The following is a 72,089-nucleotide window of genomic DNA, read 5'->3' on the forward strand; positions in this document are numbered from 1 at the left end:
TCAACCTACTAAACTCCAGCGAGTACAGGCCCAGTGCTGTCAAATGCTGATCATATGCTAACCCACTCATTCCTGGGATTATTCTTGCAAACCTCCTCTGGACCATCTCCAGAGCCTGCACATCCTTCCTCAGATACAGGGCCCAAATTTGCTCACAGTACTCCAAATGAGGCCTGACCAGCACCTTATAGAGCCTCAGCAATACATTTTTGTATTCCAGTCCTCTTGATATAAATGTTAGCATTGAATTTGCCTTCCTTGCTACCAATTCAACTTGCAAATTAACTTTTTGGGAGTCCTGCACCAGTACCCCCAAGCTCTTTTGCACCTCCGATTTCTGGATTCTCTCTCCATGTAGAAATCCCCCTGGGCTGCGAAGTTTAGGGCGGACCAAAATGTATCAGATTTTTGTGTCATTATATGTGCATGGAGGACCCATCATTGCAGCTAACCATGTATTACAGGCAGGGCTGGGGAGGTCAGACAATGATATGGTCACAACTGAATAAAACTGCTTTTTAAAGCAGGAGAAGAGAACACAAGGTTGCGGCGCAGTGGTGTAGCAGTAGATTTGCTGCCTTACAGCGCCAGAGACCCAGGTTCGATCCTGACCACAGGTGCTCTCTGTACGGAGTTTGGACGTCCTCCCCGTGGCCTGCATGGGTTTTCTCCGGGTGTTCCGGTCTCCTCCCCACACTCCAAAGACGTGCAGGTTTGTAGGTTAAGTAACTTCAGTAAAATTGTAAATTGTCCCTAGCGTGTGTATGTTAGTGGTGTGTACAGTGTTAGTGTGCAGTGCAGGGATCGCTGGTTGGCATGGACTCGGTGGGCCGAAGGGCCTGTTTCGGCACTGTATCCCTAAACTAAATTAAACCAGATATACGGTAGATACAAAATGCTGGAGTAACTCAGCGGGACAAACAGCATCTCTGGAGAGAAGGAAAGGCTGATGTTTCGGCTCGAAAAGGGTATGAAGACAGGTCTCGACCCAAAACTTCACCCATTCCTTCTCTCCAGAGATGCTGCCTGTCCCGCTGAGTTACTCCAGCATTTTGTGTCTATCTTCAGTTCAAACTAGCATCTGCAGTTCCATCAGATATAAATAAACCAGATATACCCTACTTTACTGAGAGCTGATCTTACGAGTAGACACCTAATGACAGGCTTGGGCTTCTCGTTTATTATTTTGGAATACAACTCAAATCAAATTCACAAGAACTGGACAGTGGGGACCAGGCAATGGTGAAATAGCCCAAGGGAAGCAGATAACAATTCGGCCAGGGGCCACCTTTATCAGGGGATGGCACATTCACAAATGCATATGCAGTAGAATGTGCTCAATTAAATATGATGCCTTATTTCAGCTGCGGACTTTAACATTCTGAGCACCATTTCCGCTATCTCCGTTTCTTTAACCACTTCTGTTCTGCAGCTTGCAACTTGCACAAATTGAATCAATTGAGATACAATCATGGGATTGGACCTCCATCACAGACTCTTGCATGAACTAATCAAGAGTCATGAGTGTTTTATCGTCAAATATCCCAGACAGAAGAATGAAATTCTTGCAGCAGTGTGTGTGTGTGTGTGTGTGTGTCTGTGTCTGTGTGTCTGTGTGTGTGTGTGTCTGTGTGTGTCTGTGTGTCTGTGTGTGTGTGTGTGTGTGTGTGTGTGTGTGTGTGTGTGTGTGTGTGTGTGTGTGTGTGTGTGTGTGTGTGTGTGTGTGTGTGTGCACGCGTATATATATATAGAGACACAAATGTTGGAGTAACTCAGCGGGACAGGCAGTATCTCTGGAGAGAAGGAATGGATGCGTTTTTGGTCGAGAGCCTTCTTCAGACCCAAAATATCACCCATTCCTTCTCACTAGAGATGCTGCCTGTCCTGCTGAGTTACTCCAGCATTTTATATATATACTGTATATATATATATAAAATGTATATAAAATATATATAATATATAAGATGTCAAGTATGTATATATATACACACACACACACACACACATATACATGCATACACACACTAAAACAAACACTATGATGTGTTTATGTAACAGTAAAAACATAAACACAAACTATAATAGTGCAAATAGACAAAGCCAATGGCCCAATTCTATGTAGTTCAAAGCTTATTTGGAGGTTGTAGTATTTAATAGCCCGATGGCTATTGGGAAGAAGCTGTTTCTGAACCTGGACGTTACAGTTTTCAAGCTCCTATATCTTCTTCCTGATGGCAGGAGTGAAATGCGTGTGTGGTCAGAATTAAGGATCATTCTGAAATCTCTGCTGTACAAAGGCATGCCTCCGACACACTCTTAAAGGTGAGTGATTGCAGCACTTTTAATCAGTCGAGTAAGATGTCAAGTAGAATTTTTTTCAAAAGTTGATAAGGCCTTCAAAAGGGAAGCAGCATCTGTGCAGGAAAAAGGCTTAACGAAGCATAACAAAGGTTAGTGCGTTCAGATATGTCATATGCATTGACCTATTATCCTGAAACTCCCTTGCGACAAGCATTGTGGGTTTAACATGGTCGCAGGGGTTGCTGGCACTATTCCAAAGAGATCCTAGGACGCTGATCCACATGCTCTGATAAAGTATTTATCTACCTACAATCCCAATACTAAAGGAAATTATCTGGTCATCAGCAGAATACATGACACAGTGGCACAGCTAAGAGACCTGTTACCTTACAGCTCCACCAATACTGTGTCATTCCTCACCTCTAGTACTATCCCAGTGGCTGTGCATGTTTCAGAGAGCAATAGTTACCCAGCATGGAAACAGGCCCTTCGGTCCAACGCGTCCATGCTGGCCAAGTTCTCTTTCTCAGCTGGTCCCATTTGGCCCATATCGCTCTAAACCTCGTTTGTTCATAAATCTGTCCAAATATCCTTCAGATGTTAAGAGTCAAGAGATTCAAGAGTGTTTTACAGTCATATGACCCAAAACGGAACAATTAAATTCTTACTTGTGGCATCGCAACAGATATGTAAGTAGACACTGTGAAAAACACCAAAAGGAAGTTCGAACAAACCGCAATGTGCAAAGACAAAAACAATGCTTCCCCAAGTCCCTAGTGCAATCAAGATAGTTTGTAGTTCAGAGTTTATTTGAAGTTCATAGTGTTCAATAGAAGTTCATAGTGTTCAATAGGTTGTCAGGAAGAAGCTGCTCCTGAACCTGGATGTTACAGTTTTCAGGCTCCTATCCTTCTTCCCAATGGCAGGAGTGAAACATGAGTGTGGTCAGTGCGGTGTGGGTCCCTGATGATACTGGCGGCCATTTTGAAGTTGTAATGGTTTGTGGCCAGGGTGAGAGGGGTCAGAGATGATCTTACCCGCTCGCTTCCTGGCCCTTGCAGTGTACAGTTCGTCAATGGAGGGAAGGTTGAAGCCAATAACTTTCTCAGCTAATCCGAATGATTCGCTGCAGCCTCCGGATGTCGTGCTTGGTGACTGAGCCAAACCAGACCATGATGGAGAAGGTGAGGACAGACCTCACCAGACAGATAAAATCAACAATCTATCTATCTCTGCCTTAAAAATATACACTGACTTGGCCTCCACAGCCTCTGTGGCAAAGAATTCCACAGATTCACAACCCTCCAGAAATTTCCCGTCATCTCCTTCCTAAAGAACGTCCTTTAATTCTGAGGCTATGACCTCTAGTCCTAGACTCTCCCACTGGTGGAAACATCCTCTCCACATCCACTCTATCCAAGCCTTTCACTATTCTGTACGTTTCAATGAGGTTCCCCCACATCCTTCTAAACTCCAGCGAGTACAGGCCCAGTGCCGACAAACGCTCATCATAGGTTAACCTACTCATTCCTGGGATCTTTCTTGTAAACCTCCTCAGGACCCTCTCTAGAGCCAGCATATCCTTCCTCAGATATGATGCCCAAAATTGCTCACAATTTTTATGTCCCCAACGTAGAGTGATGGGGGCCTGGAACGCATTGCAGGAGTGTCGGTGGAGGCAGATGAATGAATACGTTTATTGGCCAAGTATTCACATACAAGGAATTTGCTTTGGTGCTCCGCCCGCAAGTGACAACATGACATACAGTGAAAGTTAGGAATAGCACATAAAACATTAAACATTAATAATAAAACATTATTGATTAGTGACGTTTAAGAGGCATTTAGAAAGGCACATGGAAGTGCAGGGAATGGATGGATATGGATCATGTACAGGCAGTGGAGATGGGTTTAACCTGGTGTCATGCTCAGCACATACATTGTGGCCTGTTCTGTTGTATGTTCCTACGTTCTGAAACATGCATTGGCATGGCTAGGACACAAAATAGAAAATTATTAAACAAATATTCCCTTTTGAGTCAGTTCACCTTCCCCGAGCAAAGGAATAAATGAGGAACCTCTAATCAACATGCACTCTGTAAACATACTTAAAATAACTATCAGCTGGAAAGCCAAACCATGATTCCCTTTGGAGTTTGTATGGCATCACTGGTATGGAACAAATGGAAGTGATTAGACTTGTCACTGCGGGAGACAGCAATTTGATGCACTATAAGTTTTTATGTATTTCTCTATAGCTTTATTCTGTTCTTGATGTTAGTGATTTCCGTTAGAAAGCACTTAGAATACAAAGATACCAAATAACGCTCGAAATGTCTGTGTAGGCTGTAAATCTTGCACTTAGACAACAAACACTGTCGATTTCCAGAGGTTAAGGAGGCAGGTGGAGAGCCTAGATGTGGTGTGGTCAGACAAATTACTGTACATGGTCCAAGTACGAGCTAGAAGACTCACCAAATCCAACAAGTGCAACCCTACAGATGTTGAAGAATAAACTCACCCGACGTTGAACGAGGCCATTCAGCCCATTGTACCTGTGCTAGAACTTTGAAAGAACCATTCATTTAATTCCACTGTCCTGCCATTTGATTCCAGTGCAGCAGGTTGAGGGAATGAACTTTTAGAAGATTTATAATGTATGAGAGGCGATGGTAGTCATTTAGGGTGGAGGTGTCTAAAACTAGAGGGCATAGATTTAAGATGAGAAGGAAAAAGGAGATCTAGGGGGCAACTATTTTCCACACAGAGAATGGTGTCTATATGGAACGTTTAGCTTAGTTTAGAGGTACATCAGGGAAACAGGCCCTTCAGCCCACCGGGTCCATGCCGACCAACTATCACTCTGCATACTAATCCTACCCTACACACACTAGGGACAATTTACAGAAGCCAATTAACATTCAAACATTCAAACTTGCACATCTTTGGAATATGGGAGGAGATTGAGAGGGGATCTTATAGAAACTTATAAAATTCTTAAAGGGTTGGACAGGCTAGATGCAGGAAGATTGCTCCCGATGTTGGGGAAGTCCAGGACAAGGGGTCACAGCTTAAGGATAAGGGGGAAATCCTTTAAAACCGAGATGAGAAGAACTTTTTTCACACAGAGAGTGGTGAATCTCTGGAACTCTCTGCCACAGAGGGTAGTCGAGGCCAGTTCATTGGCTATATTTAAGAGGGAGTTAGATGTGGCCCTTGTGGCTAAGGGGATCAGAGGGTATGGAGAGAAGGCAGGTACGGGATACTGAGTTGGATGATCAGCCATGATCATATTGAATGGCGGTGCAGGCTCGTAGGGCCGAATGGCCTACTCCTGCACCTAATTTCTATGTTTCTATGTTTCTATGAAACCTGAGCACCGGGAGAAAACCCACGCGGTCACAGGGAGAACGTGCAAACTCCATACAGACAGCACCTGCAATCAGGAACGAACCCGAGGTCTCTGGCACTGTAAAGCAGCAACTCTGCCACTGTGCCGTCCGTGATGGGATGTGTTGGAGACAGACACATTTGCTACACGTACACACGCTCAACCTCTCCCTATAGCTCAGACCCGCTAGTCCTGGCAACAAACACAGCTATTTAATTAACTCTATCAGTATCCTGGCCCGTACTCCAAACCCTTAACCAACGCCACCCCAAACACATTCAAATTGTTGTTGTAAATCAGTGCTGTTGAGCCAAAACATGGAGCAAAACATTTCCGCTTCTGGAGGAGCTCAGAAGTACGGGCCACGAATGCAAGATCCAATATAAAAGCCTTTAGGAACCCCTTAACCCGTAGAAAGGTGACATTGTGCTTCCTTCTTGCCACATGAAAGGCTGAGAGGAATAAAGGGTTTGTTCTCGTTAAGTGCTACTGAGCATATGGGTGCATTGAAAGAGAATGTAACGTAATTAGGCAAATAGACGGTCCTCTCATCAGCTAGAGTGCAGTCCTGACCTCTCATCCATCTCACTGGAACTATCTTTAATCTGACTTTATTGGACTTCAATGCACTAAATGTTGTAAACGTTGTCCTTTATCTGCGCACCGTGGTCAGCTTGATTGTATTCATGTGTAGTCTTTCCTTTGATTAGATTTGAGGGCTGCAGAGTAGCACAGCGGTAGAGTTGCTGCCTTACAGGGCCAGGGACCTGGGTTCAATCCTGACTTCGGTACTGCCTCTACAGAGTTTGTACGTTCTCCCCGTGACCTGATCTGCGTGGGTTTTCTCCTGTTTCCTCCCACATTCCAAAGGTTTGTAGGTTAATTGGCATCAGTAAGAATTGTAAGTTAGACCTAATGTGTGTGGCATAGTGCTAGTGTACGGGGATCACTGGTCGGGGTGGGCTGAAGGGCCTGTTCCCTCGCTATATATCTAAAGTAAGATCAACTAAAGAGCCAACAATGTTAAGGACTCTGGATTCACATATCGGTCAAACTATTGGGACGACAGATGGCACAATGGGCTAAGTGTTCGGCTGGCGACCGGAAGGTAGCCGGTTCGAATCCTGCTTGGAGTGCATACTGTCGTTGTGTCCTTGGGCAAGACACTTCACCCACCTTTGCCTGTGTGTGAATGTGTGTGAATGTGTGTGAGTGATTGGTGGTGGTCGGAGGGGCCGTAGGCGCAGAATGGCAGCCACGCTTCCGTCAGTCTGCCCCAGGGCAGCTGTGGCTACAGAAGTAGCTTACCACCACCGAGTGTGACTGAGGAGTGAATGAATAATGCGATGTAAAGCGCCTTGAGAATTAGAAAGGCGCTATATAAATCCCATCCATTATTATTAAACTAGGCAAGAATTGCAAAATTCATCCTTGAGGATATTAGTGATCGACAATTTTCTATCAACATAGTCACGTTACTAGATTACTAATTTTTCATATCATTCCAGATTGTTGATTGAATTTAACTTTCATAGCTGGCATGGTCGGATTTGAACTTGAAATGCAGAGAGGATTTACAAGGATGCTGCCAGAGCTGAGGGTCTAAGCTATGGGGAGAGGCTAGGCAGGCTATGACTTTATTCCTTGGAGCACAGAAGGCTGGGGGAGTGATCTGATAGAGGTTAGAACATCACAGAGTCTTTTACCCAGAGTAGTGGAATCAAGAACCAGAGGGCATTGAGTCATAGAGTGACTCTATTCACCTATTCACCCTTGATTATGTGCGTCTACCTGATCTATTCCTTCAATGATCTTATACACCTCTATAAGATTACCCCTCATCCTCATGTGCTCCAGGGAATAGAGTCCCAGCCTACTCAACCTCGCCTGATAGCTGCCTGTGAGACCCTCTAGTCCTGGCAGCATCTTCGTAAATCTTCTCAATACCCTTTCCAGCTTGACAGCATCTTTCCTGTAACGTGGTGCCCAGAACTGAACACAATACTCTAAATGCAGCCTCGCCCATGTCTTATACAACTCCAACATGACCTCCCAACTTCTATACTCAATACTCTGACTGTTGAAGGTCAATGTGCCAAAAGCCTTTTTGACCACCCTATCTACCTGCAACCACCCCTAGATCCCTCTGCTCTACAACACTCCCCAGAGCCCTACCATTCACTGTGTAGGTCCTGCCCATGTTAGACTTCCCAAAATGAAACACCTCACATTTCTCTGTATTAAATTCCATCAACCACTCCTCAGTCCACCTGAACAATCGATCAAGATCCTGCAGCATAGGTTTAAGGTGAGAGGAGAAGGATTTAATAGGAACCCAAGGAGCAATCCATTCCCAGAGACGGTGGTGGATATATGGAACGAGCTTCCAGAGGAGGTAGTTGAGGAAGGTAATGTAACAATATTTAAAAGATATTTGGAAAGGCTTAGATGGATATAGGCCAAACACAGGCAGGTGGAACTAGTGTAGATGGGGCATCTTGGTTGGCATGGAAAGATGGACCGAAGGGCCTGTTTCGTGTTGTATGACTCTAAGACTTCCTCAGGACTGTTTATGCAGGCCTCAGAATTTCTAGTTCAGTTATTTCACCACTGTATCACCATCATAGTAAAGCCTGAAGTTATTTCTTCAAACAATGTTGCTGAGGGTCTTGATGTAAAAGCACAAAACATTTGAATGCAGGGTAAACACAAAAGAAGGAATGGGTGGCGTTTCGGGTCGAGACCCCTCTTCAGACACAAAACGTCATCCATTCCTTCTCTCCAGAGATGCTGCCTGTCCCACTGAGTTACTCCTGCATTTTGTGTCTATCTTCGGTTTAAACCAGCATCTGCAGTTCCTTCCCACACACGAATACAGGATAAAACAGAGGCAAGGGATGAAAGGGTTAAATCGGGACACACACAGCCTTCAGCTTATTTACCCATGATTCTCTGTGGCAGCCGCATTATTAATTCATAGATTTATCGATTTTTCTCTCTCGCATTCAGCCCTGCTGAACTGGTTAACTTGACAGCTCTGAGCAGCAGAGTTTCGCCATGCTTGCCAGTCAAAGTTAACACGCCAGTAAAGGTCTCCACAGCATGCATATATTCATGCATCGAATCTGGCAAGAGTCCTAGTCATAGAGTGATAATACGTGGAAATAGGCACCTTCTGCCCAACTTGCCCACACTGGCCAACATGTCCCAGCTACATTAGTCACACCTGCCCGCATTTGCCCCATATCCCTCCAAACGTGTCCCATCCATGTACCTGGTTCTTAAACGATGGGATAGTCCCTTCCGCAACTACCTCCTCTGGCAACTAGTTCCATACACCCACCACCCTTTGTGTGAAAAAGTTACTCCACAGATTCCTATTAAATCATTTCTCCTTCAACTTAAACCTATGTCCTCTGATCCTCAATTCACCTACCCTGGGCAAGAGACTCTGTGCATCTACCCGATGTAGAGGTGATTTTGTACACCTCTATAAGATCACCCCTCATCCTCCTGCGCTCTAAGAGTCTCACCCTACTCAACCTCTCCCCATAGCTCACACCGTCTAGTACTGGCAACATCCTCGTAAATCTTCTCTGTACCCGTTCCAGCTTGTCAACATCTTCTAACGATGGCTTTTTAGATGCTCTCCTGTCTATCTCACCCACACATCCCACGGCTTGAGTATATTGGCCAGGAATACAGTAATTGAGAAGAAAAGACAAAGGCAAAAAAACACACCTTTATACTGAAAGAAGATTTGTCTACAAGAGTAAACATGTTTTATTGAAATCATACATGGACCTGGTGGGGGGGGGGGGGGGGGACACAGACACAGACACAGACACAGACACAGACACAGACACAGACACACACACAGACACACAGACACACAGACACAGACACACAGACACACACACACACACACACACACACACACACACACACACACACACACACACACACACACACACACACACACACACACACACACACACACACACACACACACACACACACCGCAAAGGCAGGGGCCATGGAAAGTGGGGGAGCGCTATCTGAGATTCACACCCGCGATGAACAGGAAGGTAAAAGACGGCTGCCACAGTAACGGTAAGTCCTTTAGAGAGCGCGGAGGGGGGAGAGAAGGGGAGAGAAGGAATGGAGACACGTTTAAGAAGCCAGACAACTTTTTAAAAAGTTTAGCGGGCATTTAACATTACCGGTCGGTTTTCCTTGGTCCTGAAAGGAGATTGCCTACGGCTCCCCTCGACTGCCTATAACTACATAGCGACCCCACTCCACTGCACTATGAATTCAAAAGAACCATGCCGACCAACTTTTACTCGTGGAAAAATTTTCAGCATGCAGAAAAAATTTCCTCGACCAAACTGAGGCCACGAGTATGCGGGAACTTCCTCCAGCATGAAGGAGAGTTACAGTGACCTCCTAGGACCACGTGTCGACCATGCTGCGAGTTTGAGTCGAGAGCAAACTCTCCTAAACTCACAAATTAGGTCGCCGCAGTGGGACAGGCCCTTTACATTATCCTACACACACACTAGGGACAATTTACAATTATACTAAGCCAATTAACCTACAAACCTGTATGTATTTGGAGTGTGGGAGGAAACTGGGGTTCCTGGGAAAAAACCCCACGCTGGTCACGGGGAGAACGTATAAACTCCGTGCAGACAAGCACCCGTAGTCAGGATCGAACCTGGCCCGGGTTGTGTACGGAGTTTCTACGTTCTCCCCGTGACCGCATGGGTTTTCTTCAGGTGCTCCGGTTTCCTCCCGCACTCCAGTCGTACAGGGTTATAGATCAACTGGCTGTGGTAAATTGTCCTTAGTGCGTAGAATTGTGCTAATGTAATGATAGATAGTACAGGTGTCAGAGGTTATGGGGAGAAGGCAGGAGAATGGGGTTAGGAGGGAGAGATAGTTCAGCCATGATTGAATGGCGGAGTAGACTTGATGGGCTGAATGGCCTAATTCTACTACTATCACTTCTGACCTTATGATCACCAGGGCCCTGGTCAGAGCATAGTGTAATAATGCAGGACAGGCCCTTCAGCCCACAATGTCTGAGCCAAACATGATGCCAAATTAAACTAATCCCTTCTGCCAACACATGATCCACATTCTTCTATGCCCTGAACATTTATGTACCCATTTAAAAGTTTATAATATGCACCTCATAGTATCTGCTTCCACCACCACCTCTGTCAGCTTGTTCCAGGCACCCACCAATCACTGTGCTATAAACCTGCTCTGCATTATTTCTAACTGTCCCATGGTACGAGTTCATTCCAAGAGCTCTCCCGAGTTTAAAAAAAAATCAAACTCGTGGTAAGCACGGAGAATGAACGTAGCGGGACTTCGGAGCTCGGGGGACGTCTGTTAGCGGCTCATACCGCCAACGACAGGCACTCGGGAAGACTCGATAATGGCAGGTAAGCACGGGAAGACTCTTGAAGATTTTTCAACATGTTGAAAAATGTCCACGAGAGCCCCGAGTACCGACGAGCGGCCATTACCGTAAATCTCCGAGTTCTAATCAGGGCAAACTCGGGAGAGCACTTGGTATGAACTCGTACCGTGGGACAGGGGTTTTATAAAACTCTCTGACTTTAAGCCTTCCTTTAGTTTTTCACATTTCCCCCCGGGGGTGGGAGGTTCTGACCGTCTACCGTATCTATGCCTCGTATAATTTAAAGAAATATTCACACCGACAGTCTGCTGGGACCAAGCAATTTTGAAATCCAATATGAAATAAGATTTGCAGAGTGGCTCTGTTAACTTTGTATTGATTGCTCTTTGTAACTGCGCTATTGTGGACCTAGAACCCATACAAAATAACACAAATATGCTTGCAGCTAGATAAAGATGCTGATTACTGGCAGCAGAGAATGGAAATGTTACCAACAATGCAGATATAAAATAAATTGGCTTATTTACCCAAACATAGTGCAATATAAAGGCGTACAGAAAATGAGTGCTTTATCTTCTTTTATTTGCTGCTCTTTGTCTCCCAGTTATTAGGCACATATTGACCTGCCAGTCGACAGGCTCTTGGACACGATGTACATACAGAAGAAGCTGCCGAGAAACTGCTAAAGAAGAAGTCCTTGACAATTCACAGCATGGAAACAGATTCTTCAGCCCATCTTGCATGCACTGGCCAACATGCCCCATCTACACTCTGTCCCACCTGCCTGCATTTGGCCCATATTCCTCTAAACCGGTCATATCCATGTACCTGTCTAAATGATTCTTAAACACTGTGATAGACCCTGCCTCAACTAACTCCTCCGGTAGCTCGTTCCATACACCTACCGCCCTTTGCGTGAAAAAGTCACCCCTCAGGTTCCTATTAAATCATTCGCCCTCTCTCATGTTAAACCTTTGTCGTCTGGTTCTCAGTTTGAAGTGAGGGGGTAAAGATTTACCAGGAACCTGAGGGGTAACTTTGTCATTACAAGTGATGACAATATATGATAAGGCCACATCAAGAAGGTTTAAAATTGGCAAAGTGGGAGATTCCTGAAATGGACGAAAAAGGTCCAGGCAATTAGGAACAAACAGCAATCACTTCACGCTGCCTCGGCAAGGCCACCAGCATAACCAAGGATGTGTCTCACCCCGGACACTCCCTCTTCCCCCCTCTCCCTTCGGGCAAGAGGTACAGAAATGTGAAACCTCCAGATTCAGGGACAGTTTCTTCCCAGCTGTTATCAGGCAACTGAGGGAGAAGGCAGGAGAATGGGGTTAGAAGGGAGAGATAGATCAGCCATGATTGAATGGCAGAACGCACTTGATGCACCGAAAGGCCTAATTCTGCTCCTATCACTTATGAACTTAGGAATGGAACCATCCCATGGACAACTAGAGAACGGCCCTGAGCCACTATCTACCTCATTGGAGACCTGCAGACTATCGTTAAGCGGACCTTATTGGACTTTATCTTGCACTAAATCAACCACAATTTATTCCCTTTATCATGTATCTGTACACTGTGGATGGCTTGATTATAATCATGTATTGTCTTTCCGCTGACTGGATAGCATGAAACAAAAGCACGTGACAATAAATTTTACTCGTCTAAAACTAAACTATAGGTTTTCCAGCAATGTCCATGTCCATAGGATGAATAAATGGGAGCAAATTAGGATCATAGGAAGACTTGTTGGTTTCAAAGGTCACCAATTAGACCACTACCTCCAAATCCACAGACCCATTGCAAACATACAAAAAAGACAAAATGTAATCTCCTAACATTTTACAAATAAAGAAACTTTCTTTAAAAACAAAATTGTTCTCTGGAGAACATAAACCCCAAATTTGAACATACGTTCCCAGAATGTTCTGTGTTTGTCCACAATGTGGATTGTTTTATAAAGACCGTGCATCTTTTAGTCATCCATCTCTTAGCCATAGAGTCATAGCATGATACAGTCTGGAAACAGGCCCTTCGGCCCAACTTGCCCACATCGGCCAACATGTCCCAGCCACACTCGTCCCACCTTCCCTCGTTTGGCCCATATCCCTCCAAACTTGTCCTATCCATGTACCTGTTTAACTGTTTCTTAAATGTTGGGAAAGTCCCTGGCTCAGCTACTTCCTCTGGCAGCTTGTTCCACACACCCACCACCCTTTGTGTGAAAAATCTACCCCTCAGGTTCCTATTAAATAATTCCCCTTCAACTGAAACCAACGTCCCCCGATCCTCGATTCACCTACTCTGGCCAAGAAGCTTTGTGCAACTACCCGATCTATTCCCCTCATGATTTTATACACTTCTATAAGATCACCCCTCATCCTCCTGCGCTCCAAGGAATAGAGTCCCAGCCTACTCAACCTCTCCCTATAGCTCAGACCCTCAAGTCCTGGCAACATGCTCGTAAATCTCAGTGTTTGCTTTGACATGCTCAAACTGGATCTTGTGTCAATGACTACAGTTGGGGAGCGTGCCAACTCAAAGACTAGTCCTTTGAACATTTTCCTCATCTCCATTTTAGTGGTCCCCATGGAATAAATGCAGACAACCGCTAAATTTATAGCCTGCATTTACCTGTATTAAGAAAATGAACACAACCTTCAGCCCATTAGCTAATTGAATCAAATGCATCAAAAACAATAATAATAATTGAACAATTACCATTCACTGTTGAAAAGCTTCTAACCTATGGTGACATTTGTCAGCAGCTTCTCTGACCTCTGGACTTTAAGGCCCTTAAAGGTTTGCCTTGACACGTCCGTGTTTAAAATGTGTCCCCAAGAGGCTCAAATGTGGGTCATATTTAAAGCTCGCAATCACCGGCAAGGGTTGACGACCTGCATTAAATCAACCACAATTTGTTTGCTGACCGCATTACCACTGGACCTCCACCGCGATAAATATCAGCAGCGGATCAATTAAAGGGATTATGTCGTCAAGAATGATGCATTTTAAAGTTTTTGTTTCAGTACTAAAGGATTTTTGCCCTCACAACCCCCCAACCAAACACACAAAGCAGCTACCGAGGATCTGAAGGATAACGTTGAGGGTTTTATTGACCGGTCCACATTTATTATTTTGTCTGCAGTCTTGGCCAATTTTAAATGAATTCAGCTTTTAAGGCTGAATTGCTGGAAGCAATGCAACAGAATCCCTGGTGGGGAAAATGTTCCAATGTCCCCCCCCCCCCCTTGATTCCTACAGTTTCAATTGAAGGTTAATACATCGCATGGCCTTTGCAGGTCATTGGGGAAGTTGTAAGATTTTGAAGATTGTTCCTTCCTCTAGTGTTTACTCATTCCAGAGTAATGTGGCAGCACGGTGGCGCAGCGCCAGTGACCCGGGTTCAATCCTGACTACGGGTTCTTGTCTGCTCAGAGGTTGTACGTTCTACACGTGACCTGCGCGGGTTTTCTCTGAGATCTTCGGTTTCCTCCCACGCTCCAAAGACGTAGGTTAATTGGCTTGGTATTAAAAAAAAATTCAATTGTCCCTAGTGTGTGTAGGATAGTGTTAATATGCGGGGATCGTTGGTCGATGAGGACTCGGTGGGCCGAAGGGCCTGTTTCCTCGCCATATCGCTAAACTATACTAAACTCAACTAAACTAACCAGTCACAATGTTGGCATTTGTTCGATCTTCCTATATCCTGAATGTTGTTGGGGAACGTATAGTGAGGGCTAATCAGTACTAAATAGGGATGTGGAATGTGCTAATGTGGTAACAGGGAACCACAGACAAAGCCTAAAAGTAGCAACATACAAAATAATGAAAGGCCTTGGGAGAGTGGATGTGGAGAGGATGTTTGAGTGGTGAATCTCTGGAATGCTCTGCCACAGAAGGTAGTTGAGGCCAGTTCATTGGCTATATTTAAGAGGGAGTTCGATGTGGCCCTTGTGGCTAAAGGGATCAGGGGGTATGGAGAGAAGGCAGGTACAGGGTACTGAGTTGGATGATCAGCCATGATCATATTGAATGGCGGTGCAGGCTCGAAGGGCCGAATGGCCAACTCCTGCACCTATTTTCTATGTTTCTTTGTTTCTATGTTTCCACTGGAGGGAGAGCTCAGGACCAGAGGCCATAGTCTCAGAATTAAAGGATGTTCCTTTTGGAAGGAGATGAGGAGGAATTTATTTAGTCAGAGGCTGGTGAATCTGTGGAATTCTATTCCACAGAAGGCTGTGGAGGGCAAATCAATGGATATTTTTAAGGCAGAGATAGATAGATTCTTGATTAGTACAGGTGTCAGGGGCTACGGGGAGAAGGCAGGAGAATGGGGTTGGGAGGGAGAGATAGAACAGCCGTGATTGAATGGCGGAGTAGATGATGGGCCGAATGGCCTAATTCTGCTCCTATCACTTATGACCTTATGACCTTACAACATGGAATGCAGCAGTGATGACATCACAATTTCAGGAGCTTCTTTGATTATGTTATAGCATACATCCATCATTATAACATAAAATTGGACCTGCTGTCAACTAGGTTACACTTGTGGATAATCATTTTATTCTGTAATCAAGACCCAGCGTGTTATCTAATTAAGTATTTCTGTATTCTGTAATCATGGGAGGAAACTTGGACATTGAGTTTTCTGACCTGATCAGAGGCAAAAAAGTGCCGCCAATGAAGAAACAGTGAGCATACATTTTAGGAAGAACACTGACGCAGTGGAGGCCAATTAAACAAGTAGATTTAAAACGATATGTGCCTGCTCCATATCAGGCCTCTTTGCTTGCTTTTGTGGTGCCTTAGGGATGCTGTTTTGTATTGAACTCATAGCTCGGGGTCGTTCATCATTCAATTGATCAATCTTCACAGACCAAGGGATCCCACCCGCAGGCAAAAAAATACAGGTTTGTGCAATCATGATTAGCATTAGGAGAGTGGAAGAAAGCGGGTCTTAAAAATCCACCCCGAGAAACAGTTCCACATCACATTTCTGGCATTACAACAGTGTGGTGGGTCACCGTAAAGTTGTCAGTGAAGGTCCTACAAAAGTCTGACAGCTTCATACAAATACACACATTTGGTGTTTGGATTTTCCAGAAAGATGTGTTGAGTGCCTCCACTTTGACCCAATTTTCAAATGTCTGGCTCTGTTTCCCACTCCCCACCCTCCTGGCTCAAGTTGTCGGATGAAATTCTATGCGCATAGCTTCTGCACTGTTTCATTTTGCAATCAAGATCTATTGATCAGGGAGGTGAGAAAATAAATTGCTGCTGCCAGGTTAAGTGGTGCAAATGCCCAGTCGCTCTACCACCCTATAGAAACATAGAAAATAGGTGCAGGAGTAGACCATTCGGCCCTTCGAGCCTGCACCGCCATTCAATATGATCATGGCTGATCATCTACCTGTGTTGCCGCTATAGGGAACTATGTAACTGCACTCCTAAATCTTTCTGCCCCACAACACTCCCCACGACCCTCCCATTCATAGGTGAGAGCAGCTGAATTAGGCCATTCGGCACATCAAGTCTACTCCGCCATTCAATCATGGCTGATCTATCTCTCCCTCTGAACCCCATTCTCCTGCCTTCTCCCCATAACCCCCGACACCTGTACTAATCAAGAATATATCAATCTCTGCCTTAAAAATATCCACCGACTTGGCCTCCACACCCTTGGCCTCCACAGCCATCGACTTGGCCTCCACACGGATTCATCACCCTCTGACTAAAGAAATTCCTCCTCATCTCCTTCCTAAAAGAATGTCCTTTAATTCTGAGGCTATCTAGGTCCTGCCCTGGTTTGACGTCCCGAAATGCAACACCTCGTATTTATCTCCATTAATCTCCATTAGCCATTCCACAGCCTACTTGTCCAGCTTATCAAGAACCTGCGCTAATTTTTAATAACCATAGATTGCAGGTCCAAACTCTGAGAAAAGGCTCCAAATAATCCAATGGTACCCGACTCCGGGCAAACCGATGGAACTAAACTGTTCTTTTTCGACTCACCGAGCAAGTGAAAGTCATTCAGTCAAGAGGTCCCAGTGGTAGATGATGACATGTGTGTTTCAGCGTAAGAACCCATGCAGAACTCTAGCATTTGGCATCCCCATTCAGCAATTAGCTGAAACAGATTTTCCCTTTTTAACCACAATCATCGCAAATGTCAGTGTTTCCAAACTAAGACATAACCAAATAAAAAAGTTTGCACTTTCAAACGTAAACTGTTCATTGAGTCCCAACATTTGTGGAAAACAGACAGAGGGACTTGGTGTTTGTTCTTTAAGGACCAGTCCCACTTGCCGATTTTTTTTTCGGCGACTGCCGGCGTCCTTTTAATATCGCCAAAAGATTCTGAACATTTCAAAATCCAACGGCGACAAAGAAATTGTTGCGACACTTGAAAAAACACCGTGCGTCATATATCGTCACGCCGAGTCACCGCCCCATCACGCCGAGTCACTGCCCCATCACGCCGAGTCACCGCCCCATCACGCCGAGTCACCGCCCCATCACGCCGAGTCACCGCCCCATCACGCCGAGTCACCGCCCCATCACGCCGAGTCACCGCCCCATCACGCCGAGTCACCGCCCCATCACGCCGAGTCACCGCCCCATCACGCCGAGTCACCGCCCCATCACGCCGAGTCACCGCCCCATCACGCCGAGTCACCGCCCCATCACGCCGAGTCACCGCCCCATCACGCCGAGTCACCGCCCCATCACGCCGAGTCACCGCCCCATCACGCCGAGTCACCGCCCCATCACGCCGAGTCACCGCCCCATCACGCCGAGTCACCGCCCCATCACGCCGCAAATTTTTCAGTGGCCTGATACATCAGTCAATGATGCCAGCAGTCACCAGGTGGGACAGGCCCTTTAGTCTCTCCCATTTGCACCTCTCCCATTTAGGGTTCAATGTGTGATTATCAGTCTCCCAGTCCTGCAATCCTGGGCTCAAAGATGTCTGAATTTGATAGAAACTGGTAGCAAATTCCACGTGTTGTGGGCAAATCAATGTGTTTATAGATATTAATCGTTCAAGTAATGCACAACATATCAGGCCAACTATTTCTGCCGCTCTTCTTAGCCGCACACCTTAACATTTATCAAAAAAAGATGAATGTAAGATCTTTATGAAAAAAGATGAATAATATTAGTTCAAAGATCAAGCTCTGTTCCATGTCAAACACTGGGTAAAATATCATTGACTGTAGCACCAACATGTTGAATGAGGAAAGGACATTATTTATTGCACAACATGACCAGTACTAAACCATATGTTTTGCATGTTAACAGGACACACATCCCTGAAGCACATTCTCCAAGCAATAGAAAGCAGATCATTTGCAAAGTCTTTTAAGCAGATTTTTTTGGGCTCACCGATGAAATTCTTCATTAATGCTCGCTTAACTCTTGAAAGACACGGAAATCTGAAGCTTACACGAAGTAGCACGAAAAACTAAATCTCTTCAACTTTCAACCCAGGTCAACAGCAATACTTGGACTTTACCAGTCTCCAGTCGAGAAAGGGTTTTGTAGCATATTGAGGAATATCTTTTAACTTGATGGAAAGGTGTGAATGAAGTGAACGTGATCTTACCTGAGACAAGTGAGACTGTGTCTTTCTCCCATGACACTACAGTGATATAACTCTCCACAGAGATGGGGATAATGCACTTGAAGACTGCTATGTTCCCTCGCATGGCTTTTTGATCCTCAACACGGACTGTATAGGGCTCTCGTAAGACTGGGAACGGAAAGCAGAATTGGGTTAGTGTCAGCAAAACAGGAACAATCTTCAATAAACGCCAGCGCCTTAAAATTGTTCCTTTAACATTGGAGCACAAACCATCGCTGCTGCAAGAACCGTGTGTGCAGAACAAGCCACTTGGAAAATCATTCTGCCACTGGGACTTTAGTTACTTGAAGCTCTGGAGTTCCATCCATAAGCCCCTCCATCATTCTAACTCGGCACATTAGTGCAGCTGGTAGAGCTGCTGCCTCACAGCACCAGAGGCCCAGGTCAGAGTTAAGGGCCTATCCCACGAGCATGCGACCTGCATGCGGCAAGCGCGACCTATAGGGCCGGTCCCACCAGCATGCGCCTGCATGCGGCAAGCGCGACCTAACGTGGTCGCTTGAGCCGTACGGCTCAACTTGCCCACACCGACCAACATATCCCATCTACACTAATCCCACCTGCCTGCATTTGGTCCACATCCCTCTGAACCTGTCCTATCCATGTACCTGTCCAAATGTTTCTTGAACGTTGCGTTATTACCTGCCTCAACTACCTCCTTCGGCAGCTCGTTCCATACACCCACCTCCCTCTGTGTGAAAAAGGAACCCCACAGGTTCCTATTAAATCTTTCCCCCCTCACCTTATGTTCTCTGGTTCTCGGTTCCCCTGCTCTGGGCAACAGGCTCTGTGCGTCTACCCGATCTATTCCTCTCATGATTTTGCACATCTTTATAAGATCACCCTCTCGTCCTCCTGTGCTCGAACCTGACCTCAGGTGTTGTCTGTGTGGAGTTTGCACCATCTCCCTGTGACTGTGCTTGTTTCCTCCAGGTGCTCCGGTTTCCTCCCACATCCCAAAGACATGTGATCTTTCAGTTAATTGGCCTCTGCAAATTGCTCCTTGTGTGTAAGGCATAAATGGGTAACATAGAACTTGTGTGTCTAGTTGAGTGTGTCTAAATTCATAGAGACAGCGTGCTCACATTGGAACGAACATAAAAGAGCAAGCAACATATGGCCAACATTGTAAACCAGTCAAATCACTTTGCATCAGGTACAACAAGATAATCCACACACTACTCACCGGCCTTAATGTGAATATCCTGACTTCTAATTTTCCCTGAAGGATTTTCTGCTGTGCAATAGTACAAACTGTCGTGGATTAAGTTATTAAAACTCGAAGGGGGGAAGGGGAAGATCTGGAGAGTGCCGTTCGGATGGACCTGCCGGATCCCCGGAACGTCGTACATCTCTTCCCCGGTTGCAAGGTACCAGTGCAGTGCTGTGGGGGGCTTCCCTGATGCAGGGCATGATAACAATGTCCCCATGGTACTGGCGAAGACTACCTCTTGCAGAGATCCATTGACAAAATATAAGCTGGACTGCAGGTCTTCACTGGCAACTGCAACGAGACAAAGAAATGCAATCTGTTCACAATGCGACAAAATTAATTCATATTCTCAAATCCGTATTAATCTAGTCTGGTGGGCAGCACGGGTGGTGTAGCGGTAGAGCTACTGCCTTACAGTGTCAGAGACCCGGGTTCGATCCTGACTACGGATACTTGTCTGAATGGAGTTTGTACGTTGTCCTCGTGACTTGCATGGGTTTTCTCCGAGATCTTCAGTTTCCACCCACACATCAAAGATGTACAGGTTTGAGGGATAATTATCTTGGTCTAAATGTTCCTAGTGTGTGTAGGATAGTGTTAGTGTACGGGGATCGCTGGTCGGCGTGGACTTGGTGGGCCGAGGGACCTGTTTCCGTGCTGTATCTCTAAACTAAATGAGCCCATCACTAATGATTCAAACAGGCTCAGTTAATAGTACTCTTGCCTTTGAGTGAGTAGATAGTGCAGTTTAGTTTAGTTTAGTTTAGATATACAGCGAAGAAACAGGCCCTGCGGCCCACCGAGTCCACACCGACCAGCGATCCCCGCACACGAACAGTATCCTACACACACACGAGGGGCAATTTACAATTTTACCAAGCCAATTAACCTACAAACCCGAATGTCTTTGGAGTGTTGGAGGAAACTGTAGCTGCCAGAGGAAACTGAAGTTCACAGACAGCACCCATAGCCAGGATCAAACCCGGGTCTCCGGCGCTGTAGGGCAGCATCATCACCACTTCGCCACCGTGCCCTTGCCACAAGTCTATTGTCTCGAGCACAAATTTCCATTGCAATACTGAGAGAGTCATAGGTATTTTCTCTCAGTGAACCAGATAAACTGTGAAGCCATTTTAGTGCACGGAAAATATCTTGTACTGTCTTTATCTTACTCCATCCATTTTAAAAAAAAACACCAGGTTACTTTTCTTTTAAGCGCACTGCCTATGAATCTGTGTAATAGCGGAGACAAAGCAAAAACAAAACAGAGAGTAGAAACAAGGAACGACAGATGCTGGTTTACCAAGGAAAGACAGAAATGGCTGAAGTAGCTCGATGGGTCAGGCAGCATCCCTGCAGATAGGTGCCATATTGGGTCGGAACCCTTCTTTAGATGAGACAAAACAGCTGGCCTGCCGGCTGGGCTTTATGTGTAGTCCAGCACCCGGGCCAACTCATCATTCACCCAGCCACGGCTGAGTCGGTCAATGAAGTGCCGTCGGTAATTTGTCCCGTATTTTGACCCTTTGTCCCTTGTTTGGGAGTGAGAAAGTTGGCAACGATAGACATGTCCTCAATCCTGAGGAACAAACTATGAAGAAGGGGAAAATCAGCAGAGCTCACAGATGCTGCTTTGAAAAAGAGATACGGAGACGACCAACTTTTTATGCTTTAGTCTTTACTGTAGACGTTAGGAATACACCCCGGAAACAGGCCCTTCGGCCCTCCGAGTCCACACCAACCCGCGATCGTCCTGTGGATTAACGCTATCCTACAAAAGGGACAATGTGATAATTTTTACCGTTGCTAATTAACCCACAAATGTGGAAGTCTTTCAAATGTGGGAGGGAAAGAATGTCGCCTTTCTGCAGGGATGCTACCTGACCCATGGAGTTACTTCAACATTTTTTGTCTTTCCTTGGTAAACCAGCATCTGCAGCTCCTGAAAGGTCGCGACCTCCACCATTCATTGGTGAAAAATGGTTTTCCGTAAACCACTTCTGCAACTTCTTCCCAGTACCTTAAATCTACACCTGTTATTGGCCTCTCTGACAGGAGAATAACATCACATTAGTGTATGATGTGGAAGTGGGTGCGTGATGGTCAGTGTGAAGAGGGCCATTTCCAGCACTGTGTGACTGTGTGCTTCTTTTATGTTAATCCCCTATTGTTGCAAATGATGCATCATTCACATCTCCAATCGCTCGCCTCTGCTCCAACGAACCCAGCCCCAGCTGATTCAATCCTTAGAAAGACACAAAGTGATGGAGTATGTCAGCGGGCCAAGCAGCATCTCTGGAGAAAAAGGATGGGTGACGTTTCCTGTTTGGACCCTTCTTCGGAACGAAAGAAGAGAGTTGGGGGGGGGGGGAGGGGTGGGTGGGGAGAGGAGGTGAAGAGCTGGAGGTGAGAAAAGACCAGGACCTATGAAGACCAAGACAAATGAACCCACCAGGGTGGTACCTGGTAGGTTCATTGTTGACTAGGGAAGATGTGGTCTCAAGAGAAACAATGTGGAGCACCTGTGGAACTGGTGAAACTAGCTTTCTACTGGTGAACTAACGTGCAGGGATGGGCTGATCAGCACGGACTCAGTGGGCCGAAGGGCCTGTTTCCACGCTGTCTCTCTAAACTAAACGACACTAACATCCTCTGGGCTGTTTCGTTCACTCCGCCACCATTAAAATCTCCCAATGGTCAGCTGAGCAAGTGTGAAATCTAGAAACAAATCCAGAACTGCAGATAAATGGTTTGCAAAAGAGGACACAAAATGCTCAGCGGGTCGGGCAGCATCTCTGGAGGAAAGGAATAGGTGACGTTTGGGGTCAAGACACTCAAGGTGGAGGAAAGGGGAGAGGAGGGAGTGTGGAGGGGGAGGGAAGTGTAAAATTAGAGAATTCAATGTTCGTACCGCTGGGTTGTGAGCTCCTCAAGCGAAATATCCAATCCTTGCTCATTTGTAAACCTCTCTGTTGCCGGGGATGTTTTTATAATCTTCAGTCTCCACTCTTTGGTGCGTGGCACCAAAACAAAAGCGAATGAATGAGATTCTGTTTGAAATGTCTCCGTGTGACATCAAAGAACAAACAATAAACAATGGGCCAATGTCTGATGTGCATCTGGGTTTGCTCAATATTCTGGCTAAGGGCTAACATGTTGGAGACATGTGCAAGCATCCCTCAAATTACACTTGTCCTGTTTATACCTTTTCATTCAACTAACCTTCCAAGGTTTAAGCATGGATTTTCAATTCTATCGCTAACGGTCATGTATCACGCTCCACCCAAAATATCAATACTGAATTTCACCCAGCCTTTTCAACTTGGACATCTTCCCTCCAGAAAACAGTTTACAAAGATGCAAGATTGTTACAATGAAACAAAAAATAAAATCACACGTTTCTTAAATCGGTGTTAGTCTAGTCCATCACTAATGATTCACACAGGCTCCGTTAGTGTTACTCGTGCCATGGAGTGGGTAATCATTTCTTACCCTAAGGAATGGTTGTACCTCAGCATCATGTTAATCTAACTAAAGAAGGAGTCTCGACCCAATACGTCCCCTATTCCTTTTTCTCCAGAGATGTTGCGGAGGAGCTGCGGAGATCCACAGCTCAGGTGGGAGAATCTGTCCACAGGACAACTATTAGTCTGCACTCCACAAATCAGGCCTTTACGGAAGAGTGGCAAGAAGAAAGCCATTGTTGAAAAAAAGCCATAAGAAGTCCCATTTGCAGTTTGCCACAAGCCATGTGGGGGACACAGCAAACATGTGGAGGAAGGTGCTCTGGTCAGATGAGACCAAAATTGAAGTTTTTGGCCTAAATGCAAAACGCTATCTGTGGCGGAAAACTAACACTGCACATCACTCTGAACACACCATCCCCACTGTGAAACATGGTGGTGGCAGCATCATACTGTGGGGATGCTTTTCTTCAGCAGGGACAGGGAAGCTGGTCAGAGTTGATGGGAAGATGGATGGAGCCAAATACAGGGCAATCTTGGAAGAAAACCTGTTAGAGTCTGCAAAAGACTTGAGACTGGGGCGGAGGTTCACCTTCCAGCAGGACAACGACCCTAAACATACAGCCAGAGCTACAATGGAATGGTTTAGATCAAAGCATATTCATGTGTTAGAATGGCCCAGTCAAAGTCCAGACCTAAATCCAATTGAGAATCTCTGGCAAGACTTGAAAATTGCTGTTCACAGACGCTCTCCATCCAATCTGACTGAGCTTGAGCTATTTTGCAAAGAAGAATGGGCAAAAATTTCAGTCTCTAGATGTGCAAAGCTGGTAGAGACATACCCCAAAAGACTTGCAGCTGTAATTGCAGCGAAAGGTGGTTCTACAAAGTATTGACTCAGGGGGGCTGAATACTTTTGCACGCCACACTTTTCAGTTTTTTATTTGTAAAACAATTTGAAAACCATGTATCATTTTCCTTCCACTTCACAATTATGCACCACTTTGTGTTGGTCTATCACATATAATCCCAATAAAATACATTTACGTTTGTGGTTGTAACGTGACAAAATGTGGAAAAGTTCAAGGGGTATGAAAACCTTTGCAAGCCACTGTAGTTGCTGCCCAACGCACATGGCATGCATGGTTAATTAAAGAGTCTCGAAACAGACCCTTCGGCCCACCATGTCCACTGCAACCATCAAGTACTCACCTACATTCAAGAAGGAACTGCAGATGCTGGAAAATCAAAGGTAGACAAAAGTGCTGGAGAAACTCAGCGGGTGAGGCAGCATCTATGGAGCGAAGGAAATAGGCAACGTTTCGGGCCGAAACCCTTCTTCAGACTGCCTAAGTTGTCTAAGTACTCACCTATACTAATCTCATTGGTCAGCATTTAGGTCATGGTTTAGTTTAGTTTAGAGATATGGCATAAAAACAGGCCCCTCAGCCACCCAAGTTGACACCAACCATCAATTGCCTGTTCATACTGATTGTATATGATCCCACTATTTTATCCACTCGCTACAGATCAGGGCCAGTTTCTTCCCACACGTAAACAAAACCAATCTTGCTGGAGCTTTAACAGCCTGTCCCAATTTCACGTCCTAATTCATGACCTCTGTCGAGTTTGCCCTTGACTCATACTTGCAGCATGGTCCTCACGAGGTCGTAGCGGGTCGTGATACTAGTCGTAGGTACTGGTGGCATCAAGTAGGTCGGGGCGTTTTTTCTAGCATGGTGAAAAATGCCCACGAGTAAAAAAGGTTTTGAATTAGGTCGTGAAAGTGGGACAGGCCCTTTAACACCATCTGGGAAGAAATAAGGGCAGGTTTTTTTTATTACCTCTGCTATTCAGGTGAATTCATACACATCTGTGGGGACCCAGTACTATTTGGGAATGACCTGTTCCGAGGTTTTGTTTGTCCATTACGGTTCCCTAAAGTGCTGATGTCCGTGGAAGCGAAGCGGATTTCAGCAGGACACACTTAGGCTCGCCGTAACATAGTTCAGGCCCAACGTGTACTTCAGGAAGGAATAAGGGTGATAGGGGAACAACTTACTAAATCAAAGAAATATCCCAGAAGAGTGGAGTTGCATTTTTCATTCTTTGTTCAATAATGAATGTCGGACAGCGCTTTGTACTCGGTCTTCTCCCCCTCAGAGTTGCTTTCTCCTTTAATTAATATTTCAGCATAATATTTGGAGTATGAACAATAGAATATCGTAGGATGTACACTCCACCGAGGTAGCATGAATAATACAGTCGTGGTGAGTCTGAATGAATCTTGACATTCAAGCAGAGATGCCCTGCGTCAAATCTGCTCGACGAAGACCAGCATTTGTGTAGCCGCCTTTCACGACCCGAGGACACCGCAGAGCAACTGCAACCTAATGAAGTGCTTCTGAAGTGTGGTCACTATTGCCTTGATGAGGTAATGATGTCCAATGATACTGTTGAGGGGTAAACACTGTCCGGGATATGAATGAACGAATGGATAATACTTTATTATCACATGTGGCATGTCACAGTGAAATTCTTTGTTTTGCTTACACAAGTATGCAAAGAGTTGCCACATAGAGGGCGCTGCCAAAGTTACAAAGGATTCCATTTAGTCCCCAATGGCCCTTCTTTGTTTTCGGGGACCGCCCTCTCCCCCTTTGTTCTCCATTGGACAACTTTCACTTGAGGGAGCAGTGAAGGCCTTAAGGGCCTGTCCCATTGTACGAGGTAATTCAAGAGTTCTCCCGAGTTTCCCCTGATTCGAACTCGGAGAATTACGGTAATAGCCGCTCGTAGGTACTCGGGGCTCTCGTGGACATTTTTCAACATGTTGAAAAAACTTCACGAGCTTACCGCGTTTCCCGAGTACCTGCCGTTAGTGTTACAAGCCGCTAAGAGACGTCCCGAGCTCTGACGTACCCGCTACGTACATTCTACGTACTTACCACGAGTTTGATTTTTTTTTAAACTCGGGAGAGCTCTTGTGTAAACTCGTATAGTGGGACAGGCCCTTTAGTTGGGTATCCCCATTGGAAGATTTAGTTTCGATTATTTTAGAGAAACTGCGTGGAAAGAGGCCCTTCAGCCCACCTAGACCGTGCCAACCAGCAATCAAGCACACACTAATTGTATCCTACATTCGGGACAATTTTACAGAAGCCAATTAACCTACAAACCTGTACGTCTGTGGAGTGTGGGAGGAAACCGGAGCACCTGGAGAAAAACCATGCGGTTTATAGGGAGAACGCACAAACTCTGTACATACACAGCACCCGAGGTCAGGATCGAACCCAGGTCTCTGGCGCTGTAAGGTAGCAACTCTACCGCTGCGCCACCATGCCACCCCCTACACGTGTCCACCTGTAGTTTGCAGGTACAGCCTGAACAAATCAAAGCCAACAATGATGATCAAGGAATGAATGGAAGGTATGTTCTTTTCATACGTTTCATTCATTTGTTCTTTGTAGCTTTTCCCTCTCCCCTAACCCTCAGTCTGAAGAAGGGTCTCGATCCAAAACTTCACCTATTCTTTTTCTCCAGAGATGCTGCTTGACCCGCTGAGTTACTCCAGCACTTTGTGTTTATCTTCTGTGTAAACCAGCATCTGCAGTTCCTTCCTACACATTGAATTGCCACAGTTTAATTTCAACTTCACAGGCCGTTAGACGGTACCTGTGGCAAGCAGTAAATCTGATTTCTGGCCTCATTGATAACTTTCTGAGTTAAATGCTTCTGAGATCAAGCCCTGCTCCAGAGGCAAGTATCTCTGGGTTCAAAGAAAGGACATAAAGTGCTGGAGTAACTCAGCTGGTCAGGCAGCATCTCTGTCATTGTCTTTCACTCTATGACTCAATGAACCAGATTGTGGTGTAGAACTTGTGGATGTTATGGCGAGCAGTAAGAGAGGCCCCTGTTAGCCTGGGAGCAATGTGGGAGGCAATAGCCCTGTGAGTTTTGGTGTTCTGTGGGAGAGAGAGAGGCCCCATGGCTTGAAAGGCAAATGCAATAACTCAACTCACTTGGCATCCAGCTGAAGTGATTTTACTTTGCACCACTGTGACATCTTAGCACATAAAATGGAGTGAGATATTCAGCAGTCTATGTGTCTAATACAAATTAGGCAGCCTTGGATTGACTTCTCTGAAAGGCAGTGTGGCTCGGGATCTATACCGCAACCATTTTGACTACTTGCTCGCAGCCCGGTACCTAACTTCTATCTCTTGAGATATTGATCACTTACAGGCTTTATGGATTCCAATCTTTTTTTCACGAGAAATAATTTCATGTTCATCGGTTGTCAGAGTAGAATTAGGCCCTTCAATACTACTCCCCCATTCAATCGTGGCTGATCTATCTTTCCCTCTCAACCCCATTCTCCTGCCTTCTCCCTATAACCCCTGACACACAATGTCTTTAAGTGATATGGACAAGACTCCAGGTAAATCTGAAGTAAATGGGTTTTGATTAACGGAGTTTAATGCTTTGAGCTGCCTCATCAGTGCTATTTTAAAATGAGCCTGTTATAATGAAGGACTAATGTGAACAGCTCAGGCTGTAAATTATTGTTTTGTCAGAGATTTAAATCGACAGACAAACAAAAGTCTTCCAGTAAATGTGCATATGTCACAGAAGCAACCTGCTAACAGCTGCACTGAGGGAAATAGAGCTGGCATCTCCCTTGTTTAAGAAGCTAAGTGGTGGCATCAGAAGTCACAATGAGATGGATAGGACTGGTTTAGAGGGATATGTGCCAAGTGGGATGAGTGTAGTGTATCTCTACACTGTAAATGGATCGATTGTAATCATGCATTGTCTTTCTGCTGACTGGTTAGCACGCAACAAAAGCTTTTCAATGTACCTCAGTACACGTGACACTAAACTAAACTAGGTGGGACATGTTGGTCGGCCTGGGCAGGTTGGGCCGAAGGGCCTGTTTCCCACAATGTATGACTCTCAGCCTCCAAGTCAGCATTTGGAACATACGTCTTGGCCAAACTGGGAAATGGTTGGATTATTAATGGTGCCTAATTGTTTCAACATCCCAATTAATTTACTCTGAGGAAGGATATCAGAAGCCTCTTAGATGTTACTGCCAGGCCGAGTCAACAAGTTGCGAGATGCAGCAAAAGAGCCAGACCTGCTCATCTTACTACATATGTTGACAGAGTTAGTGCAGTTTCGATTCATTTGCGACCTTAGTACACTAAAATGAGTTTGTTTTGAGTTTAGTTTAGAGATACAGCGTGGAAATCGGCCCATCAGTCCACCGGGTCCGCGTCGACCAGCAATCACCCCGTACACTAACACTATCCTACACACTGGAGGCAATTTACAATTTATTTTACCAAAGCCAATTAACCTACAAACCTGCTCATCATTGGGAGTGTAGGGGAAAACCGGAGCACCCGGAGAAAACCCACGTGGTCACAGGGAGAACGGACAGACACTGTGCGGAAAGCCGCCATGGTCAGGATCGATCCAGTGGTCTATGGCGCTGTAAGGCAGCTACTCTACTGTTGCGCCACATTGCCAACCTTGCTGCTGTGCCCACATGCAGGACGGAAGAGTGATCTTTGGCTATGAACTCGGGTCCAAGATTGAAATCAAATTCTGGGCACTGACTCAGACGAGAAGGGACTCGGAGCGAGCCAAACATCCAGCCCAGCAATTAGAACACTCTGAGACTCATACCCCTGCTGCCCTGCCTGACAGATCACTTCAAGCATACAGCATCCTCTGGGGAAAACATTCTCTGCGATTGGAATTAAATTTCTTGTTGGTACACAGTTTAGTTTAAAGGAATGCTCCATGAAGCAAAGCTTGCATTAATTCTGATGTGCGGCAGGAATGCTGATAACAATCGTTCAGCTGAAAGACGCCTCATCGTCTTGTTTAGGTGATGAAGTGCGATTATCGCAGCTGTCCCTTCACTGGTTTGCTTATCTTTACTCATGGCATAAGATTGTGCATCGCTCAACACCGCAGTATGAGAAACGTTTAAACATTAGGGGCGGCGCGGTGGCGCAGCGGTAGAGTTGGCCCCTCACAGTGCCAGAGCCGCAGGTTCGATCCTGACCTCCGACATTAGGACACGTACTTAAATAGGCAAGGCACTGGAAGATACATAGCTATTGTAAAGTGGCACAATGGCGCAGGAGTTGCTGCCTTAAAGCTCCAGAGACCCAGGTTCGATCCTGACCTCGGGCCCTGTCTGTGCGGAGTTTGTACGTTCTCCCTGTGACCGTGTGGGTTTTCTCTGGATGCTCCGGTTTCTTCCCACATTCTAAAGATGTGCGGGTTTGTAGGTTAATTGGCTTCTGATGAATTGCCCCTAGTGTGTAGGGTGTGATAGCATAGAACTAGCGTATGGTTGATCCATGATTGGCGTTGACTCGGTCGGCCGAAGGGTCTGTTTCTACGCTGTAACATTAGAATTTAAACTTTAAACTGGTGATGCGTTTTAAGAAGCGTATGGAAGAATTTGTGGCTAACTTAGCCATTTTTTAATTTAGTCAGAACCTTTTTCCCCAGGGTGGAAATGTATTTAAACTTTAGTTTAGATATACAGTGTGGAAACAGGCCCTTCAGCCCAATGAGTACGTGCCGACCAGCGAGCATCCCGTACACTAGCACTATCCTACACACGAGGAAAAATTTACAATTTTACCCAAGCCAATTGAACTACAAACCTGAACATCTATGGAGAATGGGAGAAAACCTGAGCACCCAGAGAAAACCCACATAGTCACAGGGAGAACGTACAAACTCCATACAGACAGCATCTGCATTCAGGATCGAACCCAGGTCTCTGGCGCTGTAATGAGCCTGTCCCACTTAGGTGATTTTTGAGGCAACTACAGGCGACTAGTTTGTCGCCACATGTTCGCCAGTGATCACCGGGAGTAGTCTCCTCAGTCGCGCAAAAAGTCATAGCATCTTTCTGGTCGCCCATGTTGAAAGTTTTTTGGCGACAGTGGGTTTGACGCCAATGAGCGTAGCTTGATTTCTCCTGATGTAGGTGCTGTCGTAGGTTGTCGCCAGGATGACGTGGGTTGTCGCTGGTTTTTCGGCGACCTGCTACGACTATGACAGTCACCGGCAGTTGCCTAAAACATCGCCAAGTGGGACAACTCTACCGTTGCGCCACCGTGCCGCCTAAATCATGGATTGGAAAGCACAGTTTTAAGTGAGAGGCGCAAACTTTGAAGGAAATGTGCAGGGCAAGATTTTATTTCACACAGAGTGGTGGGTGCCTGGAATGCACTGCCAGATGTTGTGTTGGAGGCAGAGACAATGGAGGGAGTTAAGATAGACATCGATCGTCATTGAACAGAGGGATATGGATCATGAGCTGGCAGAGGAGATTACTTTAACTTGACATCGTGTTCGACATACACATTGTGGACTAAGGGGCCTGTTTCTGTGCTATACCACTATGATATTGTGCAAATGGGCGGGAAAGATTGAATTCATTTTGCAGGAAATAACTGGCAAATCTGTGAACACAGAAGACTGCAGATGCTGTAAACATCTTGAGTAAAGAAAGTGCGAGAGGAACTCAGCAGACACGGCACCGTCTTAACTTAATTTGATTTAGTTTAGAGATAGAGTGTGGAAAGAGGCCTTCCGTGCCGACCAGCGATCCCCGCACACCAACGCTATTTACACACACCAAGGACAATTTACAATTATACCAAGCCAATACCAACGCTTATCATATGTTAGCCCACTCATTCCTGGAATCATTCTTGTAAACCACCTCTGGACCCTCTCCAGAGCCAGCGAAACCGTCCTCAGATATGGGGCCCAGAATTGCTCACAATACTCCAAATGCAGTCTGACCAGCGCCTCAGTATTACCTCCCTGGTAATAACTCAGTAGCTGGAGTAACTCAGCGGGTCAGGCAGCATCCCTGGAGAAAAAGAGCAGATGGCGTTTCGAGTCTTTGTTTTAGTTTAGAGATGCAGTGCGGAAACGAGCCATTCAGCCCACCAAGCCCACACCGACCACCGTGCAAACTCCTTACAGACAGCACCCGTGTTCGGGACCGAACCTGGGTCTTACAGCGCTGTAAGGCAGCAGCTCTACCACTGTGCCACCGGGTGCCGCCTGTACTAATCCTGAATCTATCTATCGAGGTCAACACATATCAGAATCTATCCAGTGTGTAGGTCGAGACCCTTCTTCTGACAGCTCAGTCATACTGCTGGCATCTATCACTGCAACAGGGCAACACGACTGCTTTGTCTTGCAGTGGGCGATCGTTCATTCATTGATATGCAAATCACTGCAGAAATTGTCAATGATTGCTTCGCAATGCACCAGGAATATCGACCCCCTTCTCCACAGATAAACCAGGGCCATCTGGAATCTGGGTTTGAAGAACACTAAGCCTGACACACTGAACCATGACCAAGATAAACAAGTGTCCCTGTACCAGACTCCAGCAGGCTTTGGACGGACTAGTTGGTACAGGGAGTTTTATCTGTTGCTGGCTCTGATTTGTTCTGGCCTTTTCTCGCCTCCAGTTTCCTCCACCCCCCCCCCAACACCTCTACTTTCAGTCTGAACAAGGGTTCCCGAAACGTCACCTATTCCTTTTTTCCAGAGATGTTACCTGACCGGCTGAGAGACTCCAGCTTTTTTGTGTCTATTTTTGGTATAAACCAGCCTCTGCAGTTCCTTCCTGCACACCAGATATTGATGGTAACTTTCCTCTTTGGCTTCTCATTGTCTGTACACTGGGCAGCCCGTATGAAGGGTCTTCTACACTTTTCTGCCCCTTAGATGATTCAGCCAGTATCCACAGGCAGTGTCGTATTGGGCCTCTGCACCAGCAAGAACGACACCACACTGCTACTGAGTGGCTTAAATTAACATTAGCTTGGGGTTACAAAGACCTTAGCTGAGCATGAATGCACACTGTAATGTCAGACTGAAAGCAATGGAGCACACACACAGACTCACACACGCACTCACACACACACACACACACACACACACACACACACACGCACTCACACACACACACACACGCACTCACACACACACATGCACACACACGCACTGACACACACACACGCACTCACACACGCACTCACACACACACACACACACACACGCGCACACACACGCACTCACACACGCACTCACACACGCACTCACACACACACACACACACACACACACTCACACACGCACTCACACACACACACTCACACACACACACGCACTCACACACACACACACACACCACACACACACACACACACAGACTCACACAAGCACTCACACACACACACACACACACACACACACACAGACTCACACACGCACTCACACACACACACACACACACACACACACACACACACACACACACACACACAGACTCACACACGCACTCACACACACACACACACACACACACTCACTCAGACAGACACACACATACACTCACACACACACTTGCACACACAGACACAGACTCACGCACACACACACACACACACACACACACACAGACAGACACAGACTCACGCACACACACACACACACACACACACACACAGACACAGACTCACGCACACACAGACAGACACAGACACAGACACACATGTGCGTGTGCGCAGGACAGTGGTGCAGTGATATAGCCGCTGCCTCACAGCACCAGAGACCCGGGTCCAATCCTAACCGCGGGTTCTCCCCATGACCTGCGTGGGCTTTCTCCAAGATATTTGGTTTCCTCCCGTACGCCAAAGTCAAACAGGCTTGTGGGCTAATCGGCTCGGTATAATTGCAAATTGTCCCTCGTGTGTGTAGGGTAGTGTTAATGTGCGGGGATCGCTTTTTCTCCACAGATGCTGCCAGCCAGTTACTCCAGCATTTCGTGTCTCTGGGTCTGAGATGCAATACCCATTCCTAGGAGTGCCAAGCAACATGGTGCAACAAGCAGAAGACAGGCTTGTTTGTCTTTGTTTCTATCTCCATCAGATGACAGTCACATCATTCCATGTCAATCGTTCCAGACTTATAAACCTGGCGGAAACCCATCATCCTGCCCATGGGATTATTTTCTTCTGACTACTGTAACCAGTCGGCTAAAAGCTAGACCTTTGCAAGCATGATGGGAAAATATGGCAGCTTCTCCTGAATTCTGAAAATATGTCAACTTTATGTGAACTCTTTACTAGAGAGTTCATATAAAGTTGACAAATTCTCAGAACTCACATGAAGTTGACTTATTTTCCCATGTAAAGGAAGGGGAATCAGAAGCTATAATTGACAGAGAAAGTCAACGGCAGGCTTAACTCAATGGGACCTGACATTAAGGATGGAAAAGAGAACAATGGAACAGTGGCATTGTTGGCGCATTACAGCGCCAGAGACCCGGGTTCGATCCTGACTACGGGTGCTTGTCTGTACGGAGTTGGTACGTTCTCCCCGTGACCTGCGTGGGTTTTCTCCGAGATCTTCACTCGCAAGACGTACAGCTTTGTAGGTTAATGTGGCCTGGTATTAATGTAAATCATCCCAAGTGTGTGTGGGATGGTGTTCATGTGCGGGGGTCGCTGGTCGATGCTGAGACGGAGGGGCCGAAGGCCCTGTTTCCGCGCTGTATCTCCGAACTGAACTAAAAAACAAAGATGGGTCTCGAGTATCCAAAGCTTAAATGACCAAAGATTCACAAGGGTCTTGGACAGAGGTACAGTACATCAATAAACCTTCAAGATGACCAGAAGAAACTGTAACAATGAGAGGCCGTTATAACAATGAGAGACATCAGTAGCGATAACCCAGGAACAACCAATGCAAGATGGAGGCCCTGAGTTCAGATGTAGCAACAAAGAACTGCAGATGCTGGTTAATAGACAAAGGGACACTAAGTGCTGGAGTAACTCAGCAGGTCAGGCAACCTCTCTGGAGAGCATGGATAGGAATGTTTTGGGTTGAGACCCTTTTACAGACTCGATAGGTAACATTTCGGGTCAAGATCCTTCTTCAGAGTCTTTTTAGGCCAAGCCCCTTTCATTAGACAAGAGGGTCTCAAGCCGAAACAATGCCTATCCATTTTGGAACATCACAAATCACTCTGTTCAAGACAGTGCGTGGAATGGGTGGCCAAATAGACTTCTGAGCAATTCCATTCCTTTATATTTAAATCTAAAAAAGCCTTGTGAGAAATCAATTGGCTTTCTGGCCATGAAACAGTGCGCTGAAAAGTAATAAGTAGAAATCAATAAAACGTGTGCAGAATAGGCTGACAGTTTGCTTATGCGGTGCAGGAAGGATAATCAAAGTACTGTTAATGACATGTCCCACAGACATGATACAATGATGAATGGCTCTCTCCATCCCCCTCCCCCTACTGAACAACAACATCTCAACTAGGTCTTATGAACCAACGTCCTTTAAAGCTGTGTTCTGGTAGCCTTCACTTTCTTGTACCCCAAGGACAATTAGCGTTTTGCATAGGTCACGCACCACACTTAATCACATAAAATTAGGTCAAGGCAAGGGAAGGGAGACACAAACTAACTGAGCTAGACTGTACCAATTACAATGTACCAGCTTCAATGCAGAAACAAGGAACTACAGATGCCGGCTAACCCTAACCCTACCCTATTACACCCATGGAATCTATTAGGATTTTAGTTTAGTTTAGAGATACAGCGCAGGAATGGGCCGTTTGGCCCACCAAGTCCGCTCCGACCAGCGATCCCCGCACATTAACACTACCATACACACACTAGGGACAATGTACACACACACACAAACAAATTAACCTACGTACCTCTACGTCTTTGGAGTGTGGGAGAAAACTGAAGATCTCGGAGAAAACGCACGTGGTCATGGGGAACGTACAAACTTCGTACGAACAACACCCGTAGTCGGGATCGAACCCGAGTCTTCGGCACTGCAAGTGCTGTAAGGCAGTAACTACCGCTGCACCACCTGCTGCCTGGTGGCACATCGGTAAATTTTATTTTATTTCTTATGCCAGCTCCATTTCATGTCCTACCCCTAATTCTTAAACTGTGGCCCCTAGTTCTGGATTTCCCCAACATTGGGAACATGTTTCCTGCCTCTAGCATGTCCAATCCCTTAATAATCTTATGTTTCAATAAGATCCCCTCTCATCTTTCTAAATTCCAGAGTATACAAGCCCAGCCGCTCCATTCTATCAACATGTGCCAGTCCCGCCATCCCGGGAATTAACCTTGTGAACCTACACTGCACTCCCTCAATAGCAAGAATGTCCCTCCTCAAATTTGGAGACCAAAACTGCACACAATACTCCAGGTGTGGTCTCACCTTAGCACTGTACAACTGCAGAAGGACCTCTTTGCTCCTGTACTCAACTCCTCTTGTTATAAAGGCCAACATGCCGTTAGCTTTCTTCACTGCCTGCTGTACCTGCATGCTTACTTTCAGTGACTAATGCACAAATACACCCAGATCACGTTGTACTTCCCTTTTTCCTAACTTGACACCCTTCAGATAATAATCTGCCTTCCTGTTCTTGCCACCATTTCTAACCTCACATTTATCCACATTAAACTGCATCTGCCAGGCATCTGCCCACTCAACCAACCTGTCCAAGTAACCCTGCATCCTCATAGCATCCTCATAGTATCCTCCTCACAGTTCACACTAACACCCAACTTTTTGTCATCTGCAAATTTGCTAATGTTGCTTTTAATCACTTCATCTAAATCATTAATGTATATTGTAAATAGCTGCGGTCCCAGCACCGAGCCTTGCGGTACCTCACTGGTCACTGCCTACCATTCTGAAGGAGACCCGTTAATCCCTACTCTTTGTTTCCTGTCTGCCAACCAATTTTCTATCCATGTCAGTACCCTGCCCCCAATACCATGTGCTCTAATTTTGCCCAGTCCTAAATGGCCTACCCCTTATTCTTAAACTGTCACCCCTGGTTCTGGACTCCCCCAACATCGGGAAAAATGTTTCCTGTGTCTAGCCTGTCCAATGCCTTAAGAATGTTATATGTTTCTATGATCCCCTTTCATGCTACTAAATTCCAGTGGATATGAGGCCAGTTGATCCAATTTGGATAAATGAAGGAGGTGCATATAAAGCTAAAGAATTTATGTCAAAATGAAGCATGATTGAGAAAGATTTCCTCAGGAGTTAGAAACATAGGAAATAGGTGCAGGAGGAGGCCATTCGGCCCTTTGAGATTCATTGTGATCATGGCTGATTGTCCCCAATCAATAACTCGTGCCTGCCTTCTCCCCATATCCCTTGATTCCACTAGCCCCCAGAGCTCTATCTAACTCTGTCTTAAATCCATCCAGTGATTTGGCCTCCACTGCCCTCTGTGGCAGGGAATTCCACAGTTGTGCAACTTCATCCCCTCTCAATTCCATCCCAGCAGTGTGGCTCCCCAGAGTCAGTCCCCATACAATCACTCCGACTTCTCCTCCGTATTCCCTGCAGAGTTTCCAACTATGAAACAGAAGTGCCCTGAGAGGAAGGGAGAAAAAACATAGACATCTGCCTGTTTGCCTGAGATGTTATCAGATGAGAGGTTTTGGTCACCATGTTAATAGGAAAGATGTTGTCAAGCTGGAAAGGCGGCAGAGAAAATTTAAAGAGGATGTTGCCAGGACTCGAGGGTCTGAGCTGCAGGGAGGTGTTGAGCAGGTGTTGTGGGGAGAGCGGGAGCAGGAGGATAAGGGGTGATCTTACAGCGGTGTACAAAATCATGAGATGGGGTAGGCGCACAGAGTCTCTTGCCCAGAGTAGGGGAATCAAGAACCAGAGGACACAGGTTTAAGGTGAAGGGGGGAAAAATTCAATCGGAACCTGAGGGGTAATTTTTTCCACACTAAGGCTGGTGGGTGTATGGAACGAACTGCCAGAGGAGGTAGTTGAGGCAGGAACTATCGCAGCGTTTAAGAATCATTCAGACAGGTACATGGACAGGACATGTTTAGAGGGATATGGGCCAAACGCAGGCAGGTGGGTTCCAGTGTAGATGAGATATGTTGGTGGGTGTGGGCAAGATGGGCTGAAGGGCCTGTTTCCACGCATGTGATTGGAAAAACATCCCTTAACAAACGATGAAACAATACACGGATAAGAGAGTTTCTCCCTCCCACTGCTCTGCCTTGCCCACACCCACCAACATGTCCCATCTACACTAGTCCCACCTGACTGCATTTGGGCCATTTCCCCATATACCGGTTTGCTCGCAGCCCGTGAGTGAGATTGCCAATTTGTAGTCAATTTGCTCACCGAGCTTCGGGCAGGAGCGAGTGCATTGAGACTATCCATGACTAACAAGGCTTCTTGCCATCAGACCCCGGGTGGATTTCAACTAGATTGCTTGGCCTTTATCAAACCTAATGCGTAGTCCAACTCCACTTCCCAAGGGGAAATTGATAGTGGGCCGAGAGAGGTGTGGAAGGGTCAAGAATAGCCAGTCAGAACGAGGTTGATTTATTAGCCACTGTGTGCCGCCATCACAGAAATAAGCTAAAAGTGTAAAAATGGAGATGATGCTTGTGTAAAGCACTTACGACTCTTATGTGTCATCCGATTAGTGTGCTTGTAGGTTAATGTGGTGATATATGGTGGAATCTGAAGAAGGGTCTCATCCCGAAAAGTCACCCATTCCTTCTCTCCAGAGATGCTGCCTGTCCCGCCGAGTTACTCCAGCATTTTGTGTCTACCTTTGATGTATGGTGGAACTTCTATTATCGCTCATGTTCTCTGTCACCTGTGGCTCAGTGGTTAATGTGCTTGTCTCTGTGTCAGAAGGCCCACCGGCTCCGCGCCGACCAGCGATCCCCGCACACTAACACTATCCGACACACACTAGGGACAATTCACAATCATACCAAGCCCATTGACCTACAAACCTGTACGTCTTTGGAGTGTGGGAAGAAACCGGAGAAAACCCGCGCAGGTCACGTGGAGAATGTACAGACTCCGTAAGACAAGCACCCACAGTCAGGATCGAACTAGGTCTCAGACGCAACTCTACTGCTGCACCACCATGCGGCCCTAACGCTGAGCAAAGATCGGTTTACATAAATAAAGCAATCCCTTCAGTGAAGGCCTGAAAGAGTGCTATGTTTTAGAGATTGCCATCTTTTGGATATAACATTAAACCTAAACCACTCTCTGCTCTTCTGGACGAATGTAAAAGATGCAGAGCATTATTTTGACGATGAGCTGAGGAGTTATTGAAATCAAGTTAGAGTTATAGAACCATACATCATGGAAATAGGCCCATCGGCCCAACTCGCCCACACCGACCAACATGTCCTATCTACAGTAATCCCACCTGCCTGCATTTGGCTCATAACCCCCCCCAAAAAAAAAGCTGATACACTGTTGGCCAGTATGGGCGAGTTGGGCCGAAGGGCCTGTTTCCACACTGCATCACTCTGTGACTACAAAAATACAAAATAAAGCAAATATTCTTAACATTGAATATTAAATCACTATTTCCCCATCATTGAGGATACATTCCACCCTCCACGATGCCCAACGGTCCCAGAAATCCCCCAGGGCGCCCATGGACAGCGCGTAGTCCCTTTCTAGCAACACCCGGGCATGGATGTAACCCCAGAAAAGTGGTAGGAAGCCGGCTTGGGCAGAGCCCTCTTCTGCCTGGAGCCATGTCTCGCCGACGGCCAGCTTGGCCAGGCCGAGGAGCAACCCAACCAGGACATCTTCGGCCCCACCCTCTCCCCTAGCCTCTGCCACCTTGGGTCGTATTCACTAAAGAGAGGGCATGCCTCTTTAAGAACCGTCCTGTCCGGCTGAAGCCACTGCGGGGAAGACCGCCAGGACACCGGCGATATCATCCTCGCTGCAGAATGCTCAGAGATGAGATATGGCCGGTAGTTGTCACAGTGTGACCATTCGTCCAACGCACTCGAACACTCTGCGGCAGGCAAATCTGACACACGCCCTCTTTGAGCAAAACCTATCGCCCTGCGGGACCGAGGGAAGGCCGCAACGCTGGAATCATTCCAAACGGGCATCTTTTAAAATGGAAATTCAAGCGCATCAACTCTCTTTATGACATTGAGAGGATTACGGCAGACAGATGGAAAGTCGTAAAAAAATGTAAAAAACGCACTCTTAGGAGCAGAATGCAAACTTATATCCTGCAAGTTAAAACAACTGTACCAATAATTAAAGCTGCAGGCAAGGGCAAATGATTCAGAAGTTTTGCCTCATCAAATCAAAACCATAATCACTTCTGACCAGGGGGAGGCTTCATTCCGAGCTTTGCTTTCATTGTTTCACACAGTATCATGCCCAAAGGAAATCTTTTATTCCCTGTTATTTTCTTCTTGTTTCCTTGTAAAAGTACCTGCCAAGCATTTATTTTTCCCTCAATGCCACTTACTTCCCCAACAACACAAAAACTATTTGATTCTTAATCCTTGAAAAGGAGATTTTCTTCCCAGTTCCCTCACACTCCTGCAGGATAAATCACTCCGTTTCAGCTTCCCATCTCTTCGCCCATTTCTCCATATATTCTTGTCGAGTCATTCATCTCCTGAAACCTCAGCTCGTGTACAAGTTAAGCTTTTGCCCAGGGCAGCGGTAGAGTTTCTGCCTTACAGCGCCGGGGACCCAGGTTCCATCCTGTCTATGGATGCTGTCTACATGGAGTTTGTACGTTCTCCCCGTGACTTGCGTGGGTTTTTCTCCGGGTGCTCCGGTTTCCTCCCACACCAGGTATGTAGGTAAAATTGTAAATTGTACCTGGTGTGTGTTAGCGTGCGGGGATCGCTGGTCGGCGCTGACTCGGTGGGCTGAAGAGCCTGTTTCCATGCTATAATTCTAAACTAAACTAAACACTCTACACTCCACTCTTAGTAGATGAGGCGATGAACTTGAGTCACAATCCAATCCAATGACCAAGCCTGAATTGGTTAATTTCTAAGTACATGAACATTTGGAAGTGTACAGCAAAATCCTACTCCATGCCCTTTCCCAAAGGTAATAATATAATCAAGAACACGACTCAAATACATGTAATTGATATCAACATCTCAATTAACAACTAGGGCGGCACAGAGGCATAGCGGTCAAGGTACTGCCTTCCAGTGCCAGAGACCCAGGTTTAATCCCGACTACGGGTGCTGTCTGTACGGAGTTTGTACGTTCTCCCCGTGACCTGTGTGGGTTTTCTCCGATTTCCCCTCCGTCACTTTAAACCTATGCCCTCTGGTTCTTGATTCCACTACTCTGGGCAAGGGACTCTGTGCGTCAACCGTTCTATTCCTCTCATAATTTTGTGCGCACACTAACCCTTTTTATCGAAGGAGAACTGGGCTAATTCCCACTTAAATTCATGTAGATCTTTGTAAAATCCTCTGAGCCTGAGGTATATAAACACCGACTACAAACGAGAGACATTGCAAACACACTTGATAATCTCGCACGCCAGACACATAAACACACCCGGGCTTTTTTTGCCCCCCAGGGTGGAAATGCCAGAGCAGAGAGTATAGTTTTAAATCCAGAGGGACAGATTTTAAAGGGGATGTGTGGGGCAACCTTTTTTTTCCCCCCCACCAAAAATGATGAGTACCTGGAACACACTGGTGGAGGCAGATACAACAATGACATTTAAGATAACTATACAATAGATAGGCATATGGATATGGAGGGACATGGATTATTTGCAGTAATCCATATTTTGCTTGGGTAGTTTACACCCCAGCGGTATGAACATTGACTTCTCTAACTTCGGATAGCCCTTGCTTTCTCCCTCTATCCCCTTCCTCTTCACAGTTCTCCCACTAGTCTTACTCTAGCTCCGCCTACATTCTATCTTTGTCCCAACCCAGTCCCCTGACATTAGTCTGAAGAAGGGTCTCGACCCGAAACGTCGCCCATTCCTTCTCTCCAGAGATGCTGCCTCACCTGCTGAGTTACTCCAGCATTTTGTGTCTACCTTGGATTATTTGCAGGTTAGTTGAACTTGGCATCATGTTCAGTACAGACATTGTGGGCCGAAGGGCCTTTCCCTGTGCTGTACTTTAGTTCAGTTTAGAGATACAGCGCGGAAACAGGTCCTCCAGCGATCCCCGCACATTAACACTATCCTACAACCATTGGGGACAATATTTACATTTACCAAGCCAATTAACCTACAAACCTGGGTAGACAAAAATGCTGGAGAAACTCAGCGGGTGCGGCAGCATCCATGGCCCGAAACGTTGCCTATTTCCTTCGCTCCATAGATGCTGCCGCACCCGCTGAGTTTCTCCAGCATTTTTGTCTACCTTTGATTTTCCAGCATCTGCAGTTCCTTCTTGAACAACCTACAAACCTGTACGTCTTTGATGTGTGGGAGGAAACAGAAGATCTCAGAGAAAACCCAAGCAGATCACGGGGAGAATGTACAAACTGTACAGACAGCACAAGTAGTCAGGATCGAACCCGAGTCTCCGGCGCTGCATTCGCTGTAAGGCAGCAACTCTACCGCTGCGCCACTGTGACCACCCTGTTCTATGTACTATGTTCTGGAGCAAAGTAAATGAGCAAGATATATCTTCAACTGAATTTATAGTTTAGTTAATTTAGTTTGGTTTAGTTTATTGTCACGTGTACCAAGATACAGTGGAAAGCCTTTGTTGCATACCAGCCAGTCAGTGGATAGGCGATATGTGATTGTAATCAAACCATCCACAGTGTACAGATACAGGAATGGCCAAATGTTCCCCATGTTGGGGGAGCCCAGAACCAAGGTTACGGTTTAGGAATAAGGGGTAGGCCATTTAGGACTGAGACGAGGAAAAACTTTTTCACCAAGAGAGTTGTGAATCTGTGGAATTCTCAGCCACAGAAGGCAATGGAAACCAATTCACTGGATGTTTTCAAGAGAGAGTTTGATATTGCTCTTAGGGCTAACGGAAATCAAGGGATATGGGGCAAAAGCGGGAAAGGGGTAATGATTCTAGATGATCAGCCATGATCATGTTGAATGGCGGTGCTGGATTGAAGGGCCGAATGGCCTACTCCTGCACCTACTTTCTAATGGGAATAATGTTTAGAGCAAGATAAAGTCCAATAAAGTCCAATCAAAGATAGTCCGAGGGTCTCCAATGAGGTAGATAGCAGCTCAGGACTGCACACTAGTTATTGCTAGGATGGAGCCATTGCCTGATAGCAGAAGGGACGAAACTAAACATACAAGCCCAACTAATCTTCGTACATTGAAACCTTCATAGCAGGAATCAGTCAAGAACACATTCGATGCACCACCTCTATAATTCCACATTCATTTAATGGCTCAACTTTAACTATTCCCAGCGACTATGGTGCGATTCAATATCATGTCACAGATTCAATTGCCCAGAGCTTTGCCTGGTGTTCCATTAACTTAACAGCTATACAACCATCAGGGAAAGGGTATGCAATTTATAATATAAATTATAAGAAAAAGCTGCATTCAAGTTATATGAAGAGTTCCTGAAACACGGAGGGCGGCACAGTGGCGCAGCGGTACCTTACAACGCTTACAGTGGCAGAGACTCAGGTTCGATCCCGACTACGGGTGCTGTCTGTACAGAGTTTGTACGTTCTCACCGTGACCTGCGTGGGTTTTTGCCGAGATCTTTGGTTGCCTCCCACACTCCAAAGACGTACAGTTTGGAGGTTAGTTGGCTTGGTACAAATGTAAATTGTCCCTAGTGTGTGTAGGATAGTGTTAATGTGCGGGGATCGCAGATTCAGTGGGCCGAAGGGCCTGTTTTCGCATTGAAAACTAAACTAAAAAGCTGCATAAAGTTATATGAAGAGTTTCCGAAGCACAGATGTAGCTGCAATTTGGAAAGTTTGAGCATGGTAAGGTCTCTTCAAACAGGCATGAGATAATGACAAGATCACTGTTCTGTTTCCATGATGATGGAGGGGATAAATATTGCCCAGCACCCTGGAGACTGCTCCCCTGCTCTTATTCAAAGCAATGCCATGGGATCATTTTATTGCGCGTGTAAACCAGACGAGACCCAAATTAACAGCTCATTCGAGAGTTGGGAAAGAAATGGCCTCATGTGGAAGCTAGACAACAGCTGGATGTATTTTCCCTGTAGTAATCCAGAGTCACGGGCTTACTTTTGCAGTCAGAAAATATTGACAAGCCTTAAAAAATTCTTCAAACTGTACAAAAAGAGTGACACAGTGGCGCAGATAGATTCCGATGCATATTGACCGAGATAAATAGATTCTGGATCGGTACGGGCGGCACGGTGGCACAGCAGTAGTTGCTGCCTTACAGGGCCAGAGACCCGGGTTCGATCCCAACCACGGGTGCTGTCTGTACGGAGTTTGTACGTTCTCCCCGTGACCACGCATGTTTTCTCCGAGATCTTCGGTTTCCTCCCACACTACAAAGGCGTACAGGTTTGTCGGTTAATTGGCTTGGTATAAATGTCAATTGTCCCTAGTGTGAATCACTGGTCAGTGACGAGTGGTCGGGTAGATGCACAGAGTCTCTTGCCCCGAGTAGGTGAATCGAGGACCGGAGGACATAGGTTTAAGGTGAAGGGGGAAAGATTTAATAGGAATCTGAGGGGTAACCTTTTCACACAAAGGGTGGTGGGTGTATGGAACAAGCTGCCAGAGGAGGTAGTTGAGGCTGGAACTATCCCAACATTTAAGATACAGTTGGAGAAGGTACATGGGATAGAACAGGTTTGGAGAGATATGGACCAAACCCGGGCCGGTGGGACTAGTGTAGCTGGGACATGTTGTCTGGTGTGGGCAAGTTGGGCCGAAGGGCCTGTTTCCACACTGTATCACTCTATGATTCTATGACACTATGACTTGGTGGGCCGAAGGGCCTGTTTCCGTGCTGTATCTCTAAACTAAGCGAAACTAAAAAGCTTCCAGTGGAATATGGTCATCATATAACACAGGAGCCAAATACAATTGAGACGATGAGTAAGATGCATTTGCTTACTACATTATGTAGGCTTGGTGACCATGAATGGAAGGAGGAATTTACCCTTGCTTCACTAAACCACAATGATACTTTAACAGCATTCTGTGATTCTCAAAGTGACAGCTGTTAAACCAGCCGTCGGGAATAAAACATTTTAGCACTTCATAAATTTCTAACAAGTTTTCAAATCACTCCAGTTTTCTTCACAGCCTCAGCAGTCGATCAAATTAAAAAAGCTAATTAAATCTATAATGAGAAAACCAAGAGAGTTTACACCAATCATTACGTCTGATAAATATCAATAGCACTGTTCAGAATCTATAAACAGAATGGACAGACCCGGCCCCTGAGTGGGTTAGCCAATGGTTCTATTCCCCAGCTAACGTGCTCTGATAGAACCACTGGTAACAAAGGTTCGGCAATTTTAAGTTCCATTCCCACGGAGGGATCACATAGTGTTGACAAGGCCAGGTCCCGTCTGGCATTTATATTCCTAACGGCCTACCTCTCATCCTACTCCTACAGATGCGCCGTAGTTGCGGGAAGGCAAGGTGGTGCAGGGGTAGAGTTGCTGCCTAACAGCGCTTTCAGCGGCAGAGACCCTGGTTCGATCCTGGCTACGGGCGCTTATCTGTACGGAGCTTGTATGTTCTCCCCGTGACCTATGTGGGCTTTCTCCGAGAACTTCGGTTTCCTCCCACACTCCAATGACGTGCAGGTTTGTAGTATTAATCGGCTTGGTATATAGTGGAGGATAGCGTTAATGTGCAGCGATCGCTGGTCAGTGCGGACTCGGTGGGCCGAAGGGCCTGTATCTCTGAACTAAACCAAACTGAAAGCATTTTATCAGGATGCACCGAAGCCTGGAGTGGGTACAGCTCCATCCAAGACCACAAGAAATTGCAGAGAGTTGTGGATGTAGCCCAGACCATCGCGCAATTCAATTCAAGTTCAAGTTCAAGTGAGTTTATTGTCATGTGTCCCTGTATAGGACAATGAAATTCTTGCTTTGCTTAAGCACACAGAAAATAGTAGGCATTTACTACAAAACAGATAAATGTGTCCATATACCATGATATAAATATATACACACATGAATAAATAAACTGGTAGTGCAAATAACAGAAAGTGGTTGCTAATAATCAGAGTTTTGTCCAAGCCAGGTTTAATAGCCTGATGGCTGAGGGGAAGTAGCTATTCCTGAACCTGGTTGTTGCAGTCTTCAGGCTCCTGTACCTTCTACCTGAAGGTAGCAGGGAGATGAGTGTGTGGCCAGGATGGTGTGGGTCTTTGATGATACTGCCAGCCTTATTGAGGCAGCGACTGCGATAAATCCCCTCGATGGAAGGAAGGTCAGAGCCGATGATGGACTGGGCAGTGTTTACTACTTTTTGTAGTCTTTTCCTCTCCAGGGCGCTCAAATTGCCGAACCAAGCCACGATGCAACCGGTCAGCATGCTCTCGACTGTGCACCTGTAGAAATTAGAGAGAGTCTTCCTTGACAATCCGACTCTCCGTAATCTTCTCAGGAAGTAGAGGCGCTGATGAGCTTTTTTGATAATTGCGTTAGTGTTCTCGGACCAGGAAAGATCTTCAGAGATGTGCACGCCCAGGAATTTGAAGTTCTTGACCCTTTCAACCATCGACCCGCTGATATAAATGGGGCTGTGGGTCCCCCTCCTACTCCTTCCAAAGTCCACAATCTGTTCCTTGGTTTTGCTGGTGTTGAGGGCCAGGTTATTGCGCTGGCACCATATGGACAGTTGCTCGATCTCTCTTCTGTACTCTGACTCATCCCCATCAGTGATACGCCCCACAATAGTGGTGTCGTCAGCGAACTTGATGATGGAGTTCGCACTGTGGTTCGCTACGCAATCATGGGTATAGAGTGAGTACAGCAGGAGGCTGAGCACGCAGCCTTGAGGTGCTCCCGTGCTGATTGTTATTGAGGCTGACACATTTCCACCAATACGAACAGACTGTGGTCTGTGGACGAGGAAGTCGAGGATCCAGTTGCAGAGGGATGCGCAGAGACCCAGTTCTGCGAATTCAATTCAATTCAACTTTAATGTCATTGCACAAATACTAAGTATGGGTACAACGAAATGCAGTTTTGCGTCAGTCCGTAGTAGTAGTGCATATAGAAATTAAAAAAAAAGAAGATACAGAATAATCAAAAATACAGAATAATTAAACAATGGGGACGGAGGGACCGGAGAAATCTATCGGCGGGACTCCGAGTTCAGCAATGTGATGGTATAATTGTAGAAGCTGTTCCTCATCCTACTGGTACGAGACCTGAGGCTCCTGTACCGCCTCCCTGATGGGAGGAGGGCAAACAGTCCATGGTTGGGGTGGGAGGGGTCTTTAATGATCTTCCCAGCCCGTCTCAGACACCGTTTTCGGTGGAGGGCATCCATGGCAGGGAGCGGGGCGCCGATGATGTGCTGCGCGGTTTTCACCACCCGTTGTAGTGCCTTCCTGTCCACAACAGTGCAGCTGCTGTACCATACCGTGAAGCAGGTGGTCAGGATGCTCTCGATGGTACAGCGGTAGAAGTTGGTCAGTATCTGGGGGGACAGGTGGGCTTTCTTGAGCCTCCTCAGGAAGTAAAGGCGCTGCTGTGCCTTTTTGATCAGCTTGGAGGTGTTGAGGGACCAGGACAAATCCTCCGAGATATCTACCCCAAGGAATTTGTAGCTGGAGACGCGCTCCACCTCAGTCCCGTTTATATGGATGGGGGTATGACTGCCTCCTCTGACCTTCCTGAAGTCGACAATAATTTCCTTCGTCTTCTTGGAGTTGAGGACGAGGTTATTGTTGGCACAGCAGGTTGTCAGGTGCTGGACCTCCTCTCTGTAGGCTGACTCATCGTTGTCACTGATCAGTCCTACCACCGTGGTGTAGTCAGCAAACTTAATGTTGGCGTTGGATCCGTACTTAGGGATGCAGTCGTGGGTGAAGAGGGAGTAGAGGAGAGGGCTGAGCACACAGCCCTGTGGCACGCCGGTGTTCAGTGTTATAGTGGAGGAGGTGAGGTTGTTGACCTTAACAGACTGTGATCTGTTGGTGAGGAAATCCAGTGTCCAGTTGCAGAGGGAGGTGGAGATGCCAAGTCCGCTGAGTTTGGTGATCAAGCTGGCGGGGATGACAGTGTTAAAGGCAGAGCTGAAATCAATGAACAGCAACCTGATGTAGGAGTTGTTGTTGTCCAGGTGGGTCAGGGCAGAGTGTAGAGCTGCCGATATGGCGTCCTCTGTAGACCTGTTGGCCCGGTAGGCAAACTGATGGGGGTCCAGTGTGGGGGGGAGGCTGGCTTTGAGGTGAGCCAAGATCAGCCGCTCAAAGCACTTAGCAATGACAGGGGTGAGTGCCACTGGGCGGAAGTCGTTGAGACTCCCTGTAGCTGATTGTTTGGGCACTGGCACGATGGTTGATGTCTTGAGGCAAGTGGGGACAACACCCTGGGCCAGTGACAGATTGAAAATGTCGGTGAAGACTGGGGATAGTTGTCCAGCACATGCCCTGAGCACACGCCCGGGGATGCCATCGGGGCCGGCAGCTTTGTGCTCATTCACCTTTCTCAGTGCATCTTGTACAGCAGAGGTGGAGAGACTGAGGGGTTGTTCATTCGGGGGTGGAGCAACTTTGATGGCTGGGGTTTTGTTGTCCCGGTCAAAGCGAGCATAGAAATGGTTTAGCTCGTCAGGAAGGGTGGCGTTGTCTGGGGGAGGGGTGTTAACTTTCTGGTAATCGGCAAGGGATTTGATTCCTTGCCACATGCGCCTGGGGTCAGAGTTGTTTTGGAAGTGCTCCTCAATCCGCCGTTTCTGATTGAGTTTGGCATTCCTAATTCCCATTTTCAGATTGGCCCTGGATGAGCTGTATCCCTCAGCTATGCCAGATCTGACAGCGGCATCGCGAGCCTTCAGTAGGAGTCTGACCTCCCTGCTCATCCACGGCTTCTGGTTAGGGAAGGTCTTTATCTCTTTGTGGGTAGTGACATTATCGGTGCAGAATTTTATATAGTCCATAACTGTTGAGGTGTATGAGTTGATGTCCACTTGTGAATTGAAGGTGGACTGGGTAGCAAACAGACTCCAGTCTGTCTGCTGAAACTGCTCCTGTAAAACAGAGACAGCCCCCTCAGGCCAAACCTTCACTGTCCTCATGGTAGGTTTCACACGTCTGATCAAAGGTGTGTATTTGGGGAGCAGGAACAGAGAGAGGTGGTCAGACTGACCAAGGTGGGGGAGGGGGAGGGCTTTGTAGGCTTCAGTAATATTAGTATAAACTAAGTCCAGAATATTGTTTCCTCTGGTTGGGCAGGAAACATGCTGATGGAACCTGGGGAGTACAGTTTTAAGGTCGGAGTGGTTGAAATCACCCGCAAACCAACCTCCCTTCCATTGAGTCCATCTACACTTCATCTGCCAGGGCAAGGCCACCAGAAATAATCAAAAACAAATCGCACCCTGGCCACTCCCTCTTCTCCCCTCTCCCATCAGGCAGGAGGTACAGAAGTTTGAAAACACACACCTCCAGATTCAGGGAGTTTCACCCCACCTGTTATCAGGCAACTGAACCGTCCTCTCACCAGCTAGAGTGCAGTCTTGACCTATCTACTTCATTGGAGACCTTTGATCTTTAATCGGACTTTATCTGTCCATTGTGGTCAGCTTGATTGTAATCACGTGTCGTTTTTTCTTTGGACATCAAGCAACAAAAACATTTCACTGTGACACTGTACACGTGACAGTAATAAACTTAATTAAACTACTATAAACTAGTAACATAGCATGAAGCTTCTCAGCAATGATGGAGCATAAGGGCTCTCGACGATGCTTGCACTCAGGAAGCCTGGATTGTATGAATGAATTTCAATTTCCCGCCATAAGCTAAGTAATTTGAAAGGTTTGAAGGAGGAATCTCAGATTAAGTAAAAACAAGATCAAGCTGATGTACACAGTAGTGATAGATCAATACGCTTGGCCCATAAATGCCTTCTGAACAGACCAGGCAACTTTCTATATGGTGCATTTCTTCACCCAGCTGTTCACATTGAGACTTAACACCACCTTCTTGGGGCAACCAGTGAATGGCAATAATTGGCACCTGTGGTGTCCACATCCTTACATTCAACAAGCAAGTCTATCACAGTGCATTCAGAAAGTATTCAGACCCCCCTTCACTTTTTCCACATTTTGTAACATTACAGCCTTATTCTAAAATGGATTAAATTCTTTTTTTTAAATCATCAATCTACACACAATACACCGTAATAAAAAAGCCAAAGCAGGTGTTTAGAAAATGTTGCAAAGTAATTAAAAAGAAATAACTGAAATATCACCTTTACATAAGTACAGGTTAAAAGAAACGGAGATCGGACAGGGAGAGAGGGATGCGGTGAAAGGAAAAAAAACGCATTACCGTTTACATTTCGAACAATAATGGAAATGCAGAAGAATTAGATTACTCGCTTGTACCTTAATTATTGGTGTCAGGTTGGTGGAAAGGCAGTAATTAAAGTTAGTGCGTTCTGAACAGGGTGATTAGACTTCAAATGATTTGATCCAGCTTCCTGGAGTGAGTTCAGATCACATGAAAAGTGCAAATACTGGATTCCATGCTGTTCAATGCATTTCAGTGGAGAGCCAACCCTTGCCTTACCATTGTATGGAAACTAATGGAAGAGTGAGGCTTTTGTGACTGTGGCATCTGTACTCCCACGAGTCACCAAGAGAAGGGGTTGCAGAAGCCTTGAAGAGGATCTCTGTGCCTTTTATAGCCAAAGACGACGATACGGAGGACTGGAGAGGAGCTAATGGTATCCCGTTGTCTAGGAAGGGAATTAGAAAGAATACAGGGAATTCTAGGCTGGCGAGCCTCGCGTCAGTGGGAGGGAAGCTTTTGGACAGGATTTGGCGGAATGGGATCGACTCACATTTGGACAGGAATGGGTTAATTACAAACACTCAGCATGGCTCTGGTGCAAGGCAGGTTACGTCTTACTAACCAGATTGAATTTTTTTGAGGGGATAGTTTAGAGATACAGCATGGGAACAGACCTTTCGGCCCACCGAGTCCGTGCCGACCAGCGATCACCCCAACACTAGTTCTATGTCAGACACTAGGAACAATTTCTAGAAATCAATTAAACTACAAACCTGTACGTCTTCGGAATGTGGGAGAAATGCAGAGCACCCTTAGAAGACCAACGCGGTCACAGTGAGAACATACAAACTCCGTACAGACAGCAACTGTAGTCAGGATCGAACCTGTGTTTCTGGCGCAGTCAGCCGCCAATTGATGAGGGTAGGGTGGGGATGTTGTCTACATGGAATTTAGTAAGCCATTTTATAAAGTCCCCCATAGTAGGCTGATCCAGAATATTAAAGGATTGACAGTGACTTGGTCAAATGGATCTAAAGTGGATTAATGATAGAAAAGAGAGGGTTGGGGTGGAAGAATATTCAGGCTGGAGGTCTGTGACCAGTCTGTGACCAGTGGAATCCCACAGGGATTTGTGCTGAGATTTGTGTTGCTCGCAATAGATATAAATGACTTGGACGTAAATTTAAAAGGAATCCGAGGGGTACGTTTTCACACAGGGTGGTGGGGGTATGGAACGAGCTGCCGGAGGAGGTAGTTGGGGCAGGTACTATCGTAAAATTTAACAAGCATATAGGCAGGTACATGGATATGATGGGTTTAGAGGGATATGGGACAAACACAGGCAGGTGGGACTAGTGTGGATGGGGCATGTTGGCCGGTGTGGGAAAGTTGGCGGAAGGGCCTATTTCTACACAGTGTCACTCTATAACTCTATGGCCAACTGGAGTTAAAGCACTGGTTAATCATGTTTAAGAAGGAACTGCGGATGCTGGAAAATCGAAGGTAGACAAAAATGCTGGAGAAACTCAGTGGGTGAGGCAGCATCTATGGAGGGAAGGAAATAGGCAACGTTTCGGGTCTGAAGAAGGGTTTCGACCCGAAACGTTGCCTGTTTCCTTCACTCCATAGATGCTGCCTCACCTGCTGAGTTTCTCCAGCATTTTTGTCTACCACTGGTTAAGCATAATCTCTTTGACACGAAACTCGAGCCTGAGGGCATGAAGTAAGTAAGTTTATTGGCCAAGTATTCACATACAAGGAATTTGCCTTGGTGCTCCGCCCACAAGTAACAACATGACATACAGTGACGAATGGCTCAGAAAACACTAAACATTAATAATAATAAAACATTAATGATAAAACACCATTGATCAAGCATGTGAACCAACAAAATACCAGATCAAAGGGAGGCTACAGATTTTTGGCTGTTGAGTAGAGCAACTACTCATGGATAAAATCTGTTTTTATGTCTGGCTGTGGCAGCTTTGACAGCCCGGAGTCGCCTTCCAGAGGGAAGTGATTCAAAGAGTTTGTGGCCAGGGTGAGAGGGGTCAGAGATGATCTTGCCCACTCGCTTCCTGGCCCTTGCAGTGTACAGTTCATCAATGGAGGGAAGGTTGCAGCCAATAACCTTCTCAGCTGATCGGACGATTCGCTGCAGCCTCCAGGTGTCGTGCTTGGTGGCTGAGCCAAACCAGACCATGATGGAGAAGGTGAGAACAGACTCTACGATGTCCGTGTAGAATTGGACCATTATTGCCTGTGGCAGATTGTGCTTCCTCAGCTGCCGTACGAAGTACATCCTCTGTTGTGCCTTTTTGACTGTGGAGTCGATGGTAGCCCCCCAATTAAGGTCCTTGGAGATGATGGTTCCCAGGAACTCCCAGGAAATCTCCACGACCTGACAATGTTTTCCCCTCTACTCTTGGCTCGGTGCCAAACAACTGGCACCGGTCTATATATACATTTTTTTAACCAGTCCCTGCAAACATGTACTGTCCCTTGCCTGCCTGAGGGCAAAAATTCTTGCCATTGCTGTTCCACCGCCATTCCTGCTAGGATCCCTTTCCAGTCTACCTTGGCCAGCTCCCCTCTCATGCCTTCATAGTCCCCTTTGTTCAACTGCATCACTGCCACTTCCGATTTAACGCTCTCCTTCTCAAATTGCAGATTAAAACTAATCATATCATGATCACTACCTCCAAGCGGTTCCTTTACCTCGAGTTCTCTTATCATATCTGGTTCATTGGACAACACTAAATCCAGAAATGCCTTTTCTCTGGTCGACTCCGTTGGGAGAGCAGAGGTTCGACAGTACCGTGATGTTGCTGCACCAGTCCTGGTTGGTATAGAAGCGTATTCCACCGCCTCTTGATTTCCCCGCTGCCTCCACTTCGCGATCCGCTCTGTGAAGTTGGAAGCCAGCCAGTTGCAGCGCGCTGTCCAGGGTCGACTCACACAGCCGGGTCTCGGTGAAACACAGGGCAGCAGCTCGAGGGAAGTCCTTGTTTGTCCGATGCAGGAGTTGCAGTTCGTCCACTTTGTTCTTGAGAGAACGTACGTTTGCCAGGAATATGCTCGGGAGTGGTGTGCGTGATCCTCATCGCCGGAGTCGGGTGAGTGCTCCAGAGCTCTTCCCACGGGCCCTCCTCCATCTCAAGACCTTGAACGCAGCCACAGCCCCGCCGACGAGTATGTCCAAATAATCCAGCGAGTGAGAGAAATCCGGAACGATGTTTGGAGGTACCGTATGTCCGATGTTTATGAGTACCTCTCTCGTGAAGGTAATCTTTGTAGGGTTTTCACAGATGGCACAAACGAACAAACACATACAAAACAGCAAGGAGCAGTACACTGTGGCCGTCATCGTCTGAGCCAGCAGCAGCTACACTGCAAAGGCCTGCTTTTCATCCATGTCCTTTCTTGCTTTATTTTGATGATGATCCAAAAATGTTAAAAATGGAACTTGCGGGAGTGTCGATCGCCCCGACTGCGGATGGTTCGATTGCCTCGACCGCGGGAGAATAAAGAGTGAAGAAGAATAGACTTTTGCCTTCCATCACTGTGAGGAACGTGGGGAATCCACTGTGGTGGATGTTTATGTTAACTTTTATGTAGTTGTGTGTCTTGTTGGTTTTTCTAGTATGGCTGTATGGTAAATAGAGTTTCACTGTACCTTAATTGGTACACGTGACAATAAAACACCTTTGAACCTTTGATATGAATCAGATAAGACACATTCAAATAAGGTATATCGACAATATTATGGAAAGATATTCAGGGGAGCGGGTCTAATTAAGCAGTACTTCATGGATGCTGTAAGGCACATTATTTTACTGGGGTCCCGTTGCGAATCTACTTTTTCCTCAGATTATTTTCAGCACCAGGAGTTATGTCAATACAAATCAGAGGACCTTTTTGATAGACGTATTGAGGAACCTTTATTTAGCCTTCGCAGATTGAAGCCATCAAATATTAATAACGCTCAAGATATTTTATTTGCTAAGACAATAAATGATGAATATGTGAGCAGCTGATGAATATTTCATTGTAAAAGTAAATCTATTTCTGATATTATTGCCGTGATTTTTTTAAAGTCCTAGCTGCTAAGTCCTGGCAGTTTAGCGGCAGGATATTTAGATTGAAACCAAGCATAAAGTCCAGGCCTTATCTAGTTTGGATGGGAAAATATGGCTCATCCGTTTCTACGACTAATGTACCCGCAACAAAGGTTTGCAATTACACACATTTGGCAAAGATACTGACACAGGCCATGAATTTCTCCATATAGCTGGACATAGAACGCTGGAGTAACTCAGCAGGTCAGGCAGCATCTCTGGAGAAAAGGAATAGGTGACGTTTCAGGTCGACACCCTTCCTCAGACTGAGAGTCAGGGGAGAGGGAAACTAGAGGCATGAAAAGGTCCAGAACAAATCGGAGCCAGCACCGATGACCAAGGAAAGGTGGAGCCCACAATGGTCCATTGTTGGCTGCGGAAGACGTGATAACTAAGGGGCGTATGGATGCACTAGCAGGATGACTGGGATGGGGGAGGGGCAGAGAGAGAGAGGGCATGCAGGGGTTACTTGAAATTAGAAAAAAAATCAACGTTCGTACAGCTGGGTTGTAAGCTGCCCAAGTGAAATATGAGGTGCTGTTTCTACAATTTGCACTGGGCCTCACTCTAACAATGGAGGAGGCCCAGGACAGAAAGGTCAGTGTGGGAATAGGTAATAGAGTTTAAATGTTTGGCAAGCGGGAGAGCGCATAGAACAAGGCGGACTGAGAGTAGGTGTTCTGCAAAATGAATTTCTCCATACTGGATATAACACGAGGTCCAACAGTAGGTGCAGATCATAATATCCATCAAACCTCATCTGTTATTAATAAAACCATCCGTGGTCTGATAGTTGACTCCACTTCCATTTTCCTTTCAGATCCCCATTTCCCGCACGTTAAACATCTCTGCCTCTCACTCTTGAATACACTTCGCAACTCAGTCTCCACTAGTCTTTTGAATAGAAAATTCCAATTATTCACAATCCCTATAAATTCGCAAATATATAGAGCAAAAAAATGAAACTAAACCAGACCTTTTGGTCAACTAAATCCACGTTCCAACTAGGTCTACTGCCCATCAACATGGGGCGCTGCATTGAAGGCGCCTCTGCCTACAGTCTGTCCGTTTTTTCCCCTTTTTTTAAAATTTTAGTTTGTCTAAACAGTTTTGTTTTGGGGATTCTTTCGTTTTTCTTGCGAGGATGCGACTATTTCTCCAAGTCGCGTCCTCGCCCCCCCCTCCCCTCCCCCTCTTCGCGGCCTACCACTGGATCGGAGCGGCCTTTCCTACCAGAGACCAGGGAAGGGACCAGAGCTTCGCCAGCGGCGGCGCAGCGCTGGATTCTCCGCTAAGCGGGCGATACCTACCTGGATCGCCGTTTGGAGCTCCGGTGTGCTGGGCCCACTGTTCCAACATCGCGGGGCCGTGGTTCGCAGAGCTCCCAGCACGGGCGGCGGTGACCGACATCACGGAGTCCCTGGGACCCTTTGCCGAGGGCCGCCAGCGTGAATCTCCACCCGGCGCGCCTGGGGACGTCGGGAGTTGCGGACTCCGGTGGGAAGCGGCCATTTTGGAGGTCCAAGCTGTTGAGGTTGGCATCCCGTTCCGACGTCGGAGTGCAAACATCCCGGCGAGCGGGCCTGAGCGGCGGGCCGCCCGTAGCGGTGAATGCGGAGGGCTCCGGAGGCCCCGACCACGGGTGAACATCAGAGGAAGATGACTGACTTTGGTGCCTTCCCTCACAGTGGGAAACTTTTGATTCTGCTGTGTGGGGATCTGCTGTGTGGGGATGTTTCATGTTGAACTCTATCGCGTGTTGTGTTCTTTATTTTATTGTATGGCTGTATGGTGATCACAAATAAATGTATCCTGTTTCTTGTATGTATCCCGTCTACTCACAGAAACTTTAGATTTTAGAGGTACAGGGTAGAAACAGGCCCTTTGGCCCTCCCAGTCTGCGCCAACCTGCGATCACCCTGTACACTAGCACTAACCTACACATCAGGGACAATTTACAATTTTACCGAATCCAATACAAGCCTGGACGTCTTTTGAGTGTGGGTGGAAACCAGGAGCACCTGGAGAAAGCCCACACAGTCACAAGGTAAATGTACAAACTCCCTACAGACAGCACTAATAGTCAGGATCGCACCCAGGTCTCTGGTGCTCTAAGGCAGCAACTCTATCACTGTGCCACCTTACAATTGCTCTGTATCTTCCAGTGCCTTGCCTATATAAGTTACTGTCCAAATGTCTCCTAAATATCATGTTTGTATTGACGCCACCACCTTCTCCGGCAGCCCTTTATATACCAGTCTTTGCGTAAAGAAAATCTTCCCACAAATCCCCTTTAAAATTCCATCCTCTCACTTTAAACCTACATCCTCATGTTTTTAATATGCCTTTCCTGAGAAAAAAAAAATTCTGACATTCTACCTTATATGTGCCTTTTATAATTTAATATATCTTGTGAGAGGAAATTCCTCCTCAACGCAGTTTTATATAATTGTTCTCACAAATTGAAACAATGGCCCTCGACTGAGATTTCCCCCACGTCTCTATGATCAGGCATTTTACTGTGTCATGCACAGCAGGATTCGACCTGAAACATCACCCATTCCTTCTCTCCAGAGATGCTACCTATCCCGCAGAGTTACTCTTTTTGTGACCATCTTAGAAATATTCTGGTCGACCTTCTGCTAACTCGGGTATTTTCAGTCAAGATGGCATTGAGGAGGTGAAACCAGTCATCTAACCATTGCCGCATACAATATCTCATCTCATATCCGCTGTGGTGCTGCGGTGAAAAAAGCACCAATGCACAGATTTTAAAAATGTTAAAATCTTCTGGCTTTCTCTGGCTTGGGCAAGCGTGGCTGAAGGGCCTGTTTCCATGCCGAATGACACTGAAATACCAAGAACAGTTAATAAAGATGTTGAAATTTGAGGATTTATTGGACACTTTCTACATATGCTCTTTTCACCAGGATCCAATTGATCTAATTGCATCAGTGCTTTAACAGCCACACAATCACGGTCTCAGTATGGTCACTAAATGACTCTTTAGTGGAAAACAACATCTAATTCTACGCAAGTGAAAGCTGGAGCCAGTCGTTGAATAGAGGATCTGTGTGAATAGCTGCTGCTGATGATGGTGGTGGTGGACAAACAAATCATATGTCTGGTGAAAGAGATGGATATAGAAAGCTTTTTCCTCTTGCTCAGCTGTATCCGGCCATGATGACTACATAATTTCAGGGGGAAAATGTTATAATGAGTGCAATTTTCTTCTGAACTTTTAAGAAAATAAGTGTCTCATGGTTTGGACCGGGATTCCGCTTCTCGTTTCCATTGCAGAGCTGAATTTGTCAGTTCCAGAGTTAATCCACGATCGACAAACCCATTGCATACTGATTGTTCATCAGAATTATTTAGCAAAAAGCTCAAAGTGCTGGAGTAAGACAACGTTCCTGGAGTAAGACAAGTTCCTTCTTAATGAAAAATAAAGGCATTTATGCCATACCTATTAAGCCTCTTTCAGGAAAACCCAAAACCTCTTTACAAACAATTAAATCCTTGTGAAGCATAGTTATTGAAAGCTTGAAAGTGTGTACCATCAGACAGGACCCTGGACGGCACAGTGACCTAGTGGTGGAGATGCTGCCCTACAGCTCCAGAGACCTGGGTTTAATCTTGACGTGGGGTCAAGACTTGTCAGTAGGGAGTTTGTATGTTCTCCCCGTGACTGTGTGGGTTTTCTCCGGTTTCCTCCCACACTCCAAATATGTACATGTTTGTAGGTTACTTGGCTTTGGTTGTAAATTGTCCCTGGTGTGTAGGATAGTGCTATCGTACGCGGATCGATGGTCGGCGTGGATTCGGTGGGCCGAACGGCATGTTTCTTCACTGTATCTCCGAACTAAACTAAACTAAAAACATAGAAACATAGAAAATAGGTGCAGGAGTAGGCCATTCGGCCCTTCGAGCCTGCACCGCCATTCAATATGATCATGGCTGATCATCCAACTCAGTATCCTGTACCTGCCTTCTTTCCATACCCCCTGATCCCTTTAGCCACAAGGGCCACATCTAACTCCCTCTTAAATATAGCCAATAAACTGGCCTCAACTACCTTCTGTGGCAGAGAATTCCAGAGATTCACCACTCTCTGTGTGAAAAATGTTTTACTCATCTCGGTCCTAAAAGATTTCCCCCGTATCCTTAAACTGTGACCCCATGTTCTGGACTTCCCCAACATCAGGAACAATCTTCCTGCATCTAGCCTGTCCAACCCCATAAGAATTTTGTAAGTTTCTATAAGATCCCCCCTCAATCTTCTAAATTCTAGCGAGTACAAGCCAAGTCTATCTAATCTTTCTTCAAATGAAAGTCCTGACATCCCAGAAATCAACCTGCTTCTTCCCCCGTAATCAGCCTTCTGAATGGTCCTTCCATAAACTAGGGCACGGACCCAATCCTCCAACCTACCTCTCTGCAGACATTGCACTTTTTCTCTTTTTAGCAAGAAAATCCTGCACATTACATTCTACTTTCTCTTCACTTTAGATCTTGTACGTGTGTTTGGTTTAATTGTATTCACGATTAGTATTATCTGCTTTGAATGGGCAGCATGCAAACAAAAGCTTTTGACTGTACACGTGACAATAATAAGCATAATCCTAATCATTGTTACAATGTAGGAAAGCTGTAAAAGGTTAAGAGTGTTATAGCGTCGTACAGCTCTCAACAAGCCAGTTGACCCACCACATTTACACAGCACTAATCTGAAGAAGGGTCTCGACCCAAAACATCACCTAGTCTTCTCCAGATGCATCTGACCCACTGAGATAATCCAGCATCTTGTGTCTGTCACTGGCGACAACCATTTGTGTTCATCCTATTTTACTTGCGCCTGATGTTTATAAATCTGTACACCTCACCGTTCACTACCCCCAAAACCTAGAAAACATTTCAATTGCGTCCAGAATTAAATTTAAAATGACATTTATAAAACTCCCCAAAACATTCAGTTCCCAAAAGAGTGAGAATCCGCATTTAATTTTTCAGTCCAGGAGATGTTAATTGGCTGTAATTAAAAATGATCGCATTGTTAAAAGGGTAATTAGAGCACTAACTACCAGCCCTGAATATCTGCAGCTAGTTTGGTTCAAATGTGCTGCCTAAACTTAGCATTTTCAATGCGTTCAATCTATGTCAATGATGGCCCACATAACAAATGGCTCTGGATTCCATCGGTGGGAAAAGTTTCTTAGTATATCTTAATAATTTTAGTTTAATTTAGCCTAGTTTAGAGATACAGCGCGGAAACAGGCCCTTCGGCCCACCGAGTCTACACCGACCAGCGACCCCTGCACTGGGCGGCGCGGTGGTGCAGCGGTAGAGTTGCTGCCTTACAGCGCTTACAGTGCTTGCAGCGCAAGAGACCCTGGTTCGATCCCAACTACGGGTGCTGTCTGCACGGAGTTTGTATGTTCTCCCCGTGACCTGCGTGGGCTTTCTCCAAGATCTTCGGTTTCCTCCCACATTCCAAAGACGTAAATTGTCCCCAATGTGTGCTAATGTGCGAGGATCGTAGGTCAGTGCAGACTTGATGGGCCGAAGGGCATGTGTCCGTGCTGTATCTCTAAACTTAACTGAACAAAACTAAAATTAACACTAAGGTAGACACAAAATGCTGGAGTAACTCGGCTGGGCAGGCAGCATCTCAGGAGAGAAGGAATGGGTGACGTTGCAGGTTGGGACCCTTCTTCTGACTGAGGGTCAGGGGTCACACCACCCTACACACACTAGGGACAATTTTACATTGACACCAAGCCAATTAACCTACAAAACTGTACGTCTGTGGAGTGTGAGAGGAAACCGACGATCCTGGAGAAAGCCCATGCAGGTCACGGGGAGAACGTACAAACTCCATAGACAGCACCCGCAGCCAGGATCGAGGTCTCAAGCGCTGTAAGGCAGCAACTCCACCACTGTGGCACTGTGCCACCCATTTTGAAGCCAATTAGAAAAGGGCGGCATGGTGGTGCAGTGGTAGAGTGCCAGAGACCTTACAGCGACCTTACAGGGCTTTACAGTGTCATGACCCGAAATGCCTTTATCCCCCAGAGATGATGCCCGATCCACTGTGTTAAAGGGCTGTCCCACTGTGGCAACCTAATTGGCAAGTTTAGAAGAGTTTAGGAGAGTTTGAAAAAATGTCACGTTGAAGACCTCCTTTGACTATGTAGAAGACCTCCTTCGGCTATGTTGAAGACTATCTATGACTACCTTTGACTACCTTTGATTACCTACGACTACCCTCGATTACCTACGAATAAGTTCAAGTGAGTTTATTGTCATGTGTCCCTGTATAGGACAATGAAATTCTTGCTTTGCTTAAGCACACAGAAAATAGTAGGCATTTACTACAAAACAGATAAATGTGTCCATATACCATGATATAAATATATACACACATGAATAAATAAACTGGTAAAGTGCAAATAACAGAAAGTGGTTATTAATAATCAGAGTTTTGTCCGAGCCAGGTTTAATAGCCTGATGGCTGTGGGGAAGTAGCTATTCCTGAACCTGGTTGTTGCAGTCTTCAGGCACCTGTACCTTCTACCTGAAGGTAGCAGGGAGATGAGTGTGTGGTCAGGATGGTGTGTGTCTTTGATGATACTGCCAGCCTTTTTGAGGCAGCGACTGCGATAAATCCCCTCGATGGAAGGAAGGTCAGAGCCGATGATGGACTGGGCAATGTTTACTACTTTTTGTAGTCTTTTCCTCTCCAGGGCGCTCAAATTGCCGAACCAAGCCACGATGCAACCGGTCAGTATGCTCTCGACTGTGCACCTGTAGAAGTTAGAGAGAGTCTTCCTTGACAATCCGACTCTCCGTAATCTTCTCAGGAAGTAGAGGCGCTGATGAGCTTTTTTGATAATTGCGTTAGTGTTCTCGGACCAGGAAAGATCTTCAGAGATGTGCACGCCCAGAAATTTGAAGTTCTTGACCCTTTCAACCATCGACCCATTGATATAAATGGGGCTGTGGGTCCCCCTCCTACTCCTTCCAAAGTCCACAATCAGTTCCTTGGTTTTGCTGGTGTTGAGGGCCAGGTTATTGCGCTGGCACAATATGGACAGTTGCTCGATCTCTCTTCTATATTCTGACTCATCCCCATCAGTGATACGCCCCACAATAGTGGTGTCGTCAGCGAACTTGATGATGGAGTTCGCACTGTGGTTCGCTACGCAGTCATGGGTATAGAGTGAGTACAGCAGGGGGCTGAGCACGCAGCCTTGAGGTGCTCCCGTGCTGATTGTTATCGAGGCTGACACATTTCCACCAATACGAACAGACTGTGGTCTGTGGATGAGGAAGTCGAGGATCTAGTTGCAGAGGGATGTGCAGAGACCCAGTTCTGCGAGTTTGGTAACCAATTTGGAGGGGATGATTGTGTTAAATGCCGAGCTGTAATCAATGAATAACAGCCTGACATATGAGTTTTTGTTGTCCAAGTGGTCCAGTGCGGAGTGGAGGGCCAGCGAGGTCGCATCCACCGTTGATCTGTTGTGGCGGTAAGCGAACTGCAGTGGGTCCAGGTTTTTGTCAAGGTAGGAGTTGATTTGCTCCATGATCAACCTCTCAAAGCACTTCATCACCACCGGCGTTAGTGCCACTGGTCGATAGTCATTGAGGCACGTCACCTTACTCTTCTTGGGCACCGGTATAATTGATGCCCTTTTAAAGCAGGTGGGGACCTCAGACCTCAGAAATGAGAGGTTGAAAATGTCCGTAAAAACTCCCGCCAGTTGGTCCGCACAGGTTTTTAGAACACGACCGGGTATACCATCAGGACCAGGTGCTTTTTGGGGGTTCAACAACCTACTTTGACTAAACCTACGAGTCAAAAAATATCGATTTATTCCATGGCGACCATTTTATACTCGTGGTCATTTTTCAGCATGTTGAAAAATACGCCGCGACCTAGCTGAGGCCTCGACTATGCGGGGACTACTCTCGAGCATGAAGGAGAGTTACAAAGACCTCCTAGGACCTCGTGTCCACCATGCTGCGAGTGTGAGTCGAGGGCAAACTCTTCTAAACCAGCTAATTAGGTCGCCGCAGTGGGACAGCCCCTTTACGCATAGCACAATGTATCTATCTTTCGTATAAACCAGCATCTGCAGTTCTTCGTTAAATGCTGCTAGAAGTCTACAGAACCAACGAAGTCATGGACTGTTATTTTCTCCAAGCATATTGCTGATTTGTAATGGCATTGACGTTCTTGACTGGCTATTTCTAATCAGCTTGTGCAGTCAACCTGCACAATCACACAAACCAACCTCCCTTCCATTGACTCCATATATATCTCACGCTGCCTTGGCAAGGCCAGCAGCATAATCAAGGATGAGTCGTACCCTGGCCACATCCCTCTTCTCCCCTCTCCCATCAGGCAAAAGGTATACAAGTGTGAAAACGCACCCCGCCAGATTCAGGGACAGTTTCTTCCCAGCTGTTATCAGGCAACTGAACCATCCTACCAACAACTAGAGAGCAATCCTGAATGACTATCTACCTCATTGGGGACCCTCGAACTATCCTTGATCTGACTTTGCTGGCTTTACCTTGCACTAAACGTTATTCCCTTACCATGTATCCATACACTGTAAATGGCTGGATTGTAAATACGTATTGTCTTTCCGCTGACTGGTTAGCACGCAACATAAGCTTTTCACTGTACCTCGGGGCACGTGACAATAAACCAAAAACTAAACTAAACTAAACTAAACTATGATACAATATGATGCCATCCGATGCAATACGATACGATAGAATTTTATTTATCCCAGGAGGGAAATTGAATAAACTAAACTACTCTGAACATGAACCTCCACAAACTGATGTTAAAGCGACCCGATGCCCCAAGAACCTGCTGGACACAATGATGACCAGACTCCATCTAAGTCACCGACTGCCATGCCAGGAATTACAGGATGCAAAGACAATGGAGCTCTTGACTAATCACAGCAATCAGTCTCCATTAATTAGTCCATAATGGATCATGCAATGACACAGGGAACCTTCCCCCTCCCCCTCCCCCCCCACATGGGTCAGGAGCTTTGTAAACCACAGGTACATAGGTATTTTTTCACCAAGTAATGCGACACCTACCTTATGCCAATTTCTAACTGCTCATTTCTCTCTCTCATTAATAGAGTGGCATATGCAGTTTCCCAATCCAAAAGACACAATTACTGAATCATTGGAGGGAAGCCAGATCTGCATCCATTCACAGTGGTATGAACATTGACTACTCTAACTTAAGAATAGCCATTGCTTTCCCTCTCTATCCCCTCCCCCTCCACAGTTCTCCCACCAGTCTTACTGTCTCTGCCTACATTCTATATTTGTCCCGCCCCTTCCCCTGACATCAGTGTGACGAAGGGTCTCGACCCGAAACGCCACTCATTCCCTCTCTCTAGAGTGGGCCGAAGGGGCTGTTACCATGGTGCATCAATAAACCAAAGTAAACCAAACCAGACCAAACCAAACCAAACTAAACCAAACCAAGCCAGGCCAGACAAAAGCAAACTTACGAAAGGCATTTGACAAAGAATAAATCTGGTGAACTACAGGGATAGAACCGATCAATAGGATTGATCCACTAGGAAATGGAAAATATCAATGGGCCAAATTATTTCCTTCTGTTACATAATAATTCTGTGATTGTATAATTCTAGACCTCAGCTCAGCTAACTTCCCCAAAATGTATAGCTGGAAATTGCTGGTGCTGCCATGCAACTATTTCTGGTTTAGAGAAGTTAGATGATGTCACCTTTGGGCCAGGGTTTGTGATGTTACATCTACTGAGCCAACCTCCTCTGATTATAATAATAATAATGGATGGGATTTATATAGCGCCTTTCTAGAATACTCAAGGCGCTTTACATCGCATTATTCATATATTCCTCAGTCACACTCGGTGGTGGTGAGCTACTTCTGTAGCCACAGCTGCCCTGGGGCAGACTGACGGAAGCGTGGCTGCTAATCTGCGCCTACGGCCCCTCCGACCACCACCAATCACTCACACACAGGCAAAGGTGGGTGAAGTATCTTGCCAAAGGACACAACGACAGTATGCACTCCAAGCGGGATTCGAACCGGCTACCTTCCGGTCGCCAGCCGAAAACTTAGCCCATTGTGCCATCTGTCGCTTATGTCACTTCCACCCCACACCATTCAAAGTTGCTGGGGCACAATGTCTGACCTTTCTGTCCCAGGTCTCCTTCATTATCAGAGTGAGGTTTAAATGCAAGTTGGAGGAACAGCATCTCATATTTCGCTTGGGCAGCTTACAACCCACTGGTATGATTACTGATTTCTCTAACTTCAAGTTATCCCTCTCTCTCTCTCTCTCTCTATCCCTGCCCCACCCAAGTTGCACCAGCTTCTCGTTTTCACCCAACAAACAGCTAACAATGGCCTGTTTCCTTTATCATCTTTACCTTTTTGCATTTCTTTCATTCATTGTTCTTTATCTCTCTACATCTGAAGAAGGGTCTCGACCCAAAATGTCACCCATTCCTTCTCTCCAGAGATGATGCCAGCCAGCTGAGTTAATCCAGCCTTTCGTGTCTATCCGGTTTAATCCAGCATCTGCAGTTCCTTCGTACTCAATGTCTTAGTGTTGCTTTTAAGGGTCTTAGGAACTTGCTCAAATTGCAAACAGAATATTAAAGTATCTGCAGCAGAAGGCATGAGACAGTTCAAGAAAGAGATCCAGTGCCACCTTCCAAAGATCAAACGTGGACACGCAATTTAGAAGCATGAGAGGGTTTCTTATTGAAACATATAAGATTATTAAGGGATTGGACACACTAGAGGCAGGAAATATCTTACCGATGTTGGGGTACTCCAGAACCAGGGGTCACAGTTTAAGAATAAGGGGTATGCCATTTAGAACGGAGATGAGGAAATACCTTTTCACCCAGAGAGTTGTGAATCTGTGGAATTCTCTGCCTCAGAAGGCAGTGGAGGCCAATTCTCTGGATGCTTTCAAGAGAGCGCAGATGGAGCTGTTAAAGATAGCGGAGTCAAGGAATATGGGGAAAAGGCAGGAGTGGGATCCTGATTGTGGATGATCAGCTGTGATCATCCTTTTTTATTCGTGAGGCTGTATGGTAACTCCAATGTCACTGTACCAATTGGTGCATGTGACAATAAATGTAAACTTGAAACTTGAACTTGATGATCACTGAACGGCGGTGTGGGCTCGAAGGGCCGAATGGTCTCCTCTTGCACTTATTGTCTATTATCTATTTTCTAAACTTGTATGTCTTTGGAGTGAGTGGGAGGAAACCGGAGCACCCGGAGAAAATCAACGCAGGTCATGGGGATCACCTACAAGATCACTACACACGGTGCCTGTAGTCAAGGTCAAACCCGGGTCTCTGGCGCTGTAAGGCAGCAACTCTACCGCTGTGCCACCATGCTGCCCTAGTGGGAAGAACTTCCTTCTGTGTTCCCAATGCATTAGCTGCTCAAGAATTGACAGTGACAATAGACAATAGACAATAGATGCCGGAGTAGGCCATTTGGCCCTTCGAGCCAGCACCGCCATTCAATGTGATCATGGCTGATCATCCCCAATCAGTACCCCGTTCCTGCCTTCTCCCCATATCCCCTGACTCCGCTATTTTTAAGAGCCCTATCTAGCTCTCTCTTGAAAGCATCCAAAGAACCTGCCTCCACCGCCCTCTGAGGCAGAGAATTCCACAGACTCACCCCTCTCTGTGAGAAAAAGTGTTTCCTCGTCTCCGTTCTAAATGGCTTACTCCTTATTCTTAAACTGTGGCTCCTGGTTCTGGACTCACCCAACATTGGGAACATGTTTCCTGCCTCTAGCGTGTCCAAGCCCTTAACAATCTTATATGTTTCAATGAGATTTCCTCTCATCCTTCTAAACTCCAGAGTGTACAAGCCCAGTTGCTCCATTCTCTCAGCATATGACATCCCGGGAATTAACCTTGTAAACAAACGCTGCACTCCCTCAATAGCAAGAATGTCCTTCCTCAAATTAGGGGATCAAAACAGCACACAATACTCCAGGTGTGGTCTCACTAGGGCTCTGTACAACTGCAGAAGGACCTCTTTGCACCTATATTCGATTCCTCTTGTTATAAAGGCCGACATGCCATTCGCTTTCTTCACTGCCTACTGTACCTACATGCTTACCTTCATAGATTGATGTACAAGGACCCTCACATCCCCTTTTCCCAACTTGACGCCATTTAGATAGTAATCTGCCTTCCTGTTTTTGCAACCAAAGTGGATAACCTCACTGCACTCACTGACATTTATCCGCATTAAACGTCATCTGCCATGCATCTGCCCACTCCCCCAACTTGTCCAAGCCACCCTGCATTCTCATTGCATCCTCCTCACAGTTCACACTGCCACCCAGCTTTGTGTCATCTGCAAATTTGCTAATGTTACTTTGAATCCCTTCATCCAAATCATTGATGTATATTGTAAATAGCTGCGGTCCCAGCACCGAGCCTTGCGGTACCCCACTAGTCACTGCCTGCCATTCTGAAAGGGACCCGTTAATCCCTACTCTTTGTTTCCTGTCTGCCAACCACTTCTCTATCCATGTCAGCACTCTACCCCCAATACCATGTGCCCTAATTTTGCCCACTAATCTCCTATGTGGGACCTTATCAAATGCTTTCTGAAAGTCCAGGTACACTACATCCACTGGCTCTCCCTTGTCCATTTTCCTAGTTATATCTTCAAAAAATTCCAGAAGATGAGTCAAGCATGATTTCCCCTTTGTAAATCCATGCTGACTCGGACTGATCCAGATATGACTCGGACTAATGCAGATATTTTTTTCCTCAACTACGTCGGGTTGGCACCACAACAAGCTACCAAACGTTCAAAGTGTGACCGATGCAATGGCTAGAATCAAATAAGAATACGTTGTCGACGACGGTAAAATGAATCTACAGTGACATAAAGTGGAGTCAATAGGCCATTTGATATACTATTCCTAAAAGCTTTGAACGCACTGAGGGTTGAGTTCATCTTCTCCTTCAATGCTCATTCAGTATACTCAACCAGTTCCATTCCGTGAGATAAAGTACACCCTGCCGTCCTGGTTCTCAGTAACCGCAAACATTTCTAATTGACATAATTTTTCATGAATTGAACCATAAAGAACAAATAAGTGATACATATGAATTATTTGCCAAGTGCATCTATAATTAATCACTTTCTCTTTGCTTTCCTACAGAGCCAAGGGACATTCCGCGTTTAATTGTAAAGCAAAGGCTTTATCAGCAGACGTTAATAGATGGCAAGCATTTTCTCTGCGTAATCAGAGTGCGTCCCAGGTCCCGATCAGCATTCCAAAGAAAAGGCCACGCACAGTCCAAAGGATCTTGGGGACGAATTCTACAGCCCCCTGAAAGTGGCAACACGATTAGATGGAGTGATGAAGAGGGCATACAGTATGCTTGCCTTCGTCAGTCGGGGCATTGAGTACAAGAGACAGGAAGTCATGAGGTAGACACAGAATGCTGGAGTAACTAAGCGGGTGAGGCAGCTTCTATGGAGAGAAGGTATGGGTGATGTTTTGGGTCACAAGACCCATTCCTTCTCTCCATAGATGCTGCCTCACCCGCTGAGTTACTCCAGCATTTTGTCATCTACCTTCGATTTTATCCAGCATCTGCAGTTCTTTCTTACACAGGAAGTCATGGTGCAGCTTTATAGGACTTTGGTTAGGCCGCAATTAGAGTATTGTGTGCAGTTCTGGTAACGCCGTTGCAGGGAGGATATGGGGGCTTGGGAATGGATATAGAGGATGTTTATGAGAATTATGATGCCTGGATTAAGGGGTTATTTAACTACAGGGTGAGGTTGGGCAGATTTGGATTGTTCTCTCTGGAACGCTGGAGGTTGTAGGCAGACCTGACATCTTCTATCTATATTTAAAACTGAGTGTATGTGTGTGTTTCTGCCTGTCTTGTGTTTGCCAGCCTGTGGGTGTCAGCCTTTGATTCATTGCTACGCCAACACCAGACCCACAAAGGCCCAGATTTTTTCCATTTTTCGGTAGAGATTTCACTTTTCATTCCAAGTATCCACTCCTCATTAAATTTCGTCGTGTTTATGTACACGTTTTTTGTTTTTTTTTTACTTATATTTTTATTGATTTTTAAGAGTTTATGTACACATTTTTAATAAAATCCTTCTCCCCACCCCCACTCACTCATTTTTTCGCCTCCTGCTGGCCATCGACCATAACGGCTGCTGGCGCCCGCCTCTCGCCTCAAAGACGCCATTTAAAAACAGCCGCACTGCTGAGTGCTCGAATCTTCAGTTCGAGGACCACGTCTCCCGTGGGGGCTATGGGTAGGGAATGGCTGCGTTGGGGGAGCAGACCCAACGGGTCTGCACTTGGTCTAGTAAATATATAAAACTGTGAGAGGCATAGAAAGGGTAGACAGCGATATCTTTTTTTTCACAGGATGGAAAAAGCAAATACTGGAGTGCAAAGCTTTATGGTGAGATGAGCTAAATTTAAATGGGATATGTAGGGCAGGTCTTATTTTCCACACATAGTGCCTGGAACATGCTGTCAGGGGTGCTGGTTGAGTCAGATATTATGGTGGGAATTAAACTTTTGGATTGTACATGGCTCTGCAGGGAATGGAAGGATATGGATTATGTGCAGGCAAATAAGAGTTGATCTTGGCATCATCTTGGCCTCAATAAAGGGCCTGACCTGCTGAGTTACTCCAGCACTTTGTGTACCCCTTTGCTTTCAGTCTGAAGAAGGGTTCCGACCCAAAATGTCACCCATCCTTTTCCTCCAGAGATGCTGCCTGACCCGCTGGGTTTCTCCAGCACTTTGTGTCTATCTTTGGTATAAATCAGCATCTGCAGTTCCATTCTACACACTGTTCTTGTGCTGTACTGTTCTTGTGCCCTGATGTCCGAAACTGAATGTCCGCTCGAAAGCCGAAAAATGCCTTTGAAATTTGAAACTAATTGTGTTGGGGGCAGTGCGGCCATGGTATATGAATGATACCAAAGCACAAACAATGGCCAAAGAAGATGGCAGAAGAATATATCCACCACCTCAAGCTCGCCCCAAATACTACAACCACTGATTTCCTGTAGTTATTATGGTAGCGCAAAGTGTTTGGCAGCCAATTTGCACAATGAAAGCTGTTTGTGCCAATGTGCCAATACAAAGGTTTAAATGCCACTATCATATCTGGCTGGTTAGCACTATCCTTGCTGACTGGTTAGCATGCAACAATAAGCTTTTCCCTGTAACTTGGTACATGTGACAATAAACTAAACTGAACAGAACGGAATAACGTGATAATGACCTGATGACAGCCTTTTTTTTTTTTTAATGAACTGAATGTTGATGGAGGCATAAGCATTGCTCAGGTCAACAGGGATAACTCTGCCACTCCTCATTGCAATGTTTTATTTCACGTTCACCTGAGATAACCGATAAGGGCTCAGTTTAACACCGAATGGAAAGTTACTGGCAACAAGACACATCACCCGAGGGATCTCAGCTTGGCAATGGGACCACGGTAACTGCGGGGTAGAAATCCATTCACTTCTTGTTTTCTACACAGGCACGCACGCTACTGTCTAATCCCTATTGTAAATCCCTGGTGGCTAGACCCTGCTTCTAAAGCCATCGAGCGATCTACAAGCATAACAATCTCACACAGGGGGTGAGGCATAAGTTCACAAGCTCTGGGAGCCAAATTAGGCCATTCAGCCCATCAATTCTAAGCCGCCATTCCCCTGCCTTCTCCACATTACCCCTGACACCCATACTAATTAAAATCTGTCAATCTGCGCTTCCACAGCCATCTATGGCAATGAATTCCACAGATTCACCACCCTCTGGCTAAAGCAATTCCTCCTCATCTCTTTTCTAAAGGCATGTCCTTTCATTCTGGGTCTGTGGCCTCAGAATACCAATATTGTGAGGTCAAGGCAGTTGGAATATGTAAATTAATGATGATTGGAATTAAATGGGAGCCGAGAAGAAATATTTCTCCAGAGAATCTGCCTGACCCTTTGTGCCGATCATTGGTATAAACCAGCATCTGCAGTTCTTTGTTTCTACCACCTGAACTAATCCCATGTGCCTGCATATAGCCCTTATCCCTCCAAAGCTTTCCAATCCATGTAAACATCTCTTAAATATTTGTACCCACCTCTGCAGCTTTGCCAGTAACTTTGCTCCATCTATTTATGGACGACACAACCCTGATTGGACTGATCCAGGATGGGGAGGAATCTGTCTACAGACATGAAGTGACACAGCTGGCATCCTGGTGCCGTGGAATCAACCTAGAACTAAATGCTCTTAAGACAGTGGAATTGATTGTAGACTTTAGGAGAGCTCCCCCTCCCCTCACCCCACTCACCATCAACAACACCACAGTCACATCTGTGGAGTCTTTTCAGTTCCTGGGAACCATCATCTCCAACGACCTTAAATGGGGGGCTACCATCGACTCCACAGTCAAAAAGGCACAACAGAGGATGTACTTCCTGCAGCAGCTGAGGAAGCACAATCTGCCACAGGCAATGATGGTCCAATTCTACACGGCCATCGTAGAGTCTGTCCTCACCTTCACCACCATAGTCTGGTTTGGCTCAGCCACCAAGCACGACATCCGGAGGCTGCAGCGAATCGTCCGATCAGCTGAGAAGGTTATTGGCTGCAAGCTTCCCTCCATTGATGAACTGTACACTGCAAGGGCCAGGAAGCGAGCGGGTAAGATCATCTCTGACCCCTCTCACCCTGGCCACAAACTCTTTGAATCACTTCCCTTTGGAAGGCGACTACGGACTGTCAAAGCCAGACATAAAAACAATTTTTTTTCCACAGTAGAAATGCTCAATAACCAAAAATCTGTAGCCTCCTTTGGCTCTGGTAGTTTATTTAATTCTCATGTTTAATCAATAATGTTTTATTATTAATGTTTAATGTTTAATGTTTTATGTGTCATTCCTAACTGTCACTGTATGTCATGTTGTCACTTGCGGACGGAGTACCAAGGCAAATTCCTTGTATGTGAATACTTGGCCAATAAACTTATTAATTCATAAACTTATTCATTCATTCATTCATTCATTCATTCATTCATTCATCTCCTTTCTTAAAAAATATGCTTCTAGTCCCTTTTAAATCATCCCCTTCTCACCTTAAATCTATGTCCTCTAGTTCTGGGCTCCCCTGTCCTGGGAAAAAGACTGTGACCATCCATCTTATCCATTTCCTTCATGACTTTATATAAGGTCACCCCTCCACTTTCTATGCCCCAGAGAAAACAGTGTAAGCCTATCCAACCTCTCCTTGTAGCTCAAGGCTCTCCAGTCCCAGTAACATCCCAGTGAATCCTCTCTTCACCCTTCCCAGCTTGATGACATCTTTCCTCAGTTTGCCGACATCTTTCCTATTGTGACCACAACTGTACTCAATACTCAAATGTTGAATCATGAACAATTTATAACCTTTTTAAATTGACGCGCAATAAATGTCACTTTTTAAAATGGTTTCTAAATGTCTATGATCACCAGAGATGCTTAGAAACTGTGAAAAGGTCTTTGACAGCACATCCTGTCTTGTCACTAATGTAATAAGAACCTCGGCAGCAAATATTTTGAGATCACTCTCTATTGAAACATGCACATGGAAAGCGGAGTGTGATGCTTCAAGCGATGTAACATTAGCAGTAACAGGTCAGGAGGTTATAGTGGCGCAGCTGGTAGCGTTCCTGCTTCACATCGCTGGAGACTTGCATTCGGTCCTAACCTCGGGTGCTGTCTGTGTGGAGTTTGCACATTCACCGTGCAGCTCTATGGGTTTTCTCCGGGTGCTCCAGTTTCCTCCAATATCCCAAAGACATGCGAGTTTATAGGTTAATTGCCCCTATTGGCAGGGGGAATAGATGAGAAAATTGGATAACATTGAGCAAGTGGGAACGGGTAATTAATGGTCTGCGTGGGTTTGGTGGGATGAAGGGCCTGTTGCCAAGGCTGTGTCTCTAAACAAAAGGTAATCAAATGGACGATAGTCAAGAAAAAGCAATTGGTTTAGTTTAGTTCGGTTTAGAGTTACAGCGCAGAAACAGGCCCTTCAGCCCACCGAGTCC

At 46.0% G+C, this 72,089-nt stretch overlaps 1 protein-coding gene across 1 annotated transcript; it reads right to left on the bottom strand.

The window, feature by feature from the left end:
- Positions 1-18,542: 18,542 nt before the first annotated feature.
- On the bottom strand, positions 18,543-55,338 carry LOC116980877 (Down syndrome cell adhesion molecule homolog). Its single transcript, XM_033033493.1, has 4 exons — positions 55,239-55,338; positions 19,973-20,290; positions 18,748-18,894; positions 18,543-18,559 (listed from the first exon to the last, which is right to left on the bottom strand). Exons 1-4 carry the CDS (start codon positions 55,336-55,338, stop codon positions 18,543-18,545), a joined length of 582 nt encoding a protein of 193 aa, XP_032889384.1.
- Between the last annotated feature and the right edge of the window lie 16,751 nt (positions 55,339-72,089).

This window comes from Amblyraja radiata, chromosome 14 (assembly GCF_010909765.2).
Source record: "Amblyraja radiata isolate CabotCenter1 chromosome 14, sAmbRad1.1.pri, whole genome shotgun sequence".
Lineage (NCBI taxonomy): Eukaryota > Metazoa > Chordata > Chondrichthyes > Rajiformes > Rajidae > Amblyraja > Amblyraja radiata.

Excerpts from the sequence above, each read along its gene's own strand:
- LOC116980877 (XM_033033493.1), bottom strand. The coding sequence starts at position 55,338 with ATGTCGGTCACCGCCGCCCGTGCTGGGAGCTCTGCGAACCACGGCCCC. Across the intron at positions 20,291-55,238 it reads AGCTCCAAACGGCGATCCAG|TTGCCAGTGAAGACCTGCAG; the intron begins GTAGGTATCGCC and ends GTCTCGTTGCAG. Across the intron at positions 18,895-19,972 it reads GGATATTCACATTAAGGCCG|TCTTACGAGAGCCCTATACA; the intron begins GTGAGTAGTGTG and ends TTCCGTTCCCAG.